This window comes from Silurus meridionalis, chromosome 5, assembly GCF_014805685.1.
Source record: "Silurus meridionalis isolate SWU-2019-XX chromosome 5, ASM1480568v1, whole genome shotgun sequence".
In the NCBI taxonomy this organism is placed as follows: Eukaryota; Metazoa; Chordata; class Actinopteri; order Siluriformes; family Siluridae; genus Silurus; species Silurus meridionalis.
The window spans coordinates 11,938,973-12,000,471 of NC_060888.1; the positions used below are offsets into that span (position 1 = coordinate 11,938,973).

The 61,499-nt window shown below is 37.3% G+C and overlaps 1 protein-coding gene across 1 annotated transcript; it reads right to left on the reverse strand.

The window, feature by feature from the left end:
• Positions 1-13,770: 13,770 nt before the first annotated feature.
• On the reverse strand, positions 13,771-57,663 carry LOC124386482 (stress-70 protein, mitochondrial). The gene is made up of 17 exons (XM_046850346.1): positions 57,412-57,663; positions 56,858-56,916; positions 55,903-55,990; positions 41,208-41,389; positions 32,257-32,381; positions 32,062-32,135; positions 29,057-29,163; positions 28,809-28,971; positions 27,110-27,202; positions 26,258-26,467; positions 23,918-24,145; positions 22,733-22,837; positions 22,296-22,413; positions 22,114-22,208; positions 19,706-19,798; positions 19,480-19,620; positions 13,771-14,181 (listed from the first exon to the last, which is right to left on the reverse strand). The coding sequence occupies exons 1-17, from the start codon at positions 57,487-57,489 to the stop codon at positions 14,104-14,106; spliced, it is 2,037 nt and encodes a 678-aa protein (XP_046706302.1). The 5' UTR covers positions 57,490-57,663; the 3' UTR covers positions 13,771-14,103.
• Between the last annotated feature and the right edge of the window lie 3,836 nt (positions 57,664-61,499).

Sequence of the window (61,499 nt, forward strand, 5' to 3'; positions counted from 1 at the left end):
TCAAGTTTGTAAAATTTATTGTGACAAATGACTTTTCCTTAGCATCATTGAACTAAAAACCATTAAAAGTGCAAAAATTCAACGCAAAACGTAATATGACAATGGTTTGAAAATAATGACTTTTTTTTTTAAATAAAAGATGTAATGTTTTTATTAAAATATATAATTTAATATTCACAAATTTACCTTAACCTTTACCATAAAAATTAGTAATTGTGAAAATATAAATCATATGATCATGGAAAGCCTTTAAAAAAAAGTCAATGAAAAGCAAAAAAGTGACAATGCTAATCATGTTTTGACAAAAATGACTTTTTAATAAAAAAAATGAGTTATTGTGAAAATATGAATTTCCATATTTATAAGCATAATTTAATAGAAAACATTTAAGTGCAATATGTAAGCGAAAAACTTGCATGAAAAACTATGGTCTGAGAAAAATAGAATTTTTTTTTTTATAAAAATATGAAATTAATTGGTAAAATAAAAATTTTCATATTCATACTAATAATTTCATGAAAAACTGTTAATGAATAACGTGATATGACAAATGAAGTTTGACTTGAAAAATTTTACTTTTCATATTCATAAGCAATTTTTAATTAAAAAAACATTCAAATTGCAAAAAGTAAACGAAAAAGGTGTCATGACAAATTATGCTTGGACAAAAATATGCATTTTTTAAAAAAATAAATAAATAAATAAATCAAAGTCATAAGCATTTTTTTTTTTAAATAAAGGTAATAAATTGATATTACATAAAAAAAAAAAACTAACAAGCATGTTTAAACAAAAATAAGACAATTTTTCATAACAAGATAACCATTATTTTTAAAACATGAATTTTGATATTTAGAAGCATAATTTAATTGAAAATCATTAAATATTGCAATAACTGAACAAAAAACAATAAACTGACATAGAAAATTATTTTTGGACATATTTTTTTCATGCATAAAACTGAGTTTTGACAGTTTTTGATTTATCATATTGTATAATTGTAAAAGGTCTCCTGGTGGTCTAGGGTTTAGGATGTGGTGCCCACCGCTGCGGCCCAGGTTCGATCCCCGGTCAGGGAACCAACCCCAGCCACTCTTAGTGCCGGTCCCAAGCCGAAAGAACGTTTTTTTTTTTTTAATAAGCATAGTTTTAAAAAATATGATAGTTATTATGAAAATATACATTTTCATATTAGTAAGTGTAATTTCATGAAAATTCATTAAAAAACAATACGTAAAAGAAAGATTAATTTTTTTATATAAATATTTGTTAGTGCAAAAAAATGACAATTATTCAAAAACGTTTCAACAGCACAAAGCCTTCCACGTGCTGTCAAGACTGAGCATCTCAGGTGCTGAATAATATTTGATTATATTATAATCAAATTATAATATAATTAAATAATATAATTTTTTTTCAGATAATTATATAGATATGATATTACAAAACATTTTCTGACCAAAATATGCCATTTTTATATAAATATTTTAGTTATTCAAAAGAAATAAATTTCATATTCAAAATCATAATTTCATAAAAAAACTGTTAAAGATAGCAAAAAGTGAATGGAAATTGCTTAGAAAGTCATAATTAACAAAAAAACCCCAAAACAACAGCACGTATTTGGCAAAGCCTTGTACGTGTTGTCAATAATGAGTTTCTTAGGCGAATAAGTGTTTTTTGAACCAAGCGAATTTGCACTTAGAACATGAACTTGACCATGATAAATTTACGAGATATGATGTTACAAATAATTTTTTGACTTAAATATGACATTGTTTATATAAATATTTGTTATTGCAAAAAAATAGTTTTTGCATTAGATATTGCAAAAAAAATTCTGATGAGATATGCTGAAGCAAATATAAACAGACATGACACAATTATGCTTAGACAAAAATATGACGTTTTAAATAAAAAATATATTTTTTGCATTCATTAGCCAATACATTTTTCTGATTACACATGATTATACAAATCATGTTTTGACAAAAATATGAATTTTTCATTAAATACAGGATGGTTATTGTGAAAATATAAATTTTCATATTTATAAATATGAGTTAATAAAAAAACTTTAAAAAGTGCAATATGTTTGGAAAATAATGACTTTTTTATAAAATGTTTTTTATAAAATCTGACTTTCTTTTATAATGTTTTTTTTAATTAAAATATCACTTCATATTCATAACCATATTTTTCATTTAAAAAATCGTTAACATTTTCATAAAAATATCAGTTATTGTGAATATATAAATGTTCTTGTTCATTAGCATAATTTCATTAAAAAACTTTAAAAATTGCAATATGTAAGCGACAAACCTACATGAAAAACCATGGTTTGAGTGAAAAATATCTTATATAATTGGTAAAATATAAATTCTCATATTCATAAGCACCTATTAATGAAAAACTGTTAAAAAGTTTAAAAATTCAATGAAAAACGTGAAATGACCACGTTTTTACAAGTTAATATGAATTTTCATATACATAAGCATCATTTCATTAAGAATCGCTAAATTGCAATCAATGAACGACAAAGGTTTCATGATATACCAAGTTTTCACATAAAAATGTGATTTAATCACTTATTGCACCTTTTAACGGTTTTAATGAAATTATGCTAATATAAAAAGTAATATTTTTTAAATATCTTTTTTTTTTCTACAAATTTTATGATTTTTAATTCCACCTATTCGTTTTTCGTTCAATTATTGCATTGTTAAGGCTTCTTAATTAAATTAGCTAATTAATACAAAAATCTATATTTTTATAATTATCAGAATTTTATGAAAATTATAATAGCAATATTAATTCATATCTTTATAATAACTATAATTTATTTTGATGAAAAAAGTCATATTTTAGTTACAACAGGATTGGCACCTTTTCGTTTACTTATTGCACCTTTTAACGGTTTTACATGAAATTATTTTTAAGAATATGAAAATTCACTTTTGTATAATTATAATTTTTTTATTAACAAAAAAGCATATTTTTGCAAAACATGATTTGTCATGTCACCTTTTACGGTTTATCTTGAAATCATGCTAATTAAGATACAAATTCATATTTTCATAACTCATATTTTATTATGAAAAAGGTCATATTTATGTCAAAATATTATTTGACATTTAATCTTGTTATTTTTCGTTTACAAATTGCACCTTTTAACAGTTAGTATTGAAATTTGCTAATGAATATAAAAATTCATATTTTCATAATTATTGTTAGGCGTGGTGCGGAGGCGGAAGCCGGAGTAACGGCAAACAGAAACTTTATTCAACAAAGGCAGAGCCAACACAAAACACCCGCGTAGATCGGGATAATCCGGCAAACGGCAGTCCAATGATACCATCCACGGTGCGTAATAGAGGAGGCGCGGCGTGGAGGAAGCGACGGGGAAGCGTCGGAAGTCCGAGGTGCGCTGGGGAAGGAAAACGCAGCCGTGGAGTGAGCGAGGAGTCCGGGAGGAGAAAGTATGTAGCGGGAGCAGCATACACACGACCACGCATGAACACATACAATAACGGACAGCGAGTGTGGGTGAGTGAGCGGTTTATATGGAAGCTGGGAGTGAGTGAATAACGCGCTTCAGCTGTGCATGATTTGCGCTGCGAGCTTGGGAGCGCGCGGAGGCAATGACAGCCTCTGAAGGAGGCGTGGCAGGTGGATTCCTGACACCACCACCCCCCCCCCCCCCAAAGGGGTGGCACCGGACGCCCCCAAACCACCAACCGCCCGGTGGGCCCGGGCACTAGGAGGAGGGCCCCTCCAGTCTTCCAGGGTCGAAAGGGGACCCGGCCGGAACCGCCACGGAGCCAGGAACAGCAGGGAAGGGCCCGAGGCGAAGCGACCACCACTGCGGAGAGCCGGAATGGGACAACGACCCCAGCGGGGCCCTGGAACGGAACACAGCCCCACGCGGAGGCCAGGAACGGGGCGAAGTCCTCGGCGCAGGCCAGAGGCGGAGAGACGTCCACCTCGGAGCCGTGGAGCAGAACGACGCCCTCGGCGGAGACAGGAGGAGGAGAGACGACCCCCCTGGAGACCTGGAGTGAAGCGACGCCCTCGGCGGAGACAGGCGGTGGAGCGAGACGTCGGCGTGGGAGGAGCTCAGGAGCGAGACGTCGCCTTGGGAGGAGCTCTGTGACGTGACCTGGTCTTCTGAGTGTTTGTGGGGCGAGCCGTCACCTTTTGGGAGACTGTGGGGCGAGCCGTCGCCTGCGGATGAAGCCAGGGCCAGCGGTTCGACATCCCTTTCGCAGGTCCGGAGCTGAGGTGAGTGCTCTGGGGACCCCTTGGGAAAAGAGGAGGTCTGTGACGTAGCTTCGCCTTCAGAGTGCTCGTGGGGCGAGCCGTCACTTCTTGGGAGACTGTAGGGCGAGCCGTCGCCTTCGGATGAAGCCAGGGGCAGCGGTTCGACGTCCCTTTTGCAGTCTCGGAGCTGAGTTGAGAGCTCTGGGGATCCCTTGGGTGAAGCGGAGCTCTGAGAGGTGGAGTCGCCTTCAGGGAGACTGTGGGGCGAGCCGTAGCCTTCGGTGATTCCCGGGGGCAACGGGTCGACGTCCCTTTCGCAGTCTGGGACAGAACCGAGCTCTCCTTGGGAATCGGGAGCAAAGAGGACCGGGAGTGGAGCCAAGCTCTTGTCAGGGACCTGGAGCGAAGCCGAGCTCTCGTCAGGGACCTGGAGCGAAGAGGAGCTCTCCTGGAAGCCTAGGAGCGGAGAGGGAGCCGCCTGGAAGCCTAGGAGCGGAGAGGAGCCTGCCTGGAGACCTTGGAGCGGAGAGGAGCTCGCCTGGACTCTCTGGAGCGGAACCGAGCTCTCGGGGACTCTCTAGAGCGGGACCGAGCTCTCGGGGACTCTCTGGAGCGGGACCGAGCTCTCGGGGACTCTCTGGAGCGGGACCGAGCTCTCAGGTTTGCTCAGGGACAGAGAGGAGCTCACGGGTTCGCTCAGGGAACGGAGCTCTCTTCGGAGACCTGGAGCGGAGCTGGGCTCCCTTCGGAGACCTGGAGCAGAGCTGGGCTCCCTTCGGAGACCTGGAGCGGAGCTGGGCTCTCCTTGGACACCTGGAGCGAGGCGGAGATCTCCGGGAAATCCTGGGACGGAGCCAAGCTCTCTTGGAGGTCCTGGAACGGAGCCGAGCATTCACGGAGGTCCTGGGATGGAGCCGAGCACTCACAGAGGTCCTGGGGCCAAACGGAGCTCTCCTCGGGACACAGGAACGGAGAGGAGCTCTCGGGGCCGCTCTGGAATGGAGAGGAGCTCTCGGGGCTGCTCTGGAATGGAGAGGAGCTCTCTGTGGACACCTGGAATAAAGCTGGACCAACCCAAAGGTTCTGGAGCAGGATGGAGAGCTCCTGCCCGAGAAGCGGCTTCCGGGTTTTCCCGGGGGCGGAGCTTGACTGCCGCTTGATCGCGGCTGAGCGAACCCGACCTCCAAAGCACGGCTCGCGCCGGGACCACGGCATTAATCCGATCATGTCCTTTTTTTTTTCTTTTTTTTTGTCCGTAAATTCCTTTTCAGGGGTCCATTATTCTGTTAGGCGTGGTGCGAAGGTGGAAGCCGGAGTAACGGCAAACAGAAACTTTATTCAACAAAGGCAGAGCCAACACAAAACACCCGCGTAGATCGGGATAATCCGGCAAACGGCAGTCCAATGATACCATCCACGGTGCGTTATAGAGGAGGCGCAGCGCGGAGGAAGGGACGGGGAAGCGTCGGAAGTCATGGTCACGCATGACACATAACACATACAATAACGGACAGCGAGTGTGGGTGAGTGAGCGGTTTATATGGAAGCTGGGAGTGAGTGAATAACGCGCTTCAGCTGTGCATGATTTGCGCTGCGAGCTTGGGAGCGCGCGGAGGCAATGACAGCCTCTGAAGGAGGATTCCTGACAATTATCTTTTCATGAAAAACTGTCATATTTTGGCCAAAATTAGATTTGTCATGTTAACTTTTTGTTCTTTTATTCCACTTTTAAATAGTTTTTAATCAAATTCTGCAAATTAATATAAACATTTATATTTTCATTATTATATATTCAGGATTTTTTATTTTTGTTAAAACATGATTTGTCATGTCACTCTGTCATTTTCCATTAACAATTTTTACATTTATTTCATGAATTATTTATAAGAACGTTTTTTTTCCTGGAAAAAAATTCAATTCTTTTTAAAAGATTATTTGTCATTCCACCTTTTAGTTTTTAGTTCACTTATTGCAATTGTGATGTTTAAAAGGTTTTCATTAAATAATGCTAATGAATATAAAAATTAATATTTTCATATCTATCAGAATTTTATAAAAACTTTGATAGCAATTTTAGTTCTAAATTGTTTATTTTAACAGAAAAAAGGTCATTGCACCTTTTTGTTTTTCGTTCATTTATTGTACCTTTTAACGATTTTGATATAATTTGCTAATTTAATATCAAAATTTACATTTTCATAATACTAACAGAATTGTATTAATATTAAGTTAGCAATGTTAATTCATATTTTCATCATAACTATTACATTAAATTTCATGTTTTATTATACATGATTTGTAATGGCACCTTTTCATTCACCTCATGGCAACTTTTTGCACTTGAAATTACTTGAAATTATTCTTAAGAATATAAAAATTAACATTTGTATAATTATATATATTTTTTTAAATAAACAAAAGTCATATCTTTGCAAAACATTATTTGTCATGTCAACTTGTATTTCATTATTACAAGTTTTAACGGTTTAACGGTTTAACGGTTTAACGGTTTTAACGGTTTTTAATAAAATTATGCTAATGAATATAACATTTTACATTTTTATAATTTTTACATATTTATGAAAAAAATACATATTTCAAATAAATTTGATTTGCCATGCCTTTCTTTTCCAAACCTTTTTCGCTTTCTTAATTTACCTTTTAATGCATTCGTGCATTTAATGCAATGTTAGTTCATATGTTCATAATAACTTTGTTTAATTTTACAGAAAAAAGTCATTTTAGATTCAACATAATTTGTCATGGAACCTTTTCGTTTTTTTGTCACTTAATTGAACGGTTTCACATTAAATTATTCCTAAGAATATGAAAATTCATATTTTCATTGTAATTATTTTTGAACAAAGGTTACATTTTTAATAGTATTTAAATTAATACTATAAAAAATGTAACCTTTGTGGTAATTAATATAAAAAGTAATATTTTCTAAATATCTTATATAATAAAATTTCTAAATATATTCTAAACAGCAAAACATGATTAATCATGGCACCTTTTCGTTTTTGGTTCACTTATTGAAACTTTTTAAAATTTTAATCAAAATTGCTAATTTAATATTAATATTTATATTTTCTTAATAAGTATCAGAATTTGATATAAATTATGATAGCAAAGATCATTCATATTTTCATGATAACTAATATATTGTTGTTATATCATGTTTTAGTTTTACATGCTTTTTCATGACACATTTTCATTTACTTATTGCATCTATAATTATAATTTTTTATGAACAAAAATTTTTTAAGAAGAATAAGAAATTATTCTTAAGAATATGAAAATTAATCGCATTTTCAGCACCCAAGAAGCTTTTTCTTCACAGCACATACACGATGTTGTCAAACATGAAGTGTTGATGACTTTCCACACTTGATTTGTTTACTTTTTATAGTTTTGACAGTTTTTCCTCGAAATTGTGATTATGAATATGAAATTTTATATTTTCATAATATCCATCATATTTTTGTCAACACAAATAAAATAATTACAATTATAATTCACTTATTTCACCTTTTAACGTTTTCATTAAATTATGCATATGAATACGAAAATTCATATTCTCATATAAAAATAATCTTTTTATGAAGACCGTTATATATTTGTTCAATTTTGCCACCTTTTATTGGTTTCAAACCAGGTTTTGACAAAGTCTATAATTTCTATAGACCTTTTCTACATTTCTTTATTTCTACAATTATTTTTATGGTTGTTTATTAGAAATACATACACTCCTAGCAAAACTCTATAGTGTATTCTGTTCATGGTGCTAAATAGACAGAACCAATCCATCACTCATTTTGTGGAAAGCCAGCAAGCACATGGGAGAGAGGTGGAATGGAGAAATGGAACACTGGTGGCTGCTGACTTGCTGCAGACTTGTGAAATCGCATTTTCAGCACCTGTAGGATATCCTTGATCACTAGTCCTAGATTAGGTTGACCCAGAACACTCAGTTCTTGTCTTTATCCACTCTTCATACGCTTATGCTGAGAGAAACCCAAACTGTCGCCTCTTGGTATGGCTAATTCGCATTTTGTTGCTTCTGCTAAACGAATAACATGACCAGATGTGGATTTATTATCGTCAACCGTTCTTATGTTCTCACAGTATGGTAATCAGAATCAGAATCAGAATCCGAATCAGGTTTATTGACCAAGTGTGTTGACACACACAAGGAATTTGGTTCCAGCTGTTTGTTACTCTCAAAAGCACAGACATAAATAAAAACCTATACAAGACAAAACAGACACAACAAGACAAAAACAGACTATACAAGACAATACAGACAATACAGACAATATGAGACAGTATAGACAGTGTGGGTAATAAATAGGGATACAGACCAGTAATGTACATAAAGTGTGGGAGTGCATGGTAGTGCAAATGACAGTATTGTGTGCCAGGTATGATGAGAGAGTTTACTATAAAACTTTGTACAGTATATAGAAGCAATAGTGTGTGCAACATATACATATAATGTGATGACTGACAGTTCTGTGCAGTACTCATAGATGTGAGCAGGGAATATAATTATGGTCAGTTGTTAGTGAGGGTGATTGCTTGGGGAAAGAAACTGTTCCTGTGTCTGGCAGTTTTAGTGAGCAAAGTTCTGTAGCGCCTGCCAGAAGGGAGGAGCTGAAAGATGTTGTGTCCAGGGTGTGAAGGGTCATTAATGATTTTTCCTGCCCGGTTTCTGGTTCTTGTATGGTACAAGTCCTGGAGAGTGGGCAAGGGGGCACCAATGATTTTTTTCTGCTGTTTTAACAGTTTTCTGCAGTCTGTTTCTGTCCTGTTTTGTTGCTGCTCCAAACCAGATGATGATTGATGAGCACAGGACAGATTCAATGACTGCAGTGTAGAACTGTATCAACAAAGATAATATGTATCTTGTTGCCAGTAGTATTTATAGTAATTCTGATGTATGCTTCTAGAATAACCTTTTTGTATGCATCTGTTGGCCATACCCATATCTTTTTGTGGCATGTGTTACTTTGCTCGTACACACACAGTGGTTCCTGTATTTCTGTTTTAGGCTTATCTTTTGCAGGCTCAGCATAACCTTGTGGAGTTGTCTCTCCTAACTTCCTTCTGTTCACACACACACACACACACACACACACACACACACACACACACACACACACACACACACACACACACACACACACACACACACACACACACTCTCTCTCTCTCTCATGGCAGCCCACACCCTTTCTTTCCATCTCTTTGGAAGTATATCTTCATGTGTGAGACAATAAACTTTGGAACTTCTCTCTAAAAGACTGACTCGTGTTTCATTGAGACTTCCCCAAGTGCTTGTAGGAGAGCAAAGATCGAGGGGAAAGGCTGAATTTGAGGGTATCCTCCAGGGGGCAGAAGGCAATCCTGCCCAAGCGGCAGAGGATAAAACACTTCCTTACAGCGCCTAAGAAGCTTAATCTTCACAGCACATACACGATGTTGCAACTTACATCAGCAACTCTTGTATATTAATTTGACTTCGTGGTCATGTCCTGTTGTTGTATGGCATAGCTTATCCATCAGAGCATCCTCAAAAAATCTTTACTATGTGAGAAGTGTTCTGTTGGTCAGCATTTATTTTCAGTTATTAATTTGTTTTTCCAAATATTTATTTCTATGTTTTTGTGTGTGTAATGTGGGTGATCCTATGCTTATTGAAAACAGGACCCCAGTGATCTTCTTAGCTGTCCTCACTATCCATTGCCCCTCTGTAGATCATGGTGAGATCATGGTAGATCATGGTGAGGATGCTGGGCTTTCCTCAACTTTCTTAAAAAGTAAAGATGCTGCTGGCCTCTGCCAGAACACCAATGTGTGCTCTTGACAGTGTCATCAGTCTCTGTGCCCTAAAATAAAATACCATATTTGACCAATTTGTAACCCTAACCCTGTAAACACTAAACTTAACCTTAATTATAACCCTAACACTAAATGTAACTAACACTATAACACTAGCACTATTTGTAACCCTGGGATAACCTTAACCCTAAACCTAGTTGTATCCTGAGCCTAACTCTAATTGTAAATCTAACCCTATTGGTAACTATAACCCTAACCCTAACCTTAACCCTACCCTACTAACTCTAATTGTAAACCTAACCCTAATCTTAGCGGTAACTCTAACCTTGTGTATTGTGTAACCTTAACACCCTAACCCTAATTTAACCGACTGAAAAATGGTTAATGTACAAGGGGTGAGATGATTAAGATTTGCTTAGTCCCTTTATATCCTAATACAACACCACAAACATTGTTCGTGTGCAGAATGTAATAAACCTGGTCAAGAACAAATCCAATCACATTTAATGAACAGAAACACTGCTGAATGAAACACCGTTGCTAATAAACACCCATGTAACTTTTAAAAGTGATAAACTTGCATACAAGTTTATTATATTATTGTCTGGGGAAGCACATATAGCGTCTGGCACAGGTCATTTAGACTTCATGTCTTAGGAATTTCCTTTTAACCCCTGACATCTGCTTTTCAATCAAAGGATGAGCACCACGGCTTACACTTTTATTGAGAGCTTGTATACCACAGTGTCATCCCCCACACACACACACACACACTCACCCACACACACACAATCACACAGTCACACACACAAACAGTCACATACACACACACACACCACCCCGAAAGCCAGATAACCCCCCTGGCCTCTCTGGTGGAATTCACAGCGACCCTCAGACCATAAAACAATTCACTCTCGGAACTCGGCCCCAGTACGTCTGTTTGTGACACACACACATATGCAGACACACACACACACCAAAAGGGAGCATTCTTTTATTAATTAAATAATAAATAGAATGTCCCACTTCACATGATACAAACATACATCTTGTTTGTATCTTCTACTATAAATAAAGCAAGTGTTTAACTCTACATCAATAATATTTAAACCTTAAAATGTAACTCTGTGTTAAATGTTGTCTCTTCTCTTCTTAAGGCTTGATTGACTTAGAATTATCTGTTCTTTACTTTCCTGACAATGGTGCATTTTATTTATCAGAATACAACATTGTATTAACATCAGTTAATTACTGATCTCTGTAAGTTAATGTACCTCTGCCTTATACTGTCATTCCTTTTCATGTTCAGTATCCAAATGACTGCAAAATTATCTGTTTCTTTATTTTTCAAACAATGGTACATTTTATTTGATCAAGAAATGTACCATACCGTCTTAATTCACTTTGAATAACACTTTAAAGTCCTCCAAAAGCAAGTATAGCCCGGAAACCATGCCCACAGATGCATGAACAAAGGAAGTTTTTTCCCTCCAAAATTTCAGGCCATAGCATTGGCCATGTCCCCAAGGATGGGTGGGGTTCAGGACCTTTAAAACATCTTGAACCCAACTAATCATGGTCCAGTCAGAGTGGAGTCGGGTCCAGTCAGAGTTCAGTCAAGAGAGCAACTCGCTCACTCGGCTCGACCGGAAAGGCTCGGACCCCCCGGGGCCCGAAGGCCCGAAGAGTCGGACGCTTCAAACAGCTCAGCAGCGACTCTTCCGGACGAGATCTCAAATCTCTTTTGAGATCTTCCAAACACCAACTGCTCTGATCTTCAGGAGAAGCTGGGAGAACATCTGACCCCATCCTAACCGACTCGTCCAAGATTCTTTTGTCTACCGCATCCGGACTCTTGTGCAACAAGTCAATGCAAGTTTACCAACTAATTTAGATGCGTGTTAAGTTTGAACCCCTTAATATTAAGGCGAATTTAAATTTCCGTGACGATTTCTCAGTTAGGATGTGATTAATTAGAAGTTTTAAACTGCCTTTCCTTTCTTTATCTCCTTCTTCCTTTCCTTTCTCTTCCTCCTTTCCTAATTTCATATTATAATATTCATATAATTTAATATTTTATTTTCATTTTTATTTTCTTTATTTCTTTTTGTTTGTTTGTGTAGTTAGTTTTATGTTGTGTTTGTCTCATTCTTTAAACGGCATATTTTTCATAAGTGATGGTCTCTAAATACGTTCCATAAATACGAAGTTCCTGCAACATCAGGTCTGAACTACATGCTCTATTTAATTTAATTTAATTTACGGTATAACGTAAAAGGGGGTTACGTCTTTCTTGGCCAGGGAGATACCTCTTTTATAGAATTAATATAAAATTATACTGTCTGTTTGCCGGACGAACAGACAAATAAGTGTAATGTTAATTCCATTACCGTCAATTCAACTTAATTTAAATATTTAGGAGTAACTATAACCCGTTATAATTACTTATAAATATTCCCTTTTCTTTGCGAGCTAAATTGGAGAATGGAGAATGCGGGCAGACTGTGCTTCCAACTATATACTCAATTTATCTGTATTATAAGTTTGTCCCTCTTATCCCCCAGTCGGTACACTACCATTCTTTTTCACTTTCAGAAGTGAAAGAATAAATGCCTTGGACAACAGCAACATGCACCTGTGTCTATAACTTTATTATACAACACAGCATAGACTGCATTTTACACATAATTGTAAAGTGATTACCTCAGTGGTGGAGAGTACCTTACAGTAAATGTACTTAAGTAGCGTGTTTGAGTATCAATACTTTACTGAAGTATTTCTATTTAATTTGACTTTAACTTCACTATAGTTCAAAGTCAAATATCCTTTTTACTTAAATAAAAAGGAACAACTGATTTAGCAAAATTGTGTTATGAGTAGATAAAAACATAACTCATGGTTAACTGTTTTGAACTTGTTTTGATTGCCAGGTGGTATCTACTTCTAAGAACATGCAGTGCAGCCTCAGTAAAACAGCAAGCATAACATTTTGAGCGTAATAAATGATGGAAGAGACTCTAACTTGCCACATTTGTGGCCCTATTTGCATAATTTATTTTAGGTAGTTGAATAGAATGTTTTAGACTAATGAAAATCTTTTATAGATATCAGTATTTGACTCATATCATTCGTCCAAAACTGGATTACCCAAGTTAGACTTTCTCTCAGATCTTTTCCCCTGAGGCTCTTATTTAGGTGTTTCCAACCATCAACCCAATGCTGAATAAAGATTTTATTCAGCATAATTTATTTGGAAATAAATCTTACAGAAAACTAAGCAACTGATTTGGATCTTAATTTCTTCTGTTTTTACATAGTTTTCCAAAATTGACTGTTAGATTTGGCTTAAACTACTAGGAAATTCACAATAAAAGCATATTACACTTAGTAAAACATGGTGGTGGCAGTATCAGTGCAGGTATTCTCTTCCGCTACAAAACTAAACGCTTTGCAGTGTATTAGTCAAATAACTAAAATTAAGACTTTAAAAAGGGGGAGTTTATGCTTAAAAAAAGCCTTACAGTGTGACTTAAGTAAATCAATTCTCCATAGAGGGACCAACATTGCTCTACAGAAATGTAAAAGCCTGTTCTAAAGGTACCATACTGTATGTATTGTATTAGTGAATCTGAAAACTTTGTGACAAATTGCAAAAAATATAGGTAATCAGGACATACCAGTAACTTTAATAGACACAAAGATATTTAACTATGGTACCAATTAAACAATGAAAACAACCCCCACCCAAAAATAAGCTTTGATGTCAGAGAATACATTTCATTTACACAATTTAAACTGAGGGTCACAAAAGCATTTTACAGACAGGAGAAATAGGTGGAAAAAACAAATCGCTCAAGTTAACGTGAAAAGTACATGTATGAAATTAATTTCAGAAGGATGGTAAATACAAATGTTCAGTATTGTGATAAAGCACAATTATAGAATAACTGGAGACCAATATCAGTCTTTAGTCCATGGATAGCCCTCACTTTGAAGGCTTTACTGTTGTCCCTCCTTTTTCTCTCCTGTCTCCATTCCACTTGAACTGCCAGTGCTGCCTTCTCTCTCTGAAGCCATCTAGAAATAATTAACAAGACAAATGAGGGCTGTTAAAAAAAAAAAAAAAATCCTTGTGGTTTAGTCCTAGATTTTGTTGGTACAGCAAAAAGAGAGATTTTCTATTGCAATGTGTCAAATTACCAAAGTCCTATTAAATAACAATACTTTTGGATATTGCCATCTTAAGTATACTCATGAATGTTCTTTACATTACTATAAGTCAAGGATTTTAAAGCAGACTGAGGTTAAGATGTGTTGGTCAAGCTACATCAACTGTACCGTTTTAATGAGCATATGGCAGTACAATCTTGGCTGATAGAAAAATAACCCATTACAGTACCTTGAAAAGGTTTTCAGACCCCTGACCAATTATCTTATATTACTGAAGAACCAGTGGACCTCTTCGCATATGGCCTTTCAAAGTGTATTTTAAATTTTAAATCAAAGTATTGTTTAAGGTGAATGAGCAGGCAGGACGATTTTCACATGATTAAAAAAAAAAACCCTACATTAGAAGCTCTGTTCTCAAAAAGTCTTGGGAAAACATGTTTACTATAGGTTTTGTGGCCTTATATCAGTGAGTTTTGTTTTTTTGCTTTTTCAAAAACCACGCATAAACCTTATTTTGTCAAAAATACAAACACACACATAAGTTGTTTACATGTTATGGTAGCCCAGTTTTTGCTGAAGACAGTGTAATAAGTCTTTTGTCAATAATATATTTTAAAAGCAACTAAAAAGAACCAAATGTCAAAATCTCTCAAGGGGCCAAAAACACCCTCAGGCTCCAGAGGGTTAAGGTTAGTTGGGTGATGCTTCTGAGCTACAATTTTCAAATAATGCCACAGTTTCTAAATAGGATTTATATCAGAACTTTGATTAGGCTTGAGATCATTGCCCTGGTGAAAGGTGACTTTTGAGGAATGGGAAGAGTTTCCACCACACAGACATATTTGAGTTGTGTCCAAAAAAAAAACCATTTCTCTCATTGGTCTCATCTGACCAAAAACCTTCTCCCACATTAGATTTTTTTGTCACTCCATTTCCTGATTATTTTCCCATGTACTTCCAAACATATGATTGTACACTTTCCCTAATATATGCATTTTCATTACTTCATCTCTAAGCTCTATGGAATGCTCCTTCTTTAAATTTCCTTTAGATGACCTTGCCTAACCTTTGAACTTTCAAATGGGGTTTTTACCTGGGTGTTCACCCAAACAAAAAACTGGACTGGACAGACAACACTGAGGCAATTTACAAGAAAGGGCAAAGCAGACTCTTTCTGCTGAGGAGACTGTCTTTTGGAGTGCAGGGAAAGCTACTGAAGACCTTTTTTTGACTCTGTGGTGGCCTCAGCCATATTCTATGGAGTAGTCTGCTGGGGCAGCAGCATCTCTACTGCAGACAGGAAGAGACTAGACAAGCTGATCAGGAAGGCCAGCTCAGTCCTGGGGATTCCCTGGACACTGTACAGGAGGTGGTAGCAAAACTATCATCATTGCTGCAGAATATCTCTTACCCCCTGTATGTAACCGTTACATCGCTGAGCAGCTCCTTTAGTGACAGACTGTTACACACTAAGTGTCTGAAGGAGCGTTACAGAAGGTCTTTTCTCCCTGCTGCTATCAGACTTTACAACCGAAGCTGTTCCCAGTAAAACCAGTCACCAAAATACAACACTGTTATGACTTTTTAGCTGTGCAATAACATTACCTGTGCGCAATATTACATGAATCATGTGCAATATTATGTGCAATATTACCTGCAATTACGTGCAATACCACCTTGAAATATTACCTGAAATGCGTACTTTTTTTTTTCCTTTCCTTATTTGTATTTATACATTGTACATTGTACTGTGTATATACTGTATATATAGATTGAAATCTCAACGCACTATTTGTAATTCAGCAATTAGTCAAGGTGCTGAATCTATAACCTTACTTTCAGTTTAATACGTTTGACTATTGTTATAGATTTTTGAGAAATTTAGCTTCGGCCAGCTTTACTTAGCATTAAAACAGTTCGACATTATCATATACTTAGTATTAGTGAGAAATTTCAGCATTATAAATCTCAGTAGTGGAAGTCTTATTATGTAGAGATACATATTTCTGAATTTGAGTGAATGAATAACCAAGCTTAACATATGGCAACTTTTTCATAGCAAAGATAATTTTCATTTTTCACTATGTTTCTACTATTTTACTATTATGAATTGAAAATTACATGACAACTACCGTATTTTCCAGACTATAAGCACTTTTTTCCCACGCTTTGAACCCCGCGGCTTAAACAATGTAGCGGGCTTATTTATGGATTTTTCCTGGGTTTCAACAGGAAATGCGAATCATTCGTCACGCTAAAAACAACCGGGCATGAAAACACACACTTCACCTGTGTTCTGAGCTGCACGGCATCGGGAGAAAAGCGTCCACCGGTGGTGATTTTTAAACGCACGACGATACCAAAAGATAAACTTTCGAGAGAAATTGTTTTGAAAGGAAGGAAAGACGGTGAACAATGACTTTCTTGGTAGGCTACTGTTTAGATACAAGCCGTGTTACAGTCACTGTCTTGCATTAAAGCCTGTGTAAAGTTCATTAGTTTCAGTGTAGACAGTGCGGCTTATTTATGTTCAAAATAAAAATCTGTGTCAAATTCAGTGGGTGCGGCTTATATATATTGGTGCGCTTAATAGTCCGGAAATTACGGTAATCACTGTTTCCAGGAAAATGATCCAAAACACACTGCTGCAAAAAAGGTGATTGCTACAGAGGGTATTAACTGGGTGAAGACTACAGCAGAATCCCCCGACATGAATCCTATTGAGATGGTGTGGCATGCTCGAAAAACTACATTTGAAAAATAGCAAAACCATCTACAAAGTCTGATTTAATTGCTGTCATTAATGTATTCTGGTTTGAGGAACAGAAGTGACATGCAACAAACAAAACAAAACAAACATGCCTTGCTGGTGCTATAAAAATATACAAATTTGATATAAAAAAAAACCTAAGAAAAAAAAATTAAATAAAGATAAAGACATTAACTATGCAGTTTCACAAGGTGTTCAAAAAAGCCATTCTTTTTTTTCTCATTCTAGGTTTTTTTTGGAATAGTGGAGGTGTTGAAGCAGGGTGGCATATCTCCAGTGAGGTGTTGAAGCTAAGTGTACACTGGAGAAAACTGATCAGCACAGTACTCCCCGTGGATGGAGAGAGTCATTGTTGTGTTGGGGTAGAAGAGCGAGGAGGATGTTTAGCTGTTTAGAAGCCCCAGTTCCTGCTGGGGAGGGGGAGGTGAAGCTGACAAAGTTGTGGTGAATGATATTAGGGCTGACCCCTTGCCCTTCAACAGGAGGGGTGGGGGTAACCTTCTCCAGACAGAAGGAGAATCATTAGATGAAAACTGCTGTTGTAGTCTTCCACTGTACAGCAGTTTAGCCTCCTTCACCACCTTGCTAAACTCATTTTGCCTCTTTAAACCTAATTTTTTCCCTACTCTTGTCTGAGTTTTTTTGTAAACAGGGATTTGTCAATCTTGTAACTCCCCCTGCTAGCTTGAAATCGCAGCCTGTAAATTATTAAAATAAAACAGACAACCAAATTTAAAACGTTACCCTGCTCAATCTGAGTAATCTGTAAAATAATCTGTGCAGTGACCTGTACTGATATGAGAAAGATGATTTTTTTCACCAATAATGCCAGTGAAGTACAAAGCTTAGCCTACATAATAAATAGTAGTTTAGCATTAATAGGGCTGGTATTCTGGATTATTTCTGAATTTAGGCCTAATAAAAAGATAAAAGGACTTATACTTGACAGATCTTTTTCCCCCTCTCACAAGTAGCATAGTCCTATGTTTAACCATGTAGAAAATATTAAAAAATATCTTCTATATACTTTAATTTGTTTATACCAATTTCCCATTTCCTTTTCATTTAATAGCACTTGGACAGAATCTTATAATAAAAGATTATTGTAGGATTATTATTATTAACTAGGCAACATAAAAAAAAGTAAATAAATAACGTTATTATTAAGTATTTATTCTAATCAAACCGTTTTCGGAATGTTCATAATAGAGAAGTACTTCAGGGTGAATGGGGAAACGATACAGTCTGTTTTTCAGGGACTCTGTCTATTAAAAGCTCTGTTAATGTCTCTGTCCTGGATGGAGTGTGTGGTTCTTGTTTTGGGGAGAAAAGAGGCAAAGGGTGTTAAGGTTTTCAGCTGTGTAGAGACCCCAGTACCTGCTGTATTGGGGGGGTGAAGGTGATAAAGCTGTGGCATTTTGAGGGATGACATTAGAGGTGTCCCATTGTCTTTCAAATCGACAGTATGCACTATCAATAAGTGGAATGTAAACACCGACCAGAATGAATGAACTTGCACAGTGAGTAGAAGGGCTTATAGTTTATAAAAAAAAGACTCAAAATGAATCACAGACATCGCTGCACCAAATACTGTTAATGTAGAAACTAGGGGTGTAACGGTACATGCACTGCTTGTTTTAAATCCGTAGTGTGGGAAAGTTTCAGGTTTCCTGTGAAGTATGGCAGAACAGGAAAGCGAGTCGCAGATAGGATGATAGTGTTTCGGCGTTTCGAGGCAGCTGTACATGAGTGGATATTTTGATGCCTTATTTTTTTTTTCAGCATTTTCATTAAAAGATTTCAAAACATTTAATGTTTTTCTTTGGTTTCACCAGAGGGTTGGGCTTAACCTTTAAAAGTTAAATATAGTCTCATAATTAAAAAGTTTTATTTTTCATATTTCAAATTATGATTATATTATTATATATTATAATGAGTAACACCACCTGGTAACAACACGTTTTAATGAAAAATTTTTGGAAATTGTATTTCATTAATAAAATATTGCATTAAATAATTGTACACATCATTAAATTAATAAACAATAGAAATGCATGTAAAGCTGGAGTTTACTCCACAAAGTAAAAGCTTATTGTTTTTGACAGTTAATATAGATATCTTAATATATTGAGAGTATATATAACAAATCCTAAACAAGAAAAGGCTGTTTATTTGCTGAATGCGATTTTGATTCAAATTAACAATGAATGCCCCAAGATTAAGTTCCGTCAGCACTGCTTTGATAAACACTACATGCATTTCCAGTCACTGTCTTGAAATAAGTTGCTTCCCCGACTGATCTGCTGTTTGCACTGCACATTATGAAAATTTATGTGACCTTTTATTTTATAGAATGAGAACCTTTGCTTAGATCACATTGTAGCGTTGTTATATTATAAAATGGAAAGATTATGACAAATCTGATCATACATTACCTTCTTATAAGCCATTTCAAAGAGCTTGAGTGATGCTTGCTGTAGACCTGTGGCTGCCTGTTTGATGTTTTCTCCAGTCTCTAGGTCCTTCCGTGTAAGCAGATCTCTCACTTTAGTGATCTCATCCTGAAGCTTCTTGCACTGAGGCAATACGATCAAATTACATGAGTTATAACTATTTATTGTGCTTTGTGCATCAATTTGTAAATACAACGCTTTACTGTACCTCTTCAGTTGGTAGTTGGTCCTTAAACTCCTCCATCTTTGACTCCGTATCATGGACAATGCCTTCAGCCATGTTAACAGCCTCAACCCGATCCTAGTCAGAATGAACATTTACAAATGATGCTGAAACCAATGTGATGTTCCAAACTCACCTTGCATTTTACTTAGGAATATGTTTACCTAATGAGCTAACATTTTTGCAGTCTTCCAATTAGCCAAAATGTAGCAGCAGCATCTTGCATTTTAGAAGAAACATGATGGAACTGTTACTTGTAGCTTGTGAATGAATGACACTTAATTCAATTCACATCCACTCTCTCTAAACTAGCCTGCACTGATGTAACAGAGTAAGGATCAGTGAACAAATCTGCAAAATCTGTTTTGGTAAATTTGATTAGAGTGACTAAAGTGAAATGAAATTTATTCTGCTGCTGTACAAGAACTCGACAACACTGATATGACCATTTAGAGATGAAATGCATGAAATGAGTTAAAGTCTTAAACAGCTTATACTTTTTGATTTACCAAATTGGTTACAAGGCTAAAGTTTATATACTTGATTCCAGAACTTTTTTGCTGATGTCTGTAGTTCTTTGTGAAAGCTAATCTGATATACCAATGGTTACTTTTCTAGGGCAGCTCTCTAGTCTTTGTATTATATTTAACAAACACAGTCTTCACAGAGAAATCTTAGGGTTCAACCAAAAGTACACATTCAAAACTGTTTAAATCAATTACAATCACCTGCACATCAAGAAACACCTGTCCTATATGCTTTATTAATTGAAAAAAATTGTGTTTCAGTGAAAAGTATTCAGACCCCCTTAAATTTTTCACTCTGTTATATTGCAGCCTTTTGCTAAAATCATTTAAGTTCATTTCTTTTCCTCATTAATGTACACATAGCACCCTATATTGACAGAAAAACACAGAATTGTTGACATTTTTGCAGATTTATTAAAAAAGAAAAACTGATATCACACAGTCCTAAGTATTCAGACCCTTTGCTGTGACACTCATATTTAACTCAGGTGCTATAAATTTCTTCTGATCATCCTGGAGATGGTTCTATACCTTCATTTGAGTCCAGGTGTTTGATTATACTAATTGGACTTAATTAGGAAAGCCACACACCTGTCTATATAAGACCTTACAGATCACAATGCATGTCAGAGCAAATCAGAATCATGAGGTCAAAGGAACTGCCTAAAGAGCTCAGAGACAGAATTGTGGCAAGGCACAGATCTGGCCAAGGTTAAAAAAAAATTTCTGCTGCACTTAAGGTTCCTAAGAGCACAGTGGTCGACCAGAAGCCTTTCTAGAGCTGGCCGTCCGGCCAAACTGAGCTATCGGGGGAGAAAAGCCTTGGTGAGAGGTAAAGAAGAACCCAAAGATCACTGTGGCTGAGCTCCAGAGATGCAGTCGGGAGATGGGAGAAAGTTGTAGAAAGTCAACCATCACTGCAGCCCTCCACCAGTCGGGGCTTTATGGCAGAGTGGCCCGACAGAAGCCTCTCCTCATTGCAAGACACATGAAAGCCCGCATGGAGTTTGCTAAAAAAAAAAAAAACACATGAAGGACTCCAAGATTCTCTGGTCTGATGAGACCAAGATAGAACTTTTTGGCCTTAATTCCAAGCAGTATGTGTGGAGAAAACCAGGCATTGCTCATCACCTGTCCAATACAGTCCCAACAGTGAAGCATGGGTGTTTTTCAGCTGCAGGGACAGGACGACTAGTTGGAATCGAGGGAAAGATGAATGTGGCCAAGTACAGGGATATCCTGGACAAAAACCTTCTCCAGAGTGCTCTGGGCCGAAGGTTTACCTTCCAACAAGACAATGACCCTAAGCACACAGCCAAAATAAAGAAGGAGTGGCTTCACAACAACTCTGTGACTGTTCTTGAATGGCCCAGTCAGAGCCCTGACTTAAACCCAATTGAGCATCTCTGGAGAGACCTAAAAATGGCTGTCCACCAACGTTTACCATCCAACCTGACAGAAATGAAAAGGATCTGCAAGGAGGAATGGCAGAGGATCCCCAAATCCAGGTGTGAAAAACTTGTTGCATCTTTCCAAAAAAGACTCATGGCTGTATTCGATCAAAAGGGTGCTTCTACTAAATACTGAGCAAAGGGTCTGAATACTTAGGACCATGTGATTTCAGTTTTTCTTTTTTAATAAATCTGCAACAATGTCAACAATTCTGTGTTTTGCTATGTGTACATTAAAGAGGAAGAAAAATGAACTTAAATGATTTTAGCAAATGGCTGCAATATAACAAAGAGTGAAAAATTTAAGGGGGTCTGAATACTTCTGGTACCCACTGTATATCAAAAGCATAAGAATCTTGCCTTACTAGTACCTTTGTAGGGAACTGAATATCTGATTAAAAAAAAGCTGAATTACCTTCCTCTTTCTGTCTTCCTCTGCATGCTTTTCAGCATTCTTAATCATATTCTCAATGTCATCTTTACTGAGACCACCAGAGGATTGAATGACGACTGGAAAAAATATTGAGAAAAGAAATGCAAATTACCTATAAGGTTTACTGAAACAAATCACTAGTTCTGACAAACCCCAAATCTTACTCTGCTGTTCACGCCCAGTGCCTTTGTCTTTAGCAGAAACATGCACAATTCCATTAGCATCAATATCAAAAGTGACTTCAATTTGTGGAACACCACGTGGAGCAGGAGGGATGCCCACCTAAAACAGTAAAAGAATGTGTCCCAAATTAGTTTTTTGTGTTTTTTTAAGTGAACAAAAGGTATAAGGTATATATGTATTCATTTTAAAAGTAACAAAGAGACAAAGTTTAAGTATATAAGTATCAAAAGAGAACAATTTCAGCAGCCTTCACAGCCTTCCAGAGCAACTTACAATCGTCTAATTTATAATACTAAGGGCCTTTTCTCAGAGGCTCAACACTATCACTAGAGATTTGAAGATGTAACCATATAAATATATCAAAGAACAAAAAATTTAATTCTATTTTAATAAACAAAATGTATACGTTATGACTTACCAACGTGAACTGTCCTAGGATCTTATTATCCACTGCCATTTCACGCTCACCTTGGCAAACTTTAATTTCTACTTGTGTTTGCCCATCAGCAGCAGTAGAAAACACCTGATTAGATTAGAAAGATCTGATATAACTGAAATGAATTATTAAAGCCTCCTATGTATTTTAACACCAATTTTGATAAAATCTTCAAAAATAATAATCAAATTACAGTGGAACCCGGTTATGTCGCCGGCCTAGGGGACGCCAAAAAGCGTTGAGATAACCGATGATCGAGACAAACGAAAACCAATATGGCGGCAATATATTAACGTGCTTGAAATTTATTTATGTACATGATGTGCGTTATGAGAATGTGCATGCACGTGTTTTGGAGGTTTTTTTTACACAACAGCGTTGCCGCGATTTGATTGGTCATGCGGATTGAGATAACCTGTAATGCGGATAAGGAGGCGGAAGCCGAAGTAAACGCAAACAAAGGGTTTTAAGAATACTCAGGAGATAATCCACCAATACTTGTAGCGAAGCAGTAAAATCCAGTGGTGCGCTCCGGGAGCGCGGTCCATGAAGTTCTGTGAAAGCAGAGACAGTTCGTGTATAGAATCCACGGATCCGCGTAGCGCCGCGCTGAGCAGCAACGGATAAACGTGGTGCAGCGTGAACATGGAAAACAGCAGGATCGGGGTTATCTGGGGTGGGGTTAAGAGAATGCGGAGTCTGAGAAGAAGGGTGCGTAGCAGGATACGTATACGCGATTACACAGACCACACAGCGTATACGCGATTACACAGCTGTCATTGTGAGCCACATACGATCATGCACAAACAATAACGGACCGCGAGTGTGTGGAGGTGAGGGGCTTAAATAGGAGATGAGTGAGTAAATGAGAGTCAGGTGTGTGTGATCAGCATGACTACGACGAGCTCCGTGCGTGGAAAAGAAGCAGGGTGCGACGTAACCGATTAGAAATGCTAAGACAAAGCGAGAATTTGGCGGTTTCACTTCAAAAACATTGACTTAATAGGGTTGGCGAGTTAACCGAGGTCGAGATAAGTGGGTTCGACTGTATTTAGATGATTTAGGACAAACCACATGTGCCACAGGCTAAAAGACCTTAAAGATTTTTGTGTAAATTATTGAATTATTAAGAAATTAGCTTTTGTCATTTAGTCTAAAAGAAATTACCTGGCTTTTTTTGGTGGGAATGGTTGTATTACGGTTGATAAGTTTGGTGAACACACCACCCAGAGTTTCAATTCCCAAAGAGAGAGGAGTGACATCCAACAAGAGCACATCTGTCACATCTCCAGCCAACACACCCCCCTGGATGGCTGCCCCAACAGCCACAGCTTCATCTGGGTTAACAGATTTACTTGGAGCCCTACCAAATAGATCCTGTACTGTTTGCTGAACCTAAAAGTGGAAAGGTATTACTTAATAATTAATTAAGCAGTAAAATAAGGATGCAGCAATACTAATTTGGCCTGAAATTCAGCTTGCATGAATAATTTTCTCTACACAATCTTGCAAATATGCTATGTCTATGAAAAATATAATTACGTTTTCAGTCTAACATTTATGTACATTTATGCATAGTGTCTAGGGCTGCAACAACCAATCGATAAAATCAATAATTAAATTTGTTGTTAAAGAATGCTGTTATCGATTAGTTGGGCTGCTCAAGCTACGGGTTAGCGTGAAGGCAAAATAACAGTATAACAATAGTTTAATGAAGTGCTATTGTGTCAACTGTTTGCTAATTTCGGGACAGACGCATTAGATCTGTGACGCAAGCATCAGGTGGCACAATCACCTCGCTTGCTACATAGTGAGGGATTCAATTAAAATGGTGTAAACAAGCACTAAATATAAAAGCAGCAAATAATAATTATACATTTATTATATTTGTCACCTTTTTAGCAAATGCTTATGCATTTTTTTTTTTACACCAATGCATATTTTTTTCATTTCTTTTCGTTTCCGTTTTCATTCTCTTTTTATAGCATAGAACAGTTTTGTTTCCTTTTTTGTGAACTGCTGACAATATTTCTCCTAAATTTAAAATATAACTATTGTTAGAGTGTATATTTAAATGACAACCAATCAAAATAACCCAAGAACATGCAGTATTTGCAAAGCTTTATAACTCTATAAAGCTAAATGCAAATAATATTTAAACAAATTGCGTTAATGCTTTGGCTAAATAAAATTAAGAAATCAGTATTTGGTAGAATAACCCTGATTTGCAATTACAGCTTTTATGCTTTTTGGCATGCTAACTGGTGTAGAGCATGCCAAAACTTGTTTTAGCTCAATCTTCAGACTATCACTGCTCTAGCTGTATGGCATGGCGCATTATCCTGTTTGAAAATCTATTCCTCTGATTTGGGAAACATTGTCTTAGCAGAATGGAAGCAAATGTTCCTCTAGAACATCCCTGTATGTGGCTTGATTCACGAGTCCTTCACAAAGACAAATCTGTCCAATTCCAGACTGATGCACTAACAGATCATCACTGACCCTCCTTCATATTTTACAGTTGGTGCAAGACACTGTGGGTTGTATGCGTCTCCAGGTCTCCGCTGAAAATTGGACTCATCAGAAAAGATGACCTTGCTTAGGAGTGCTTAGGAGTCAAACTCCTGTGGTCTTTTGCAAACTTAAGCCTGGCTCTTCTTTGCTTTTCACTGATGAAGGGCTTTTTTTCCTGGCTTTGTATGACTTCAGCCATGCGTGTAGAAGCCTGTTTCAAACTGTTCTTGCCATGCACTTAACAACAGTGACAAACTAAACTGGGGTAAAGTCACTTGAGGTTAGGCTACGGTTCTTGATTGACATTCAAATAAGTTTCTCGCTTGTTACTGATCCGTTTTCAGCTCTCCCAGGTTCTAGCTTTGTTGTTCCCAGTGTCTGTTGCTTGATCTTGTTTTTGTGGACTGCCATCTTTAAAAATGTTAAGGAAAGACGCAATTTGATGCTCACTGAATCCTTGTGCCAGTGAAGCTAGCCCCCCAAAACCTTTCTACTTTTTACTGGCATGTTCAATGGTTATTTTTACATTTCCAATTACCTTTGAAAGACTTCTAGCACTTTTTTTTTTTTAACATCCAATTGGTCACACTGCAGAGGAGAGTGTTGATTACAGCAATGCTTTTTGTTTTATACTTTTCCCCATTAAATAGGGTGATCACCAAATCAGTAGCTCATTAAGCAGAATAAGGTGTGCTTGTGTAAAAATTAAACAAAGAAGGCATGGAATGCTTGTCATACTCCAAAAGATGCTGATTTAGGAGTAACTTGCAGTGGTCATTTTATTCCAGAGCTGTTTGTTTCAAATTGCTAATTAAATTAAAACGGTCACATTCTAATTATTGCTTAGATGGTTAGACAATTTTCTAAATTAACTATACCAATGTGAGCAAAGTACACTTATAGAGAAGTGAATAGTACCACCTTTCTAAATTCCATGGTTCATTTTACACCCTGTACTCAGAAAAACTTTTGAACAGTTTGGGACATATTTACCTTTGGCATACGAGTCATGCCCCCAACCAGCAAAACTTCTCCGATATCACTCTTAGAAACATCAGCATCTTGCATGGCCTTCTGACATGGGGCCACAGTCCTTCTAATTAGATCTCCTACAATACCCTCAAACTGGGCACGGGTAAGTTTCATGTTCAAGTGTTTAGGACCAGAGCTGTCCATTGTTAAGTAAGGTAGGTTGATGTCAGTCTGTATGGCAAAAAAAAGAGAGAGAGAGAATTTAATATATTTAACAACAATAAAGAATGCAATTTATTTTTCTTATTTTCTCTCTAATTATGATAGAAGAAATGAGGGCTAATATAGAATGTAATAAAGCATTACTCTTTTACAATAGATATTTTTAGTAGCACTACATATACCAGCACTCTTATCTGCAATACAATGGCATCACAATCTAACTTTGTACACAAATTTTGTAAACATTTTAAACAACTTAAATGAAAGTGATATGATCTGCAACAGAATTAAAGAATATTGTTTACAGAACCAGAGTTGATAAGCATTGGGTTTCATTTTGCATGTTTAATAAAATTAAAAAATATTGTTTAATTAAATTATAAAGTAATTTTACATTAATACAGTAATTTAAAAACCATCAGTCCACTTGGTATCCATTTAGATGATATTGGATTTTGGAAATGGTCAAAAAAGGAGAATGATCACAGCAAAATGAATTGACGTACTAAGTGCTAATAAGTCCATATAACTCTTAAACAGCTTTTCTCTTCAACAAACCTTGCAAAACACAAATGTTTTACATTAAGTAGAGTTGAACAATTGAAATCAAACTATTCTGTTAAAAAGAAAAAAATATAAACAGGAACCAACCTGCAGAGAAGAAGAAAGTTCACATTTGGCCTTCTCAGCTGCCTCTCGCAATCTTTGCAATGCCATGTTGTCTTTTGTTAGATCAACACCTGACTAAAGTTTAAATAAAAATTTAAAAAAAATTTTAAAAAAAAAAGGAAAAAAGAAACAAAAAAAAAAGAACAGTGATTGATGCTGGATTGGCAATTATATGCTAAATAAAATACATTACATAGCACTGTATTAAAACATCTGACATTACAAAATGGCTGTCATTGTGAAATGTGTACAATCAAAACTTGATGGCAATGGAGATTCTATGCCTCGCAAAACTTTTACTGAACTGGGAAGCTTGTATAATGTGACCCCCTACTCTTACCTGTTCACTCAAGTTTGTTGACTGAAATGGCTGGCCTCTTTATGTCTCGGGGCACCCTCATGTCTTAATTAAATTCTGGCTTTCTATTTAATCAATGCAGTCATAGAATGTATTATTGAAGTCTCTGTATTCACTATGCACACAATGTGCATTTGCCCTTAATCATTGTGTCAACTAGCCAACCCCATCACCCATTTTTCTTTTTCTCTGCATCAAGTTAGGAAAAAAGCAAGAGAAACACAGGTGTGTGTGTGTGTGTGTGTGTGTGTGTGTAAGAGAGAGTGAAAGCATGAGATTAAACTTTCTTTCGGCTTCTCCCGTTAGGGGTCGCCACAGCGGATCCTCCGCACGTTTGATTTGGCACATGTTTTTACGCTGGATGCCCTTCCTAACGCAACCCTCCCCAATTTATCCGGGCTTGGGACCGGCACTGAGAGTGGCTGGGGATGGTTCCCTGACCGGGAATCGAACCCGGGGCGCAGCGGTGGGAGCGCTTCATCTTAGACCACTAGACCACCAGGGGACTAGTGAAAGCATGAGATTAAAAGAAAATAAATCTATTTTCAGGCGGTAACTTGCCGCCGCCCCCCTGTTCTTCCTTTCCCGAACTCAAAGTGTAAATAGCCTTCAGGCTATTCTACCATTAATTCTTCATGATGACAGTACAATAGCACCCCTCTGAAACCCCTACTAAGATATTATTGATCGTTGGCAAACATGTTTTAAAAGCAATTAGTTCAAAAGCCACTTAAAAATAAATGCATAAAGGTAACCTATCAAGAATGTGAGCTATCCCATATCCTTTTTGATAAACACTAGCCTTTGTTGCTAGCTTTCTCATTTTACTTATATTTAGTTATATGTATGCTTTCTAGGTTTAATTCAAATGCAATTAAGTACATATGAGTTACAGTTTCTTGACATAACTAAGCTATACCACATTAGAATTGATTGACATGTTATGTACAAATATGGAAATGTTTTGACTATTATTAAAGCTCATTCTCTAGTAGTGACCTCAATTAGCAAAAATATATCAACGTGCATTTGTATATTATGCAAATAATAAACAAATATAATCTCAGCCACAAACAAATGGGCTTGGGCTACTGTAGTTTGGCTTTAACTAAGGAATTGTATAGTATTGTATATACAGTATACCAAGTATTGTAGCATTCAGGTGAAAAGGCATTCCCATTAAAGAGGCCATTTATAAGCCAAGTTAAGCAACATTTTTGCCCTTTTTCAAAACATGATGAATAAGGTTTTATTATTTTTATTTTGAATACTCTACCATTGTTCAGCCAAAATTGTATATGTGCAAAAAATATACATACAAACCTCTCTTTTAAACTCTTTCACTATATGCCTTAGCAGATACTGATCAAAATCTTCACCACCTAAGAATGTGTCCCCATTGGTAGATTTCACTTCAAAAACTCCTTTTTGAATCTCTAAAATTGAAATATCAAATGTGCCTCCTCCAAGATCATACACTGCAATTCTGTAAGGTAACAAACAGAATTGAATTAAAAATATGCAAATGCCAACAATGGTAAGTGATTGTTGGACAAGTTTCACACACATACACTTTGTCCTGAGTCTTTTCAAGTCCATATGCCAAAGCAGCTGCTGTAGGCTCATTGATGACTCTCAGCACATTTAGACCTGCAATCTGGCCAGCATCTTTGGTTGCCTGTAATCAATGCAGCATATTGGTTAATATACAGTACTGTTTAAGGCAAAAGTTTAAGGCAAGTGTGAAAAAAAGGCTGTAAAGCAAAAATGTTTTAAACAAATAGGTGTTTTAGACTATTTATTTATGCGTTTACAAAAAAAATTCAATGAACAAAAAATAAATCCAAATTAATCACTCTGTGGTATGTCCATCTTTTGCCTGAAAAACAGAATCAATTGTTCTATGTACACTTACACACAGTTTTTGAAGGAAATTGGCAGGTAGGTTGTTCCAAACATCTTTGAGTACCAATCACAGATTATCTATGAATGTAATTCCTGTCTCTACATGCAATCCCAGATAGACTTGATTCTGGGGACAGATCGTGGGGACAAACTATCACTTCCAGTACTCCTTGTTGATTCTTCTGCACTCAAAATCTCTTAATGATATTGGCTGTATGTTGTATAATCAGATTTCAGCATTGAGAACACTATTACGCCTGACCAACTCTTCAAATCCAATTTGCAAAAATGCAGCCTCAATCTTGCAAGGAAGTTCGGAGATATATGGCTTTTAGGCTGTAATTCTCCCATGACCTGGGTCCCACTGGTTTCTGCAAGGTGTTTGCTGATGGCACTATGCATCTTATGTATTTTTTATCTAATGCATTACGTTTCCTTGGCCAACCACGGCATCTACGGTCCTCAACATTGCCTTTTACTATGTGATTCTTCAAAATAGCTTGAACAGCACATCTTGAAAGGCCAGTCTGCTTTGAAATCTTTGCCTGGCAGACTTTGCTGATAAAGAATAACTACGCTGTGTCTTGTTGCTGTGCTCAGTCCTGCCATGGTGTATGACCGATGACATGAAATTTTCTTCCACCTCCTCACCTTAAGAGCAGAGTTTGGCTGATCCTCATGCTGTTTTAAGTGTGATCATTAGCACCTGCTAAGCAGCAGACTGGTGGTTTGCACCTTTAGCATGGCTATGTAGCCCTGCCTCTGTCATGTTCAAAATGTCAAACGTGTACATTTTGCATGACCAGGGTCTTGATCTCCCTCAATTCAACCCTATTCATCTTGAAGCCAAACATTATTAAATTTCCATTTTACTGGCATTGCACATGTCCACTACATAAGTATAAGCTGCAGCTGAGCGTTGTCATTACCCCTTGCAGAGAACTTTATGTGAGGTGAAAGAAATTTAAATTATGTTTCTAAAACATTTCAGGCCTGGAAATTGCTATTTTACATGGCTTTTTGAGGTTTTTCATAGCCATACGAACCCTGTAAAATACCCCCTTAACTTCCTTCTACTTAATTCTACATGCCTTTGGTTACTTGCCATATCTTTGATAAGCCCAATCTTTTGCAGCAGAAAGAGACCTTAGAGCAAATGATATTTTCATTTGCAGCCCATGCTGATATTACTAGGATAGCCTTGTGTCATCTCTAAAATACTGCTCACTAGAGATGTAATGATGCACATATTTGTACCAAACTGTTTCGATACAGGGCTTTCGGTGCACATATGTACCAAATGCAAACCTTTTTAAGTGTGGAACATAGTAACAATTTAGTTCCCTCGTGAACATAATAAATGGAGGACCGCAAGTTTGCTTTTTCTCTGCCTCGCACTTTGAGCCCAGTTAATTAGAAAACGACAAGCAATTTAACGCTTTGCATTTCTTCCCCAAAACTGTACCAATGGACCATGACTTAAAAACTGAGGTATGTACCGAACCGTGAATTTTGTCTACTGTTAACCACCTACTTCTAACATAAGAAATGTGATGTTACTTTATAATGCAAAAAGATTTATGCTTTCTTGTTAATTCTATGACAGACTCTAACTGACTGGATGTAGTAGTAAGTAAGTACATTACTGATTTATTCTGAACTGCCTGGAGCTGGTTAAAGGGTTTAATTCCCCAGTATGTGAGCATGATATGATCCATCATGAATACTTTGATCAAGAGGTGCAGGCTATTTGCTGGTACAGCAAATACATTTTAAATTAAAGGAAATAAACCATGAGTACATAAGTCTGCATACCCATCCCAACTAATACTTTGCCTTAATTATGTCCCAACTTAATTCAAATGCATAGGGGGAAAAACAGATCCAATGAGAATGTGTGTATGCACGGCACGGATTGCATTCATGTGTCAGCCCTAGAAAACCATGTAGCATGGTTTCCAGAAATGGATGAGTGGTACTGAGGAGAAAGCATGACAAGGATGTACAAGAATCTCTTCATTCAACGTTATTCAATCCAGTGCAACAACTAATTGAATTACCAAAGCTAGACAACTGGCTAAAAACATTCATGCAAATAAAGTTTATTGTTGTACAAACAAATGCATAAGGGAAACGATTGCCTACTCAGGTTTAATTTTGAGTTAAACTTTTAAAATAGTAGGCATCTTCATTGTTTGTCAGCACTACAATTAATGTGTTCTGCGTTAAGAAGCCAATTAACAAGACACCTCAACAATCAATTAAGGATGTTCCTGTTAGCTGTGATGGTTCTTTTAGGCCACTGTTCCAAACCCAGGAAATATTTTACATATTATTAAATTTTAAGAGACACTCTGTAATAAGTTTCCTATAATTAGATGGAACAAATCGACTATTTAAACATATCTGTAATTCCTTGACAATAAATGCTATATTTTTGCTAAACCCCATGCGATACAATGAAATGTACAGTTTTCTATTTGTGGTGTTGTACAGATGCAAAAGCATGACCAGTATGACTGTCCAAACTTTTATGAATCAGACTATATATAATTGCTAGGAAATAGTTCAGACTGTTAAATACTGATTCTGCAAGTTCTTATAACCTTGAACCTAGTTGCAGGACGCACTACAAAACCTTCAAAAAAAGAGACTTGTGTGCAGCCTTTACCTGTCTCTGAGAATCATTAAAATAAGCTGGTACAGTGACGACAGCATTTTTCACCATATGGCCCAAATAATTCTCTGGAAAAAAAAGCAGTAATTAACACAAATAAACGCATGCTATTAATTTTTTTTTTAATTATAATAATATATACTTTTTTTTTGTTGGAAATAGTCTTAATATTTTAAAAGGGGCTCTTACCCGAAGTCTCTTTCATCTTTATCAGAATAAAGGCCCCAACCTGGCTAGGGGAGTAAAGCCTTCCATGAGCCTCTATCCAGGCATCTCCATTTGATGCACGTACTATCTTATATGGGACATTCTTTCTGTAAACAAAGAACCATATGAAATGTCCGATGTGTAATACACCCTCCTTACTAACGGAAGTAAAAATAACAGTCAAATGTTTACTTTTGCATTGGCACTTGAATTGCAATTACATCACCAAGGAAAACAAACGTTAACAAGCTGCTTACTCAGTGTGTTGACTGCAGGATGTTTATAGTTTTGCTTGTGGGGTGTATATTATTTGCTTGTGAGGTGTATAGCTTACTGACAGGAGAAGGGATGGGTACAGAGAACCATTATTCTTTTTTGACCGGTACTCTACTACTGATGAGATTAAGGAAAAAGGTACCGTTCTCGATACTTGCATTGTTTTATCTCTGTATACTTCGATGTAAATGGTAAATTAGGTTGTTACTGCTGGTCATTTTCCATCCCTGAATGATAAATCACGTGACCGATGTTTGTTCATGGTACATGTGATATTCATGCGCATGTGTGGAGTGTGCTTGTGTGCAGACAATCAGTCATGGTGGCAAGGTTGACAAAACTAAGAGACACCAATATATGTAGAAGTGTAACAGTGAACAAAGGAGTCAACACTATTAATATAATGTAACAAACAAAACAGGCTTTTACTGAAAGCAATGCGTTGTATTTACCATGTCTCTGTCATCTCCCAGCTCTAACTGAAACTGCCCTGCCTCAGCCTCAAGCGAAGGTAACCTTCATTATAAAATAAGTCTTTAGACTGTACCAAAAATCCTCCAGGACACCACATCAGTTTTAAAATGTCAATAGAAATATGAATAATACCACAGGAAGCCTCGAAAGGGTTTCGCTGTCAGTGAGTGTCAGTGTCATAAGGCTATCACACAATTTATAAATTGGAATTATTGCCCATCACTATGGTAGTCAAGCTCGTTCAGATATTAGTTGTGCTTCTATGCACATGCTGTTTAAATTTGTTGTGCTGTGGTATGCTGAGGAAATCTCTCTCTCTCTCTCTCTCTCTCTCTCTCTCTGTCTCGCTTTTCATAAAAAAAAAAAAAAAGAAAGTGTGCATTTTTTCTGTTTGTTTAGAGGCATTTGTAAACTGAAACTAAAACTAAAAAGTTCAGCACTGATAACTTGAAATTTTCACATCATGTCCTTTGCACCAAATTGTAAACAATAGTATCGATACCGGTACTGACAAAATGTAAATTATACACATCTCTAGACAGGATATTGCTCCATTAAAAAGTGTGCATCCACACACTAGAGATGCCTATCAAAAATGAGAGCAGCATCAAGTCTCAATGCTTCGTTTAGTTCATTTTACTACACAAGGAGCATTGTGTTTCCCCATGCTTTGGACCATTATTACACCACACAATAAACTTGGAAGCGCTCTGGGCAGGTAAACACAGAAGACATAGCGGAATTGGAAAACTGGAGGAACAGGGAGAAAACGGAGAGGTGCAAGAAGATTCTTATGGATGCCCATTTCTGCCACATAAAAAAAAAAAAAGTTTGCCTAATTTTTCCTTACAATTCAGACTTGAATTCTAGCAATTCAGTTTTTTCCCCTCTGAATTTCTCGAAGTCAGAATGTCAAAAAAATTTACAGTTGCGAGCAAAAATGGAATTGCAAGAAAATAAGCCAGAATTAGGCAATTTTTTATGTGGTGGAAATGGCCACCATAGATTCAGGCCAAAGAAAACGACAAAGTTTGGGATAATTTCAAACTACAACAAAGAAAACACCATAGAGTGCATTTACTTTTTATAGAGTTAAGTGAACTCTAAAATGCACTAAATGGGTTTAGTTTTCACAGATACACTTGTATGCAATTTCAGCAATAAAAAGGAAACAAATTTACAAAAAGAAAAAAGGATACTTCTTATCCGATTACTTAATCAATGGAATAATCGGTAGAATAGATGATTACTAAAATAATCTATAGCCCTAATTAGAAACCTCACAAAGGGGAGAGCGAGTGATAAATAGCATCATAATTGCAAAGTTGAAAGTAAATGTTCAGGCTTTATAGCTGGTCATTATAGCAACATATCATAAGTCAGGGTGCAAGAGATGGCAGATAATCTTATTTCCCAGATTTGAGCAATCATACAATTTGCAAAAATAGTTATTCATGTGGGAGATAAAGACATGCCTTAATGAGTCGGAGTTTACCAAGCGAAACATAGTAAAAGTTCATCCTAATGCCATATGTCAGCATCTCACAGCTGTTTATGGTCAGAATACTGCAGGATGTCCAGATGTTCTGAAAACAATGGGGTTTGAATAAAAATGTAAGCAGTTTTTAAGACACTGCCCACTTTGTTTAGGAAAGGTGTTGAAATAATTTCTTGCAGCATAGCTAATTGTTTTAGAACAGCCTGAGTTAATCAGTAACACTAGAGCCTAGGCCAGAGAACATGCATGCAAGGCAAAAACAAGCTGCCTCTAGCTGCTACTGTAACGCTAGTACCACCATAGTGAAATCTGGTGACTAGGCAGTCTATGAGAGATGTTCAACTTTGGTCAAATCTTTGAGCTAATTTATTGCTCAGGAGCAACTGGTTCCACAACTCCTACTGACTATATTACACTGTAGAAAATACATTACTCAATTGCTCAGTCTCCATATTATGATTATGATTTATAAATGACATTCTTGGTGTCAGCCAAATGTCCTCTCAAGGTTTCTTCCTAATGCCATCTAAGGGAGTTTTTTTTTTTTTTGCCACAGTTAGCCCAGGGATGGGCTTTTGGGGGGAAAAATACAGTTTCAAATCATTGGGGAAATATATGCAGTCACTTGGGGATAAATACACAGTTCACCAATAATTCAATTCTAGAAAAAATATTCAACAATTCTCACATTCTGTAAAGCTACTTTGAGTCCACTCTAAAAAGGAATACAGAAATAAACTTTTAATGTTTAAATGAAACCTTCATGTTCATCAAAATGCTCAGCATTTTTGCTATGAACAGCATCCTGATAGCACCACCTAGACCCAAAGCCTTAAAAAAAAAAATAAATAAAAAAAAAAAAAAAAAAAAGTTTGAGAGACATCAGCTTGCGTTATAAAAGGTTTGCAAAACACCAGCACAGCTCAATGCTGGACAAAATTTTTAGATTCAGCTGTGAAATGAAAACTTCAGCAGCAAGTGTGAAAGGTCAAGTGACAGCAAGAATGCAATTACTAAGATGGCAAAATAAGAAAGGGGCTTGCTTGGGCCATAAAGCCCCAAATTTTCTTTTTGTCTTTCTCATACTACACCCAAAGACAAAAACTAAAGCGTGTAGACAGTCTTTCACAATTGATGAAGCGCTGCCCAGATTCTGCCTCTCTAAGAAATACTATTTATACCCAATTTGCTTACCGACTTTGTGTCAATTAACCTAATAGTTCCAAAATGTTTCTCCAACTGTTTAATTTTAATAACAGTTTTTCGAGAATTTTGCTGCCCTGTCCCAGCTTTTTTGAAGTGTGTTGCAGCCATCAAATTTATGTTATTTTTACATGAAAGTTATTTTTTTCCCCTTCAAATGGACCATTTCCTCAGGTTAAACATAGTAGTGAATAAAATATGGGTTCGCATTTGCACTTTTTTTGGATTTGGGGTTATAAATAAAAACAAAATGGAAACATTTGCAAATATATTATATATTATATATTATATATTTATATTATATTATTTCAGAATTGTTCAATTGTTTATAAATTGTTCTCTAATTTTGATCGCCTGTGTGTATCAAAATTAGAGAACAATTTATAAACAATTGAACAATTCTGAAATAATGTCATCTTCACTGCTCAACAGTTGAAGGAGTTTTTGTCCTGTCTATACCATGCTACCAGAACACCTTTTTCCACAAAATAACTAAGGCATTTAAAAATTTTGCAGAAAACACACTGAATAAAATTAGAGAACACTTTCAGATACCTCCAAGTTATTGGTGTTAATCTGGTACCTGGTGCTAATTTCCTTGATTATCTGTCAACCCATATTTAACTGACAGCCTAACTTCCAGGTTCACTGACTCTGCAAGATGGTGAGCTCCACACTGCAGCTGGAATTGCTCACCAGTTCAGCGCTGAACAGGGTAAGGATCTGTCTCTTCATACAGTGTCTCGACGTTTAAGAGCATTTGGACTGAAAGCCCACTCTGCAGTGACCAAACCTCTCATTAGCAGAAAGAATCAAAAGGCTAGACTAAGCATGTTGTGTGGACTGAGTCCAAAGTTCACTTCAGTGATGAAAGCAAGTTTAATTTATTTGGGTCCGATAGGAAACATTATGTTCGGCGACAAACTGGAGAAAGATTGAACCCAAAGTGTGTAAAGAAGTCAGTGAAAAGTGGAGGAGGAAGTGTCATGGTTTGGGGCATGTTTTCTGCAGCAGGAGTTGGGCCTCTTATACAGCTACATGGCAGAGTGAATGCAAATGTTTATCAGAACCTTATTCAACAACATATGGTTTCTTCCCTGCGTTCATCACCCAATCTGCCCGCAGTGTTCATGCAGGACAACGCTCCATGTCACACAGCAAAACGGGTAAAGCAGTTCCTTAAAACTGAAAACATTGAAATAATGACATGGCCTGCCCAGAATCCTGATCTTAACCCAATAGAGAACCTCTGGAAAATCCTTGGCAACAAAGTTATGGCCAAGAAACCCACTACAGTGGAGGAGACTGGAAGAAGAGTGAACCAAAATCACACCAGAGCAGTGTGAGAGACTAGTGCTGTCCTGTGGCCGCAGATGTGCTGAAGTCATACAGAGCAGAGGCCTGTACACTTCCTAGTAATTGCTGACTGTTGTAACCTTCAGAAAATTTTGTTGTAATCTTTTTTCCATGCTACAGTCATTGTTGTTCTCTCATTTTGATCAGAAATGCCTTAGTTAATTTGTGGAAAAGGTGTTCTGGTAGCATGGTATAGACAGGACAAAAACTCCTTCAACTGTTGAGCAGTGAAGATGACATTATTTCAGAATTGTTCAATTGTTTATAAATTGTTCTCTAATTTTGATCGCCAGTGTATATATAGGTACACACATACACACCATAATTTCCGGACTATTAAGCGCACCCATATAAGCCGCACCCACTGAATTTGACAAATATTTTTTATTTTAAACATAAATAAGCCGCACCTGTCTATAAGCCGTCTACATTGAAACTAATGAACTTTACACAGGCTTTAATGAAAGACAGTGTCTGTTACACGGTGTAACGGGTGAAATATGTTGTGGCTCCTTTAAGAGCAGAGCGGCATTTTGGGAATAGCCTGCCGCCGCATTTTTCCAGTATTACTGAGTGTGTGCAAGACCGAGGAATAGGTCCTTATTATTTTCTGATGCTCATTTCTAAGTTTCTTTGACTAACCTGTAATGCTGTTGCCAACAAAAATAAAGCATGAGTTTTGGAAACCTGTCTGCGCTTATATGATTTCTGTTGCAACTGGAGTTAGCGAGCTATCCCATGACCCTGATACAACGCGTTACAATGGCTTGTATCTAAACAGTAGTCTACCAAGAAAGTCATTGTTCACGGTCTTCCCCCTTACTTTCACAACTATTTCGTCGTGCTTTTAAAAAAAAAAAATCTCTCTTTTTCTGATGCCGTGCAGCTCAGAACACAGGTGAGGTGCGTTTTTTCGTTTCCGTTCGGAAATTCCATTGGTCTAATGTTATGGGGTTAAGTTTTTTGGCATGAAGTTTGTGAAACTGGGAAAACCCAGGAAAAATCCATAAATAAGCCGGTCCGTTGTTTGTTTTATTTATATATATATATATATATATATATATATATATATATATATATATATATATATATATATATATATATATATATCTCAAATTGACTATATAAAACCCTAAATAAGGGTATTTATATAAAATATAATTAATTATAAAAAGAAGTAAACTTAATACAGTACTGTATACATAAAATAGCATTTTTGCACAATTTAAAGTTTATAGAGGCTGATTGAGTTCTCCTTCAAACAAATTCTCTTTCTGTAAAAAACAAAAATCTAACAAAAAAAAGCATTTGAGAACGCAAGGTAAAGCAATTTGTGTAAATCACATTGCATTGTATTTTGCAGATGGCAAGTTGACAACAATGCTTAAAATATATATATTAATTATATTACCGTATTTTCCAGACTATATGCCGCTACTTTTTTCCCACGCTTTGAATCCCCACGGCTTAAACAACAAAGCGGCTTATTTATGGATTTTTCCTGGGTTTTTCCCGGTTTCACAAGCTTCAAGCCAAAAAACTGAGCCCCAAAACATTAGACCAATGAAATTGCAGGACGGGTTAAAGTGAACTAATGAAACTCTTTATATTAAATCGAGTGCGCTCCCACTGAATCGGGCCGCACCACCTCATAAATATGGATGAGGTTCCTCTGACGTTTGACCTGCCTCTCACTCGGACTGTCAACAGGAAATGCGAATCATTCGTCACGCTGAAAACAACTGGGCATGGAGGGGGAAAAAAAAAAAATAAAATTAATTATATATATATATATATATATATATATATATATATATATATATATATATATATATATAAAATCGCACTTCACCCGTGTTCTGAGCTGCATGGCATCGGGAGAGAAAATTCCACCAAAGGAAGAAGACAGTGGACAATGACATCCTTGGTAGGCTACTGTTTAGATACAAGCCGTGTAACAGGCACTGTCTTTCGTTAAAACCTGTGTAAAGTTCATTAGTTTCAGTGTAGACTTAGAAATTAGAAATCCACTTAGAAATCATGGAATTCTGAAATTGTCATCGTAGGTGCATGTCCACTGTGAGAGATAATCTAAAAAAAAAAAAAAAAAAAATCCAGAAATCACAATGTATGATTTTTTTAATATTTATTTGTATGATACAGCTGCAAATAAGTATTTGAACACCTGAGAAAGTCAATGTTAATATTTGATACAGTAGCCTTTGTTTGCAATTACAGAGGTCAAACGTTTCCTGTAGTTTTTCACCAGGTTTGCACACACTGCAGGTGGGATTTTGGCACACTCCTCCACACAGATCTTCTCTAGATCAGTCAGGTTTGTGGCCTGTCGCTGAGAAACACAGAGTTTAAGCTCCCTCCAAAGATTCTCTATTGGGTTTAGGTCTGGAGACTGGCTAGGCCATGCCAGAACCTTGATATGCTTCTTACAGAGCCACTCCTTGGTTATCCTGGCTGTGTGCTTCGGGTCAATGTCATGTTGGAAGATCCAGCCTCAACCCATCTTCAATGCTCTAACTGAGGAAAGGAGGATGTTCCCCAAAATCTCGCAATACATGGCCCCGGTTATCCTCTCCTTAATACAGTGCAGTTGCCCTGTCCCATGTGCAGAAAAACACCCCCAAAGCATGATGCTACCACCCCCATGCTTCACAGTAGGGATGGTGTTCTTGGGATGGTACTCATCATTCTTCTTCCTCCAAACACGTTTAGTGGAATTATGACCCAAAAGTTCTATTTTGGTCTCATCTGACCACAAGACTTTCTCCCATGGCTCCTCTGGATCATCCAAATAGTCATTGGCAAACTTAAGACGTGCCTGGACATGTGCTGGTTTAAGCAGGAGAACCTTCTGTGCCATGCATGATTTCAAACCATGTCGTCTTAGTGTATTACCAACAGTAACCTTGGAAACGGTGGTCCCAGCTCTTTTCAGGTCATTGACCAGCTGCTCCTGTGTAGTTCTGGGCTGATTTCTCACCTTCCTTAGGATCATTGAGACCCCACGAGGTGAGATCTTGCATGGAGCCCCAGTCCAAGGGAGATTGACAGTCATGTTTAGCTTCTTTCATTTTCTAATGATTGCTCCAACAGTGGACCTTTTTTTCACCAAGTTGCTTGGCAATTTCCCCGTAGCCCTTTCCAGCCTTGTGGAGGTGTACAATTTTGTCTCTAGTGTCTTTGGACAGCTCTTTGGTCTTGGCCATGTTATTAGTTGGATTCTTTTACTGATAGTATGGGGTGACAGGTGTCTTTATGCAGCTAACGAGCTCAAACAGGTGCATCTAATTTAGGATAATAAATGTAGTGGAGGTGGACATTTTTAAGGCAGACTAATAGGTCTTTGAGGGTCAGAATTCTAGCTGATAGACAGGTGTTCAAATACTTATTTGCAGCTGTATCATACAATAGTTTAAAAAAAATCATACATATATATACACATACACACATATATATATATATATATATATATATATATATATACACACATACATACATAAATATACACATACATACACACACACATATATATATATATATACATACACACATACATACATAAATATACACATACATACACACACACATATACATATACATATATATATATATATATATATATATATATATATATATATATATATATATATAAATATTCAACATTTCATTCTGTTTATATTTTAATTTTATATTTTTCCTAATTTTCTTTTGCAATTGGGTGTGCTATTTCATTTTAAAATGCATAATTTAATTTATTGCTGTGAAATTAGGTGGCAGCATTATGCTAAAATACTTCTATTGCTTCATTATATCAAGAATTATTTTTAATATATTTGTCTAGAGCCGCTATGTGACAATTTCCCTCGTTTAAAACACTATAAAAATTAAATTGAGTTTGATTCAACTGATTTAACTTTTCATGACACAATGAATCAGAGGAATCTAATTTCACAAATATTCCACTGCTTAGTTAGTTATAAATCTGTCATTATGTGACTTGAGTGGCAATGTAGCAGAGGCGGTCATCTATCATTACACCAGAAAGGAAAAAAAATAAGCATATCAAGTTTTTTTTTATAGTTTAAAAAAAAAAAAAAAAACCTCTTACAAATCTTTCTGCACTTCAGGGTCATCAAAGCGTCTCCCAATCAGGCGCTTGGTAGCGTAGAATGTGTTGTTTGGATTTGTGACAGCTTGCCGTTTGGCAGGCATACCCACCAGTCTCTCCCCATCAGCTGTAAAAGCTACAACGGATGGAGTTGTCCTTGCACCTTCTGCATTTTCAAGCACCTGTTAGCAAATAAAAAAATTGTTCTGTGTTAAGCACCAATGATCAGCTTTATTTGCATTTAAAAAATTACTTGCATCTCTCATATCATCTATTTTATATATTATATAAACCAGTCACTCTACCCATAAAACGCTAATAGATCATAAGCTAATCTCATTAAAAATGTCTTTTAGTCATATTTTGCCTTAGCAAATCTCCAACAGTCTTATATATTATAACTTTTAAAAGGCCAAAAGATCCCATCAATGCCGTTAACTATCAATTGTTTAAACAATTAAAAGTCAAGAGGCTTTCATTGTCATTTCTACTATACACAGAGGTACACAGTAAAAGCAAGACAACGTTCCTCCAGAACCCTGGTGCTACACGAAACAACAAAGCTACAACACACAACATAAAGCTAAATAAAGTGCATCAAGTGCAACCTAGTGATGACAAGCATTCAGCCACATCAAATAGTGTTTAACAACCTGTATTTAACCATTAGTTTTTATCGTATGATTTTTGCTCAATTTTAGTACAATATTTTAGTCAGTACTCGAGTACTCAATACTTGAGTTGGTATGGATATAGTTTTACATTTTATCAAAATCAATACTGCTTATCGATACTTTCTCTCTCTCTCTCTCTCTCTCGTTAAACATGGTCATGAGGTTCCAGTTGTTGGTAAAATATATTTTATTACTGCTTAAATCCCCCCCCCAATTCTTATAATTGAAAAATCAACAATCACAGATACAAAAATTTAAACAAATTCTAAATTTTTCCCTTTTAAACAACAAAGAGCAAACAACCCCACCACCCAAAACACAAACAACCCCCCAGACAACTGCTTAAATCTTTAGTACTGCAGTTTACAAATGCCTTAAAGCAAACCAAAAGACAGATAATGCACATTATTTAAATAAAAGGCCATTTAAAATGAGAGAGATTTCCTCAGCATAGCACAACACCATAATTAAACAGCATGTGCAGACGAGCACAACAGAATGTAATACAGAATTCTGCATTTTTAAAACCTTCTAATGCTAATGAACCAGCGGAGAGGATTCACTGCAGTTAAACGACATTTAAATCTTTTAAAAACAACATTTAAAAACTACCTCTTGGTATGTTGTTAAAGTTAAAAGGTACCTTAGAAGAATGAAGTTATGCTTTTTGTATTCCTGTTGTATATAAGTATTTATACACAGTTACAAGAGGAAATCTCAGAGAGCTATATATTATGGCTGCAACAACTAATAGATTAAATCGATAATAATCGATAATTAAAGTCAACCCAGCCACTCTTGGTGCCGGTCCCAAGCCCGGATAAATGGGGAGGGATGCATTAGGAAGGGCATCCAGTGTAAAACGTGACAAATCAAATTTGCGAAACACAAACTAGCATTTTATACCAGATTGTACGAGGCCCACGGTTACCAACAACCGCCACAAGGAACAGGAGAAAATTGGGCTACTGTTGGACAAAGGAGGAGAAGGAAAGACGGAAGACGTCTACAGAGACAGTAGGGAAATGAGAAGTGTAGGACAGTGGAGTTTAGGGTTGATACTTTAAATGTTGGTTCTATGGTTGGTAAAAGGGAGGGAGGTAGCTGCTATGGTGGAGCAGAGAAAAGTACACGTGTGTTCATGAGACCAAGTGGAAAGAGAGTAATGCCAGAAACATTGGAGGTGGGTTTAAAGTGTTCTACCATGGTGTGGATGTAAAGATAAATGGTTTAGGAGTAATTCTGAAGGAAGAGTACAGTAAGAGTGTAGTGGAGGTGAAAAAGTTTCTAGATAGAGTGAAGAACGTGAAGCTGGAAGTTGAAGGGGTGATGATTAAAGTCCACAAGTGGGTAGGAGATGGAGGAGAAAGAAAACATCTGCATCGAGTTAGATGAAGTGGTAGAAGATGTATCTAGGAAAGAAAGATTAGTGATTGGGGCAGACTTTAATGGGCATGTTGGTGAAAGTAACTGAGGTGATGAGGAGGTGATTAGTAGGTATGGCCTAAAGGAGAGAAATGTGGAAGGGAAGATGGTAGTTGATTTTGCAAAAAAATATGGAAATGGCAGTTATGAATACTTATTGTAAGATGGAGAAGTATAAAATGACGTATAAGGAAGGAAGGATTTGTACCGATTGGCCAGGCAGAGGGACTCAACCTGGGTAGGGTGTGCAAGTTAGAGCAATCAAGTGTGCAAATTGAAAGGAGGAAGTGAGAGCAGCGTTTAAGATTATAAAGAGAGAAAAGTCAGTTGGCAAAGATGTCATACCGGTAGAAGCATGGAGATGTTTAGGAGACATGGCAGTGGAGTTTTTAACAAGGTTGTTCAACAGAATTTTTGGAAGTTTAGCGGATGCCAGATGAATGGAGAAGGATGTGCTGGTACCAATCTTTAAGAATAAGGGAGCTGTGCAGACCTGCAGTAACTACAAGAGAACAAAGTGAATCAGTCACACCTTGAAGTTATGGGAAAGAGTAGTGGAAGCCAGGCTAAGAAGAGGTGTCCATCTGTGAGCAACAGTATGGTTTCATGCAGAGTAAGAGCATCACAGGTACATTATTTGCACACGCTTATCTTCACTTCTAAGACACTCTGCCTCATTAAGATGCTGCCCCCCCCCTCAAATCATGTTACTGACCTGTTGACAATTTACCTAATTAGTAACAATGTTCCTTCAGCTCCTCTCTCTCTTTTTTAGTAATACTTACTTTTCCAGGAATTGTTTGTCCCCATCCGTGTTATAGCAATTAAATTTTAAATTACTTTATATCATACATAAGTTAGTGTTGGATAAGCAGTTAAAGCATGGTATGCACCAAACTGAAAGTCGGCAATATCAGTTTTTGGTTTTTGAGCGTCGACCAGGTTTTGGTTTATGGTGTGTACCGCACCGTTTGCTCTAATCGGATGCAGTCAGCTGTTTTTTCAGCCAATTCTGCATGACAAATTGGATGCGTAGTGTGTAGGTAACAAAAATAACTCCTGTTGACTATTTAACTTAATAAAAAAACTAAATTGACAAAAGCAAAAAAATGATGGAGTAAAGAGGGAACTCAGACACTTGTCATTCTTAGTAGACATGACTGAAGAGAGTTACACAAATCCGTTTATTGTATAGACTAATGCCGCTTGCTGTTATGGGAGACCAAGCAAGTGCAGAACATAGAGGCACTGTTTGGTGCATCTGATGCACCTGCCTAATCATCTGCCTAAATTGCAGAACAATCGGCCAATGGTGATAAATTTTGGCCCAAGGTTTGGCCCAAGTCTATTTTACTAAACACAGAGCACTGTGTTTCCCATGGACCATTATTACTGGCACACCACCCAGTAAACTCTGGAATAAAGACCTGTTTTGTTGGCTATGAAAGATATCCTCTGTCACACTCAAGTATTTTTTGGAACTGTTGTAGTACTGTGGTTTTTTTATTTATTTTATTTTTTTAAATAATAATCCTTATGTGAGATCTGGCTTCCAGGTCCTTACACTTCCAGTTTTGCTAACATGGCCAAAAGAGAATCCACCTTGTCCTGTAATATGGTGATATCAACAGAACAGGTGGAAAATTACTGCTCCTTCATACTAGCTGAATCACTCTACTAATCTACTAATCACTCTACTAATCACACTACTAATCTACCATTATCTGAATACTCACCTATTACCAGTCAAGGTTAAATAAAGAAATTAATAAATTAAAAAAAACACTGAAAACTAATTTTAAAAAGTATGCACTTTGTGTTAGGTAAAAGGTATTAAAAATAAATAAATAAATAAATAAATAAATAAATAAATAAAAACAGACTTTCAGAATTTTGTGATTGCTGGTCACCAATCTATCTAATTAGTAAACAACTTACATTCATCTCATTCATACAACAGAGCAGCTATGGGGCTCAAGGGCCCAGGAGTGGCAGCTTGATGTGGCTCAGATTTGACCCCATGAAATTCAGAGCCAAAGTCCAAGGCTTAACCCACTAAGCTACCACCTCACTTGATGTAAGCCAGTCCTGATTTTGTACTGTGATGCTTCTGTCAAATAAAAATAAATAAATAAATAGATAAGCTAATTCCAACTCCAACTGGTATCAAACTAAACCTCCAATCAAACGGAGAGAACTTTAACAATTAGTTGACAGAACATCGAACAAGATGAAGCCGAGGTGCTGGTGTTCACACACCAACAGCTTCAAACTTCAAGCAGACATGTTTATCCATAAATAAAAATACATTAAAAAAAAAAAGGAGTTGGAATTAGGCAAACATTTGAAAAATTATATTTTATTTACACAATACTGTACTTAATATTTTACCGTATTTTTCGGTCTATAAGCCGCTACTTTTTTCCCACGTTTTGAACCCTGCTGCTTAAACAATGAAGCAGCTTATTTATTAATTTTTCCTGGGTTTTTCCTGGTTTCACAAACTTCAAGCCAAAAAACTGAGCCACATAATAGACCAATGACATTTCCGAACAGAAACGGAAAAAGAAAAGAAAAGAAAAAAACAAAAAAAAACAAAAAAAAAACACACACCTCACCTGTGTTCTGAGCTGCACGGCATCGGGAGAAAAAAGTTTTTTTTTTTAAACGCACGACAATGCCAAAAGATAAAACTCCCGAGAGAAATAGTTGTGAAAGGAAGGAGGAAGACCGTGAACAATGACTTTCTTGGTCGGCTACAGCTACAAGCCGTTGTAACGCGTTAAGTCTGGGTTAAGGGATAGCTCGCTCCAAAACTCATGCTTTTAATTTTTCTTGGCAACAGTGTTACGGGTTTGTCAAAGAAACTTAGAAATGAGCATCAGAAAATAATAAGGACATATTCCTCGGTCTTGCACACATGCAGTAATAGCGGGAAAATGCGGTGGCAGCCTATTCCAAAAATACCGCTCTGCTCTTAAAGGAGCCACAACATATTTCACTCTTTACACCATGTAACAGACACTGTCTTTCATTAAAGCCTGTGTAAAGTTCATTAGTTTTAATGTAGATGCAGTGCGGCTTATACCCAGGTGCGGCTTATTTATGTTCAAAATAAAAATCTTTGTCAAATTCAGTGGGTGCGGCTTATATATATGTGTGCTTTATAGTCCAGAAATTAAAATAGTTTATTTTATAATTAAATACTTTAAAGTAATAAAATACTTTATAATAATATATTTAACAAATTTTATTATTTCTACATTAAACTCCATAAAAACTATTCTCTAAAAGTTTTTTGGTCTATCGTTCTATCTGTAATAGACTAATAATGTTAACTAATCTAGAAGTGCTCTGCATCAATTGTAAGCCTTTCTACTCGCCGCAGGAATTTTCCTCTTTCATTCTGGTCAGTGTGGACATTCCTCCACAAGCGTGTGTGAACGCACTGCTGCAACGGCTGGCCGATCGGATCACAGACACTGAGCAACAACATCCAAACTCCGCTGTAATCATTCTCCGAGAATTTAAATAAGCAAACCGCACATGGGAACTCCCAAAATTCAAACAGCATATTACATGCCCCACCAAAGACAAAAACATTTTAGACCACTGCTACACCACAATAAAGGATGCATATCACTCCATCTGCAGAGCTGCTTAAGGACTCTCTGACCACTGACTGGTTCATCTTCTCCCTATACAAGCAAAAACTTGAATCTGCTAAGCCTGTAGTAAGGACTGTAAAAAGATGGACCAATGAAACAGAGCAGGCATTACAAGCCTGTGTTCACTGCACTGATTGAAGTGTTTTTGAAGCTGCTGCCTCTGATCTGGATGAGCTCACAGACTAACATCTTATATCAGTTTCTGTGAGGATATATGTATTCCTACCAGGACTCATTTGACATACATCAATGATAAGTCATGGTTCACAGCAAGACTCCGACTGCTTCATCAGACCAAAGAGGATGCCTACAGGAATGGGGACCGAATCTTGTACAAACCCTGCTTCAGTGTGGAAAGGCCTAAGGGACATCACAAGCTACAAGACACCATCCCCCAGTTCTGTAGAGAATAAACAAACGGTTTATGACCTGAATGATGTTTTACTGTAGATTTAAAACTCCCGGTCTCACACCTCACACCCTTCCTGACCATCTCACCACTCGAAAATCAAAACCTCCAGCAAACCCCCCTCTACCCCCTCCTGTACTTCAGATCAATGAAGATGTGAGTCAGGTCCTCAGGAAATAAGGTAAGAACGCACCAGGACCAGACAGAGTTTTACCAGCCTGTCTAAGAACCTGTGCTCACCAGCTGGTGTCCATCTTTTTACAGATCACTAAAACTGAAGTGCCTTCCTGCTTTAAACGTTCCACCATCATCCCCGTCCCAAACAAAACAAAAATTACCGAACTTAATGACTACAGATCTATTGCCCCGAACATCATGTGGCCATGAAGTAATTTGAGAAACTGATGTCAGCTTATTTGAAGGACATCACTGGACCCTTACTGGCCTCCTGCAGTTTGCTTACCGAGCAAACAGGTGTGTGGATGATGTGGTAAACATAGGACTGCACATCATCCTGCAACATCTGGACAAACCGGGAGGTTTATGAGGATCCTGTTCGTGGACTTTAGTTTGGCCTTCAACACAATCATCCCAACACTGGTCCAGACCAAACTAACCCAGCTTTCCGTTCCTAGATCTACCGGTCAGTGGATTGCCAGCTTTCTGACAGATAGGCAACAGCTAGCGAGACTGGGGAAATTCATGTCAAACAGCCAAACTACCAGCACTGGTGCCCCCCAGGGATGTGTTCCACTGCTCTTCTCCCTGTACACCAACGAGTGCATCTCTATAGACCCCTCTGTCAAGCTCCTGAAGTTTGCAGACGACACTACAGTCATCGGCCTCATTAACGATGAATCTGCATTTAGCAGTGAGGTTCAACAGCTGGCTGTCTGGTGCAGTCATAACAACCTGGAGCTCAACATGCTCAAAACAGTGGCGATGTTCGTGAATTTCAAGAGAAACCCCCTGCACTCTGCCCACTCACCATCATGAACAGCACTGTGGCAGCAGTGGAGTCATTCAGGTTCCTTGGAACCACCATCTCTCAGAGCCTGAAGTGGGACAATCAATATTCAACATGGGACAATCACATCGACTTTATTGTTAAAAAGGCCCAACAGAGGATGTACTTCCTTCGTCAACTGAGGAACTTCAACTTGCCACAGGAGCTGCTCAAACAGTTCTATTCAGCCATCTTAGAGTCTGTCCTGTGCACTTCAATAACTTTCTGGTTTGGATCAGCTACACAGACATCAGTAGACTACAGAAGACAGTTCAAACATTTTAAAGGATTATTGACGCTCCCCTGCCCACACTTCAAAAACTGTACACATCCAGAGTGAGAACCACTTTTACTAATCTAAATCTGTATTTTTTTGTGCAATCTAATTTCTTTATTAAAAAATAAATAGATAAAAAATAAACTGGAACTGCAACTGGATGCTTCTGTCACCAAAACAAATTCCTTGTAAGTGCAAACATACTTGGCAATAAAGCTCTTTCTGATACTGATTCTAAATGGGTTTAGTATTTTTTTCTTGAAATTCTTGCATGCAATTTTAGCAATAATATATTTTTTTCTTGAAAGAAAACAAAATTACTTGCTCATTTTAAAAAACCTGTCCAATGTTTTCTTGTATATTTAGTATTGCTCTTTAATGAAGAAAAAGTACTTCCTATCCAATTACTTGATTACCGTAATTTCCGGACTATTAAGCGCACCCAAATATAAGCCGCACCCACTGAATTTTACAAAGATTTTTATTTTGAACATAAACGCTGCACCAGTCTATAAGCCGCAGTTGCCTACATTGCAACTAATTAACTTTACACAGGCTTTAATGAAAGACCTTTTACACGGCTTGCATCTAAACAGCAGCCTACCAAGAAAGTCATTGTTCACTTTCTTTCTCCTTCCTTTCACAACAATTTCTCTTGAGAGTTTATTTTTTGGCATCGTCGTGCGTTTGAAAATCACCATTGGTGGAAGCTTTTCTCCCGATGCCGCGCAGCTCAGAACACAGGTGAAGTGCGTTTTTTCATGCCCGGTTATTTTCAGCGTGACTTCGCCTTTCCTGTTGACAGTGCGAGTGTGAGGCAGGTCAAGCGTCAGAGGAACCTCATCCATATTTATGATGTGGTGCGGGCCGATTCAGTGGGATCGCACCCGATTTGATATAAAGAATTTCATTGGTTCACCTGAACCCGTTCGGCAATTTCATTGGTCTAATGTTATGGGGCTCAGCAATTGAACCTATAAAAAAAGAAAGTAAAAAAAAGAAAAGAAAAAAAAGAAATACATTTAAAAAATAATTACAATTGACAGTCTTGAAAGACACGAAGATATATAAAGGAGAGATAAGAAAATACACTCAAAACATTTTCACCCACAGGAAATTGTTCACCAACTGCTGAAAGAAATGGAGAGGGATATGAAATCTGACCATATTGCAGCCTTTAAAACGGAAGCCTTCCGATTTTGTCGATGTAAGAGAGAGCAGCGGAGACGAGGACCTCCCAACCACACTTCTTTTAAACCTATTAAAGCATCTTCTCTATGTCTAATTACTTTACAACATAAAATATAGGATCTACACTTAATTAAACTTTCTTTCGGCTTCTCCCAATAGGGGTCGCCACAGCGGATCATCCGCATGTTCAATTTGGTTTTTACGCTGGATGCCCTTCCTAACGCAACCCTCCCCATTTATCCGGGCTTGGGACCGGCACTAAGAGTGCACTGGCTTGTGCAACCCTAATGGCTGGGTTCGGTTCCCTGACCGGGGATCGAACCCGGGTTGCAGCATTGAGAGCACCGCATCCTAACGACTAGACTACCAGGGAACCAAGGATCTACACTTAATTGAGAAAGAGAAATGAGCAACTTGAAGCAGAAGCAGAGTACTGCACCATAGCAGGTAAGCTAGCAATCATGGCATCTAATGATACTGCTAACAGCAAGGACACACCTGTAAAAGACAACACTGACAATTTGTCGATGGGTCAGCTAGTCTCCAAACTGGCAAAACAACGGGCCAAGAGAACATGGCAAGCTTAATTCAAGATTCAATCAAGCCGTTGCAAGCCTCTCGACACGTTAGGGAGACAGTATGCTCGTTTCAATGCCGACTTACATCTACTGAAGTATTAGTTGGTGAAATCTTTGAAAGGCTTGTCGCAGTGGGAGCGAAGATTAAAGCCTTGAAAACACAATCTCTTCTTGACCAAATTAATGATCTTGAGAACAGGTCCTCGAAGGGCTAACCTGTGTATTATTAACATTCAGGAAGGCAATGAAGATGGAAAAGACCCTAACAGATTCGTATGTTTGACAGTCCTCCTGAACTCTTGAAACTTTCCCTCCATCATCCCTGTATCCTGCCTGTCTCCGAGTGAATTTCGTGGAAAAAACCCACACCTTTGCTTCATCAACGGCTGCTGAGGCTTTTCGCAGAAATCGCGTTCATGCACAAGATTAAAAACTGGCTTTGGCCGTAATAGGCTGCACTGTCTGCGAAGGTAAATAACATTGGCAAAACACTCAGGAACGTGATAGTTTAAAACGCCAAGAAAAAACAGAATTTTTGCTTTTGTTTAATGCCTTGTAGTTTATTTCACAATTCATTATAATGATGCTATGCTGTACTTCATATATATATATATATATATATAAAAATGTATTTATTTATTTATTTATTAGGGATGCACCGAATATGGAATCAGATCATGCTCCTGTGCATTTATACAGTACAGACCAAAAATTTGGACACACCTTCTCCTTCAAAGAGTTTTCTTTATTTTCATGACTATGAAAACTGTAGAGTCACACTGAAGGCATCAAGGGCTATTTGACCAAGAAGGAGAGTGATGGGGTGCTGCGCCAGATGACCTGGCCTCCACAGTCACCGGACCTGAACCCAATCGAGATGGTTTAGGGGCGAGCTGGCCCGCAGAGTGAATGCAAAAGGGCCAACAAGTGCCAAGCATCCCTCGGGGAACTCCTTCAAGACTGTTGGAAGACCATTTCAGGTGACTACCTCTTGAAGCTCACCAAGAGAATGCCAAGAGTGTGCAAAGCAGTAATCAAAGCAAAAGGTGGCTACTTTGAAGAACCTAGAATGACATTTTTCAGTTGTTTCACACTTTTTTGTTATGTATATAATTCCATATATAATTCCACGTGTTGATTCATAGTTGTGATGCCTTCAGTGTGAATCTACAATTTTCATAGTCATGAAAATAAAGAAAACTCTTTGAATGAGAAGGTGTGTCCAAACTTTTGGTCTGTACTGTATCTTATTTGAACTCTGATGTACAATGAACTACCTCTGTGGAGACTGAATACCTCCTTGTTATCAGATCCTGCCTTTTGGACATTCAAGACTACAGCCATAGATAACTTCTTACTACATAACAGATCAGAATATTAGAATACTTTATAGTTTATAAAGATCAGAATACTTTATATTTATTTATTTTATACCACATCATTCTGCACACGGACACTTTATGGTCACTCTATACCGCACACAGACACTTTACACCACACCATACTGCACACGGACACTTTATGGACAACCCACCACTAAAATTGTCTATTGTTTACACTTTGGTACACATTGTTTACTGTTTCACTGTCTACTGCTATAAGGATTTTCTTTGTATATAAAATTTTTTCTCTTTGTTTACATACCTATCTTTATATATCCTGTATACCTTATATTTTATTTTATATAGTTTTTATACTTATTTATCTGCTTTTTTTTTTTCTTTCTCCCAACCCTATTCCCCTCTTGCCGGACCGTCGTATAAAGCATTTCACTGCATGTTGTACCCTGTATGTATGTGTATGTGATGAATAAAATTTGATTTGATTTGATTTGAGAATCTATACCATCATCTACATTGTGGGAAACACAGTGGTTATCAGGGGAGAAATAATATCATATACTTCAACTCTTTATAAAAAACGTAAACAAAAATTTGATCATTTAATTGATTCTATTAGAAGATTAGATTGCCTCTATTCCATGTCCCCCTCACCAGAACTTTATAGGGAAAGGTTGAACCTTCAAATTCAGTATTACCTGTTATTAACAAATAAAACTAAATGGTGCTTATTACATGCTAAAGGATATATACATGAACATGGAGAAAAAGCAGGTTGACTATTAGCCTACCAATTAAAATCTAAATCTGCCTCTCAAATTATACCTCAAATTCAACAGCGATAATGATTTAATCATTAATCCCATTGATTTTTATATTAATCCCATTTTAGATTTCTATACTTCTGAAATTTAGACAGTCCGATCTCATCTTTTATATGGGGTGGAAAAACACCTACGATTCGGAAGGAATTTCTCCAAAGACAAAAAATTTAAAGTGGATTAGGCAATACCTAATTTTAGATAATATTACTGGGCTGCAAATATTTCAAAAGTACTTTATTGGCTTCAGAACCCCAATGATGTGTGGGTTGCATTTCAGAAGCATATTCTTGTACTTCATCCCTCCCTGCCTTAGCTTTATCAAAATGCCACTTTGTATTTCATTATATACGCAATGCCCAGTTGTAGCAATTACCCCCGAGATCTGTTCTCCATAGCCAGCCCTATATGCAAGAACCACCTATTCCTTCCAGTTCAATTGGAGTCAGTTTTCAATCAGTGGCAACAATCAGGTCTTGTCAAATTTAGTGATTTTTTTTATAGATAATGTTTTTGCCTCAATCTCAATTTTCTCTTCAAAATACAATCTGCCAAGATCACTTGTTTAGATAATTTCAAGTCATCTAATCCAAAACCACTGCCCCATATATCCCACCATTCCCCCTAGTGCAGGAATGGATGCAGTTTTAAGTATTTCCATACATTTGAAGGGAGTAATTTCTAATGTGTATAAAACTGATCTGGCTCATATGTTTTGGGCTTGCTTATTACTGGACAGCTATATTATTATATATATATATATATATACATATACACACACACACACACACACACACACACACACACACACACACACACACACACACACAGTGGAACCCGCTTATCTCGACCTCGGTTAACTCGACAACCCTATTAAGTCGACATTTTTGAAGTGGAACCGCCAAATTCTCGCTTTGTCTTTTTATCGGTTATGTCGACTTTTTTATGTCGCCGAACCCTGATATCTCGAGCACAAGGGGGGAAAAATTTGCCATTTAACGTCGGTTATCTCGGTCATAAACATGTACTGTATGTATTTTTATAGCATGCCTTCATCAAACAAATCGCGGCAACGCTGTTGTGTAAAAAAACCCTCCAAAAACACGTGCATGCACAGTCTCATTTATTAACGCACATCATGTACATAAAGAAATTTCAAGCACGTTAATATACTGCCGCCATATTGATTTTCGTTTATCTCGATCATCGGTTATCTCGATGCTTTTTGGCGACCCCCTAGAACACTTCCCCCAAACTGAATTTAATAGTGTAATTGGAAGGCATGTGCACATTGTAACAGGTAACAATGGGCTAACAATGTTGCTGGTTATCTCCTCGTTGTTTGTAATGACAAGTTTGAGATTCTGTGTGTTAATTCCTGTTTGTTTTAAAAAAAATTAAACACCAAGTCTCTGTGTATGTAATGCTTCACTGTTCTTTCTTCAATAAAAAAAAAAAAAAAAAAAAAAAAGGAAAGCCAGGAGACAAACCTTGTGCCACTAAGCTACATATGGTGGAGAATTTAAGAAGTCAAGGACCAAATAATATTCAATTACAATGGATCCAAACTGTTCCAATGCGATCATTTTTAACAATGTCCCCCAAAAAAAAAAAAAAAAAAAAACAACTGAAACAATGGGGACAGCAAGATTAGAAGTGTAAATGTACAGGTATACCAAACCATTTCAGTACAGGCGGACCAAAAGTTTGTGTAGTTTCCGTTTTGCACTCTGAGCGCAGCTTCAAAAATAAATAAAACATAAAAAAAGTGTGTTGTTACAGTATGCTGAAATAAGTAGAACATATCTTTATAAAATTACATATTAAATGTAAAACACAAACACTTAGACACATCTGTATTAACCAAATGGGGTTTAACAAATGTAAACTTTCATTTTTCATTTGTAACAATTTAATCAATTACCCAATTTAATCGAAACAATCAAATTTAACTGTACCAAAATTGAATTTAGTCTACTGTTAAATACAAAATATTGCCTCAATATGATTACATAGAAAAATAATTATTATAACATTATGATAATTATAAACAATACATAAAGCAATACATCCAGATTACATTATATGCACGATCGCTTTTTACATTTTGTCTCAGCCAGCTCGGTAACATCAGGTGCAGGGCTAGAAGCCATGTTTACTGTCTGTCAACAAGAGCTTCCCTGGATTATTTTGCATGACAGTAATCTTATCACAAGGAAGTCAGCAGTCACACCTAACTAACTAAGAAGCAGCGCTCTAAATAATATTTTAATTTACATCAATAGCTTTGTGAATATTTTCATGCTAATCACAAATAGCAAAATCCGGCTATTTCTCTGTTTCTGACAGTTTAAACCTTTCTTGACATTTTATGTTTTCATGTAATTCAAATAATTTACATATATTGTTTACATCATAAATAGACTATGAATGCTTATAAATAATTTATAGGCCTCTAGTACGGTTCAAGTGCCAAAAGAGATCAGCTAGTTTTGCAGTAGAGTAAAACTGGCCAAGATAATAAGATAATATAATAAGATTATAAGATGTGGAAATTAAACATTTAAAGCATCTGTAAGGAAATACGTAACATTTTAAAAAATTTTAAACTTTCTTCTAGATTTCATTACACATTGTAATAATGTGCTTAATATACATAAAACTATTACTGTCACAAAAGCTGGAATATAAAAGACACCCCAAAATTGTTCAATTTTACCATATTGAATGCTTGGTTGATTTTAAAATAAAATACATTTTTTTTAAAAACTAAGTAAAAGGCATTATGCTTGCTATAATTACATAAAGAAGAAATTGATTTAGTTTCAACAAACCCTTGAACAGGAAAAAATGCTAGTGATAGTCAATAGACATTGCAGCTTTGTACACAGGTGCTCTGTCTAAATCAGAGGTATTCAAAGTTTAGAGAGCATTCCCCTAGTGGGGTACAATGGAATTGCAGTGCAGTAGTTTCATTGTGGTTATCATAAGCAATTGTGACTGAAACAATTGACAGAGACTAACACAAGAAAATATCACAGCTAAAAATAATTAGTCTACATTTATCATTTTAATTTACTCCCCTTCCCACCTATGCTGTACAATTCGTTAAATCAGTCCTTATCATAGAAAGGTCCTTCATACTAGTCACATGTAATTTACGGCACAGACAAATAATTTTTTTCACATATCCCAGAGATGTTAGTAAGTCACTGCCAAGAACATGTTAAAAAGGTCCAAACTATTTGTGTAATACATTGCAAATGACAATACAACCGTATTTGGGTAATAGAAGAAGCATCTGACCTTTGCTTGTTTTCCATCCATGACAGCAACACAAGAATTTGTAGTCCCCAGGTCAATTCCAATCACTGCTCCTTTGATTGCTTCTGAGCTGTAAGAGCCATTAAACAAAACAAGACTTACATGTGTATACAATGGTTGGACAGTAACAAAGTAAATGTAATTTGTTATTGTACTTAAGCAGTTTTTTCAGATATCTGTAGTTTACTCAAGTATTTCAGTTTGGAGAGACTTTTACTTTAACTTCAATACTTTTTAATGTCAAATGTGTTACTTTTTACTCAACCTCATTTTGCAAAATGAAAAGAAACGACTGATTTATGAGTGGAAAAAAAACGTAACTGGTCAAGCACACAGCAAGCCACCAATCATGGTAGTGGGCACTGTTTTAACCTTGTTTTGAATGGCACTTGGCAGTGGCGGATTTAGGAGACATGGTTGGTATCTAATTTGCACGAACATACAGTTCAGCAGCAAGGAGAACATTCTGAAAGAAATGAAAGAAACTACTGACCCTAACTTACCACAACACCTGTGGCCTTATTTGCCAGGTTTTTTTGTTTTTGTTTTTTTTGCTCATGACAATTTATTAGATATCAATCAGTGTTTGACTCATCAATATCATTCTATTAACAGATTGGTGTGCTAAAAGTAACAGTATTCACATAAACTGAGTTTATTAAGCAAATTGTCTTGCTAATGATAATAGGAACATTATAACCATTATAAATCAGTATTTGTATACTTAAATACATCTGAAGGCAAATACTTCATTTTTTTACATTTACTCAAGTGAAAGTTTAAATGGAGCACTTTTACATGTATCTATACTTTTACTCAATTACATGCTTAATGTACCTGGTCCACCACTGAGAGTGTGTGTGTGTGCATATATATATATATATATATATATATATATATATATATATAACATTTAAGAAAGTTGCACTTTACTCACGCATAATGACGTCTAGATGTAATCTGAATAGCATGTTCCGTCAACTGATTCAAGCAAGCCTGGAAAATGATTAGACACAATATAACGATAACATGCACAACAAGAAAGGCTAAAACCTACAGGCTGTAGCCGGGAATATACTCAGAATTAGGTCCTAAACCAGCTCAAGACACGAATATTGCAATCAGGGATTCCCTTCTGTGAATTTTATATAACAATAAAAAATAGCCATAGACTGAATAACACACTGGGAAGAAAAACAACAAAAAACATCTTCTGGCTTCTTGGTTTTTATCCAAAAAATTTAACAGTCAAAATTTAAAAGTCAGCACAAAACATAACCCTTTTAATGACCGGATAATATTCAGTACTGACAGCTTGATTCAAGCATGTAATTAAGCGCTTTTCTTGCGTCACGTCTCTTCTTGACGTTGAGAAAAAAAAGCCTCTACCTCCACTGAAAAACAATATAATTATATTTCTAGATATTTGGTGAAAATATTTTTTATGGAATCCTCAAATTTGTAATGTAGCGCTACATAAAAAAACCCCACCTTTTTCACTAAAGCTGGAACACCTCGAACGCAGCTTGGAGAAAGGGTTCGTGAAACAGTTTTTGCTAAATTCAACATATTCCTTAAATTTCAAACACCCGTATACTATAAACGATTAAGGAAAGAGCTAGAAATATTTTCCGTAAAACTGATTTTACGAAAGCTCACAATCACTAGCAATAAACTGCTTCCACCTTTCCGATACAATGCTTCTGGAACTATCTTTTACACCACATGGCTTGATGACACCGCTAGGCAACACCACTCGGACCCCCTTCACGGAGCAAAGGAAATTTGCCTGATTGAAAACGTTTTAACTCCGTTGAACAAAAACGTTTGTGTAGTTATATAAACAATAATATTATCATTATTATTATTATAGCAAACAAGATGTAGTTTGCGATCGATCCAGATTTTCGTCTCTTGCCAACGAAAAAGGCTTGACTAACTGAGAATATATGACAGTTGGTAAGGCACATTAACGGACCACAATGCAATAAGCACGTGAAGGTCGAAGTAGGACCCCGAAGAAGGTCAAACCAGACTTTATTCACTGTCACTCCTGACCATTAGCGCGCTTTCGACGCCATTTTTCACACGTACTTACATAGACACAAATATTTCCCTAGTCAGTCTATGGAATGTTGTGTTTCAGCATTGATCGAGTATTCTCATTGCATGGCGCACAAGCACCAGAACAGATCATTTTTTTTTAAATGAGCTAAATGAGTAATTGATAAAAGTCATTTTTAACTTATCATATATAACTTATAGCAGAGGTGACCAAAGTTTTCATCTGAAGGGCCATAAATCCAACTTGACTGACAGTAAATGTATTATATTATCTTTAATATTACCAACTCATCAGTTCATTTGTGATTTTATAATATCAAGTCTTATAGATTAACCCAGCCATTAGGGAGGCACAAGCCAGTGCACTCTTAGTGCCGGTCCCAAGCCTGGATAAATATGGAGGGTTGCATTAGGAAGGGCATCCAGTGTAAAACGTGCCAAATCAAATATGCAGAAAACAAATAAGAATTTCATACCAGATCAGTCGAGGCCCGGGGTAACAACAACCGCCACAGGTATCGTTAGCCGACAGGGTAAATTGGGCTTCTGTTGGCCGAAGGAGGAAAAGGAGAGGAGGAAGACATCTACAGAGACAGCAGGAAAAGGAGAAGTGTAGGAGAGTGGAGGTTCGGGTTGGTACTTTAAATGTTAGTAATATGACTGGTAAAGGGAGAGAGGTAGCTGATATGATGGAGAGGAGAGATAGATATGTTGTGTGTTCAGGAGACCAAGTGGAAAGGGAGTAAGGCCAGTAACATTGGAGGTGGGTTTAAACTGTTCTATTATGGTGTTGATGTAAAGAGAAATGGTGTAGAGGTGATTCTGAATGAAGAGTACAGTAAAAGTGTAGTGGAGGTGAAGAGAGTTTCTGAAAGTGTGATGAACGTGAAGCTGGAAGTTGAAGGGATGATGATAAATGTCATCAGTGCTTATGCTTCACATGTTGGCTGTGAGATGGAGGAGAAGGAAAGATTCTGGAGTGAATTAGATGAAGTGGTAGATGTTGTACCTAGGAAAGGACGATTGGTGATTGGGGCAGACTTTAATGGGCATGTAGGTGAAGGAAACAGAGGTGATGAGGAGGTGGGTAGGTATGGCCTTAAGGAGAGGAATGTGAAAGGGCAGATGGTGGTGGATTTTTTAAATGGATGGAAATGGCAGTGGTGAATATGTATTTTAAGAAGAAAGATGATCATAGGGTGACCTATAAGAGTGGAGGAAGGTGCACACAGGTGGACTATGTTCTGTGCAGGAGATGCAACCTGAAGGAGATTGGAGACTGTAAGGTGTTGGCAAGGGACAGTGTAGCTAGACAGCATCGGATGGTGGTCTGTAGGATGGTTTTGGAGGCGAAGAAGAAGAGGAGGAGAGTAAGGACTGAAATAAGAATAAGATGGTGGAAACTGAAGGAGGACGAGGTCAGACAGGGGCTCGGTGGTGGTTAAGAGGTGTTGGATGATTGGATAACTACTGCAGGAGTGATGAGGGTGGCAGCTAGAAAAGTACTTGGTGTGACATCTGGAAATAGAAAGGAAGACAAAGAGACATTGTGGTGGAATGAGGAAGTGCAGGAGAGCATAAGGAGAAAGAGGTTGGCAAAACAGAAGTGGGATCGACAGAGTGATGAGAAAAGTAGGCAGGAGTACAAGGAGATGCGGCAGCAGGTAAAGAGGGATGTGGCGAAAGCCAAGGAAAAGGCATATGAGGAGCTGTATGAGAGGTTGGACACTAAGGGAGGAGAAAAGGATTTGTACTGATTGGCCAGACAGAGGGACCGAGCTGGGAAGGATGTACTGCAAGTTAGAGCAATAAAGGATGGAGATGGAAATGTGTTGACTAGTGAGGAGAGTGTGTTGAGAAAGTGGAGGGAGTATTTTGAGCAGCTGATGAATGAGGAAAATCAGAGAGAGAGAAGTTTAAATGATGTGGAGATGGTGAAGCAAGATATGGATAGGATTAGTAAGGAGGAAGTGAGAGCAGCATTTAAGAGGATGAAGAGTGGAAAGTCGGTTGGACCAGATGACGTACCGGTAGAAACATGGAGATGTTGAGGAGAGATAGCAGTGGAGTTTTTAACCAGATTGTTTAACAAGATTCTGGAAGGTGAGAGGATGCCTGAGGAATGGAGAAGGAGTGTGCTGGTAACCTGCAGTAACTACAGGGGAATTAAGTTGATCAGTCACACCATGAAGTTATGGGAAAGAGTAGTGGAAGCCAGGCTGAGAGAAGAGGTGACCATATGTGAGCAACAGTATGGTTTCATGCCGAGGAAGAGCACCACAGATGCATTATTTGCTTTGAGAATGTTGATGGAGAAGTATAGAGAAGGACAGAAGGAATTGCATTGTGTATTTGTGGATTTAGAGAAAGCGTATGACAGAGTGCCAAGAGAGCAGTTGTGGTATTGTATGAGGAAGTCAGGTGTGTCAGAGAAGTATGTGAGGGTGGTGCAGGACATCTATGAGGACAGTGGGACATCAGTGAAGTGTGCAGTAGGAAAGACAGACTGGTTCAGGGTGAAGGTTGGACTGCATCAAGGATCGGCCCTGAGCCCTTTCCTGTTTGCAGTGGTGATGGACTGGTTGACGGACGAGGTGAGACAGGAGTCTCCCTGGACTATGATGTTTGCAGATGATATTTCGATTTGTGGTGAGAGTAGTGAGCAGGTTGAGAAGAGCCTGGAGAGAAGGGGAATGAAAGTCAGTAGGAGTAAGACAGTGTACATGTGCGTAAATGAGAGGGAGGGCAGTGGAGTGGTGTGGTTACAGGGAGAAGAGGTGGAGAATGTGGAGGACTTTAGGTACCTAGGTTCAACAGTGCAAGGTAATGGAGAGTGTGTTAGAGAAGTGAAGAAAAGTGTGCAGGCAGGGTGGAGTGGGTGGAGAAGAGTGGCAGGAGTGATTTGTGATAGAAGAGTATCTGCAAGAATGAAAGGTAAAGTTTATAGGACTGTGGTGAGACCTGCGATGTTGTATGGATTAGAGACAGTGGCATTGAGTAAGAGACAGGAGGCAGAGCTGGAGGTAGCAGAGCTGAAGATGTTAAGGTTTCCGTTGGGAGTGACGAGGATGGACAGGATTAGAAATGAGTTTATTAGAGGGACAGCCCATGTAGGATGTTTCGGTGACAAGGTGAGAGAGGCTAGATTGAGATGGTTTGGACATGTGAAGAGGAGAGACATGAGTTATATTGGTAGAAGAATGCTGAGGATGGAGCCACCAGGTAGGAGGAAAAGAGGAAGGCCAAGAATTCATAGATGTGGTGAGGAAAAACATGCAGGTAGTTGGTGTGAAAGAGGCAGATGTAGAGGACAGGGTGGTAAGGAGACGGATGATCCGCTGTGGCGACCCCTAATGGGAGCAGCCGAAAGAAGAAGAAGAAAACAGTCTTATAGATTACTAGTTTCTATGTAATGTGGTATGTTAAATTAGAAATAAAGATTTGTCTCAATTTTATTTATTTTCTTTTTTCCTCTTATCATAGAAAGAAAAGAAAATTCATAATTTTCTTCACAT

Coding starts and splice junctions, on each gene's coding strand:
- LOC124386482 (XM_046850346.1), bottom strand. CDS start 57,489: ATGTTGAATTTAGCAAAAACTGTTTCACGAACCCTTTCTCCAAGCTGC. Junction 56,917..57,411: donor TTCCAGCTTTAGTGAAAAAG/GTGGGGTTTTTT, acceptor ATCATTTTCCAG/GCTTGCTTGAATCAGTTGAC. Junction 26,468..27,109: donor AACTTTCTTCTTCTCTGCAG/GTTGGTTCCTGT, acceptor TTTGCCATACAG/ACTGACATCAACCTACCTTA.